Raw genomic sequence first — 72,089 nt, 5'->3', positions numbered from 1 at the left:
TCAAGGCATCAAGCTCATTGATGAACTCTCCGAGGGAACCTGGAGGGCGATAAATGATAAGGATGTTAAGCTTGAAAGGGCTGGTAACTGTGACAGCATGGAATTCAAAGGAGGCGATAGATAGATGGGTAAGGGAGAGAGAGAGAATGACCACTTGGGAGAGATGAGGATCCCGGTGCCACCACCCCGCTGACCAGAAGCTCTCGGGGTGTGCGAGAACACGTGGGCGGACGAAGAGAGAGCAGTAGGAGTAGCAGTGTTATCTGTGGTGATCCATGTTTCCGTCAGTGCCAGGAAGTCGAGGGACTGGAGGGAGGCATAGGCTGAGATGAACTCTGCCTTGTTGGCCGCAGATCGGCAGTTCCAGAGGCTACCGGAGACCAGGAACTCCACGTGGGTCGTGCGCGCTGGGACCACCAGATTAGGGTGGCCGCGGCCATGCGGTGTGGAGCGTTTGTATGGTCTGTGCAGAGAGGAGAGAACAGGGATAGATAGACACATAGTTGACAGGGTACAGAAGAGGCTACGCTAATGCAAAGGAGATTGGAATGACAAGTGGACTACACGTCTCGAATGTTCAGAAAGTTAAGCTTACGTAGCAAGTATCTTATTGACTAAAATGATTGAAATGATACAGTACTGCTGGAGTAGGCTAGCTGGTAGTGGCTGCGATGTAGCTAACCTAGAAAATCGCTCTAGGCTAAACAATTGTCTTAGATACAAAGACGGCTATGTAGCTAGCTAGCTACGATCAAACAAAACAAACCGTTGTACTGTAATAGTTACTACAGTGCTGCTATTCGGGGGCTAGCTGGCTAGCTACGTTAAAAGAACGACAATAGCTGGCCAGCTAACCTAGAAAATCGCTCTAGGCTACACAATTGTCTTAGATACAAAGACGGCTATGTAGCTAGCTAGCTACGATCAAACAAAACAAACCGTTGTACTGTAATAGTTACTACAGTGCTGCTATTCGGGGGCTAGCTGGCTAGCTACGTTAAAAGAACGACAATAGCTGGCCAGCTAACCTAGAAAATCGCTCTAGGCTACACAATTGTCTTAGATACAAAGACGGCTATGTAGCTAGCTAGCTACGATCAAACAAATCAAACCGTTGTACTGTAATGAAGTGAAATGAAAAATATGATACTACCTGTGGAGCGACGCGGAATGTTGACCGGGTAGTTGGAGTTCAATTCGGTAGAGGTTGGCTAGCTGTTGGCTAGCTAGCTAGCAGCATTTCCTACGTTAAGGACGACAAATAGCTGGCTAGCTAACCTCGGTAAATTAAGATAATCACTCTAAGTCTACACACTCTAAACTGCACAATTATCTTGGATACGAAGACAGCGAAGACAACTATGTAGCTAGCTGACACTACGCTAATCGAGTCGTTCAGTTGAGTGTAATAGTTTCTACAGTGCTAGTGGACAGTGGATGTTAGCTAGCTGCTTAGCTAGCTGCTGGGCAGATACGTTAGGACGACGAAATACGATAATATGCAATTGTCGTTGATACAAAGACGGCTATGTAGCTAGCTAAGAAGAAATTGCTAAGATAAGACAAATCAAACCGTTGTACTATAACGAAATGTAATGAAAAGTTATACTACCTGCGGACCGAAGTGTAGATGCGACCGCTCGCTCCAACCAGAAGGGCCAGGGACCAAAGGCCAGACACAGTGTGAGAGAGCCCAGGCAGGCAGGTAGAAGACGTAAGACATTGACATGGGGCTCTGGACAGGTAGGGGGCTAGGTGGTGGTCGCCCATCCACCAGGGGTCGTCCTCTGGTGGGAATGTAAGTCAGGTTGGGACTCGCTGTGGAAGTGCACTCTGAGTCCGAGCAGGGGCGGCCGGACTCGGGGGCCATGGAGGTTGGAGAGGGGACTTAGTCTCTGAGTGGAAAAAAGCAGGTGGGTCACCAGGCACACAGAGCCTGTTTTGGGTTACCAGGCACACAGCCTGTTTTGGGTTACCAGGCACAGAGCCTGTTTTGGGTTACCAGGCACACAGAGCCTGTTTCGGGGTACCAGGTGAGCGTGGTTCCTGACAGCGGAAATATAGACGTCTTAGTGTCCAGGGAGGGGTGCTTAAGTGTGGGTGCCCTAGTTTGCCTGGTGGGGAAGGTTATGGAGATGGCTGAGCCCCGGCCGAGACGCGATGATGGGTGATGCCCAGTGAGAGGGGTGTTGACAGGGTAGGGAGAGTGGGTGTGGAGGCCTGGAGGTCTGTAGTTCCAGGGAGTAAGCTATACACTCTCAGGCCCAGGGAGAGGGCAAGCAGGCAGGCAGGGAGTGTAGGCCTAGAAGCCTGGAGTCAGAGGTCACCAGGTCAATGGGGGCCTGCCTGGAGGCTAGGAAGGCCCCAGGGAGAAGGCCCAAGTGATTAGGTGTGTGAGTGACACTGTCCTTCAGGGGAGCAGAACAGGCAATTAATGTAAAATTGTGTGAGAGGAAAATAGACAAACAAAAGGGTGGGCCATGTATAAGGCTAGTCAGTGGATGTTCTGAAAGTAGTTTGAGGGATGTAGGTCACATGACCAGGGAACTGTTGGAATTAAATATGTTTTAAAAAATTATGTAAAACCGTGTGAGATGAAAATGGACAAACTAAAGGTTGTGTATCATAGGAGGGTAGTCAGTGGTCAATCTGAACCTTGTTTGAGGTCAGTAGGTCACATGATCAAGCAGCTATTGAAATTCTAAAGTTGACAAAATTCATCTAAAAACGTGTGAGATGAAAATGGACAAACTAAAGGGTGTGCAATGTATAGACCCACTGAGAGTACGTTTTGAAACTTGTTTGAGGTCAGTAGGTCACATAACCAAAGAGCTATTGAAATGTACAATTTTGAAACATGTATGTTTTAATTTTATTTTTTTATTTCACCTTTATTTAACCAGGTAGGCTAGTTGAGAACAAGTTCGCATTTGCAACTGCGACCTGGCCAAGATAAAGCATAGCAGTGTGAACAGACAACACAGAGTTACACATAGAGTAAACAATTAACAAGTCAATAACACAGTAGAAAAAAAGGGGAGTCTATATACATTGTGTGCAAAAGGCATGAGGAGGGAGGCGAATAATTACAATTTTGCAGATTAACACTGGAATGATAAATGATCAGATGGTCATGTACAGGTAGAGATATTGGTGTGCAAAAGAGCAGAAAAATAAATAAATAAAAACAGTATGGGGATGAGGTAGGTGAAAATGGGTGGGCTATTTACCAATAGACTATGTACAGCTGCAGCGATCGATTAGCTGCTCAGATAGCAGATGTTTGAAGTTGGTGAGGGAGATAAAAGTCTCCAACTTCAGCGATTTTTGCAATTCGTTCCAGTTACAGGCAGCAGAGTACTGGAACGAAAGGCGGCCAAATGAGTTGTTGGCTTTAGGGATGATCAGTGAGATACACCTGCTGGAGCGCGTGCTACGGATGGGTGTTGCCATCGTGACCAGTGAACTGAGATAAGGTGGAGCTTTACCTAGCATGGACTTGTAGATGACCTGGAGCCAGTGGGTTTGGCGACGAATATGTAGCGAGGGCCAGCCGACTAGAGCATACAAGTCGCAGTGGTGGGTGGTATAAGGTGCTTTAGTGACAAAACGGATGGCACTGTGATAAACTGCATCCAGTTTGCTGAGTAGAGTGTTGGAAGCAATTTTGTAGATGACATCGCCGAAGTCGAGGATCGGTAGGATAGTCAGTTTTACTAGGGTAAGTTTGGCGGCGTGAGTGAAGGAGGCTTTGTTGCGGAATAGAAAGCCGACTCTTGATTTGATTTTCGATTGGAGATGTTTGATATGAGTCTGGAAGGAGAGTTTGCAGTCTAGCCAGACACCTAGTTACTTATAGATGTCCACATATTCAAGGTCGGAACCTTCCAGGGTGGTGATGCTAGTCGGGCATGCGGGTGCAGGCAGCGATCGGTTGAAAAGCATGCATTTGGTTTTACTAGCATTTAAGAGCAGTTGGAGGCCACGGAAGGAGTGTTGTATGGCATTGAAGCTCGTTTGGAGGTTAGATAGCACAGTGTCCAAGGACGGGCCGGAAGTATATAGAATGGTGTCGTCTGCGTAGAGGTGGATCAGGGAATCGCCCGCAGCAAGAGCAACATCATTGATATATACAGAGAAAAGAGTCGGCCCGAGAATTGAACCCTGTGGCACCCCCACAGAGACTGCCAGAGGACCGGACAGCATGCCCTCCGATTTGACACACTGAACTCTGTCTGCAAAGTAATTGGTGAACCAATCACCTGAGATGAAAAGGGACAAACATAAAGGTGTGCAATATAGAAGGGAAGTTATTGGATTTTCTTAACCTTGGTTGAGGTCAGCAGGTTACATGACCAAGGAGCTATTGAGTGTAACATGTTGAAAATTAATGTATAATCGAGTGAGATTAAAGTGGATAAACGCAAAGATGTGCAATGTGTAGGCCCACTGAGTGTACATTCGGAAACTTGTTTGATTCAAGTAGGTCACATGACCAAGGAGCTATTGACATTTTAAAAAGTGAAAAATGTATGTATAATTGAGTGAGATTAAAATGGACAAACTAAAGGGTGTGCAATGAGTAGGCCGACTGAGTGTACATTCTGCACCTTGTTTGAGGCAAGTAGGTCACGTGACAAAGGAGCTTTTGAAATGTTTTATTTTGAATAATGTATGTAAAATCACCTGAGATGAAAGGGACATACAAAAGGGTGTGCAATATAGAAGGGTGGTTGGTGGACATTCTGAACCTTGTTTGAGGTCAGTAGGTCATATGACCAAGGAGCTATTGAATATAACATGTTGAATATTCATGTATAATCGAGTGAGATTAAAATTCACAATCTAAAGGGTGTGCAATGTGTAGGCCCACTGTGTACATTCTGATCCTTGTTTTAGGCAAGTAGGTCACATGACAACGGAGCTATTGAAATTGAAATTTATGAATTATTTTAAAATCGAATGAGATGAAAATGGACAATCTAAATGTTGTTTAATGTGTAGGCCCTCTGAGTGTACATTCTAAACCTTGTTTGAGTCAAGTAGGTCACATGACCAAGGAGGTATTGAAATTAGAAAGTTTACATAATTAATGTAAAAATGTGTCAGATGTAATGAGACAAACCAAATGGTGTGCAAAATAGAGGGGTAGTCAGTGGACATTCTGAAACTTGTTGTGTCATGTAGGTCACATGACCAAGGATCTATTGAGGAGCTATTGACATTTTAAATGTAAAAAATGTATGTATAATCGAGTGAGATGATAATGGACAAACTAAATGGTGTGCAATGTGTAGGCCCACTGGGTGTACCTTCTGAACCTTGTTTGAGGCAAGTAGGTCACATGACCAAGGAGCTATTGAAATTTAAATATAAAAAATGCGTGTAAAATCGAGTGAGATGAAAATGGACAAACTAAAGGGTGTGCAATGTGTAGACCCACTGAGTGTACATTCTGAACCTTGTTTGACTTCAGTAGGTCACATGACCAAGGAGCTATTGAAATGTACAATTTTGAAAAGTCTATGTAAAATCACCTGAGATGAAAAGGGACAAACAAAAGGATGTGCAATATAGAAGGGTGGGCTAGTGGCCATTCTGAACCTTGGTTGAGGTCAGTTGGTCACATAACCAAGGAGCTATTGAATGTAACATGTTGAAAATAAATGTAAAATCGAGTAAGATGAGAAGGGACAAAGTAAAGGGTGTGCAATATAGAAGGGTGGGTTAGTGGCCGTTCTGAACCTTGGTTGAGGTCAGTAGGTCATATGACCAAGGAGCTATTGAAATGTAATATTTTGAAAAATGCATGTAAAATCGAGTGAGATGAAAATGGACAAACTAAAGGGTGTGCAATGTGTAGACCCACTGAGTGTACATTCTGAACCTTGTTTGACTTCAGTAGGTCACATGACCAAGGAGCTATTGAAATGTAATATTTTGAAAAATGAATGGAAAATCGTGTGAGATGAGAATGGACAAACTCAATGTTGTGCAATATGGAAGGGTAGTCATTGGACATTCTGAAACTTGTTTGAGTCCAGCTATATATAAGGCTTGTCAGTGGATATTCTGACAGAAGTTTGAGGGTTGTAGGTCACATGACCATCGAGCTATTGACATTTAAATGTTTGAAAACTGTAAAATCGTTTGAGATAAAAAATGGACAAAGAGGGTGTGCAATATATAAGGCTTGTCAGTGGATATTCTGACAGCAGTTTGAGGGTCATAGGTCACATGACCAGAGAGGTATTGAAATTCGAAACAATAAAAACATAGAAAAATGTATGTAAAATCACCTGAGTTGAAAATTGACAATTCAAGGGTGTGCAATTTAGTGACTGGATGTTCTGAAAGTAGTTTGAGGGTTGTAGGTCACATGGCCAAGGAGATATTGAAATGAGCAACAATGAAAAACATTGAAAATTAAAGTAAAATTGTGTGAGATGAAAATGGACCAAAAAAATGATGTACTACATCATTTCAAGGGTGTGCAATTTAGTGACTGGATATTTTGAAAGTAGTTTGAGGGTTATAGGTCATAAGACTAAGGACCTGTTGATAAAAATTATCATAAAATCTCATGAGATGCAAATGGACAAACAAAAGGGTGTGCAATGTGTAGGCCCACTGAGTGTACATTCTGAATATTGTTTGAGGTGTGTGGGTCACAAGACCAAGGCACTATTGAATTTTAGAAATTAAAATCAATTATTTAACATAGTGTGAGATGTAAACCAACAAACAAAGTATGTGCAATGTGTGTCTATGCCATCGGGTTAGCTAGAACATGTTTTTAAAGTTTTAGGAGTAATTGTTAAAGAGCTATTGAAATTAGAAAAATTTGTTGACGGTCCCTAACTGCTGTTGGTGGATTTAAGGAAAACTGCATGCGAATAGTTGAATATCCAACCTGAATGTTCTCTTTACCTTGTTGAACCACAAGGATGTTCTAGTGGTAATTGCACGTAACGATGCTTTACTTGCTGAACATATGGAACTTTCTACTGTCTTTTATGTAATCATTCAGAATGATTTGATAGCTTCCATCGCATCATCCGTTAAAAGTTAGAGGTTGACACAGCACATGTTTTTAACGCGCGCTCAAGTAGGCTTTCCACTTTCCACCACTCTGGACAGACACAAGCAAAAACTCATTAAATAAATGTTGCAGCAGCCTAGCCTACACCTAAACATACAAGATTTGACTTGCTGTATGGGATGACAACGAGACCATTTTTCCGCCTGATCAACTGTAGGCTACAAATAAGTGCATATGCATGCAGCCTATGTGCGCTGTCCATTTGGTAAGGGTAACTAATTGGTAACGTTATATATTTATAGTCCATTTATGTGTCAGGAGAAAATGTGAATGTGATCAAATTTGGTTTATATTCAAAATTAGGTTGGCTAGGCTGCCTATACGTTTTCAATCCCAAATTATATATATACTCTACCATTCAAAAGCTTGGGGACACTAAGAAATGTCCTTGTTTTTTAATAGAAAAGCAATTTTTTTGTCTATTAAAATAACATCATACAGTGTAGACATTGTTAAAACCTGTTGGGGCTAGGGGGCACCATTTTCACTTTTAGATGAAAGGCGTGCCCAGTGTTAACTGCCTCCTACTCTTTCCCAGATGGGAATATATGCATATCATTATTACTGGTGAATAGAAAACACTCCGAAGTTTCTAAAACTGTTTGAATTATGTCTGTGAGTATAACATAACTCATATGGCAGACAAAAACCTGAGAAGAAATCCAAACAGGACGTGAGAACTCTATTTTGAAAACAGTGCCATTTGATGTCCATCTTAGAGGATGAGCATGCACTTCCTAGGGCTTCCACAAGATTTCACCATCTTTAGATTCTGGTTGTTTGATTCTACTATAAAGGAGGGACTCATAATAGCTCTTTGAGTGGGTGGTCTGGCAGAAAGCCTCGGTCTCATTGCGCGCGGTCACGAGAGAGTGTTCTTCAGTTCCAATGCGTTTCCTCAGACAACGAAATTCTCCGGTTGGAACCTTATTGCTGATTAATGTTAAAACATCCTAAATATTGATTGCATACATCATTTCACTTGTTTCTACGACCTGTAACGGAACGTTTTGAGTTTTTGTCTGGAGGAATTGCTCATGCTTTTTGAGGCTTGAATGCTGGGCTGAACAAGCTAACAACAAGTGACTAAATGATGGGGTTTATGAAACTTTATGGAACAAATCAGTCATTTATCGTCGAACTGGGATTCCTGGAACTGCCTTCTGATGAAGATATTCAAAGGTAAGTGAATATTTATAGTGTTTTTTGTAGCTTCGTTGATGCCAAAATGGCTGCTATTTCTTTGGCTAATTTGGGTTCTGAGCGCCATTCTCAGATTATTCTTTTTCCTTAAAGTTTTTTTTGAAATCTGACACAGCGGTTGCATAGAGGATACGTTTATCTTTAATTCTGTGAATAACACTTGCATCTTTTATCAATTTGTTGTGAGTATTTCTGCAAAATCCCCAGATGTTTTGGAATCAAAACATTACTGCACGTAACGTGCCAATGTAAACTGAGATTTGTTATATATATGCACATTATCGAACAAAACACACAATACATGTATAACATGATGTCCTATGAGTGTCATCTGATGGAGATAATTAAAGGTTAGTGATTCATTTTATCTATATTTCTGCTTTTGTGACTGTGAAAAATGGGTGTGTGTGTTTTGAATTTGGCGGTGATCTAACATAAATATATGTTGTGTTTTCGCTGTAAAACATTTAAAAAATCGGACACGATGGGTAGATTAACAAGATGTTGATCTTTCCTTTGCTGTATTGGACTTGTTAATGTGTGAAAGTTAAATATTTCTAAATAATATTTTTGAATTTCCCGTGCCACCTTTTCAGCTGAATGGGGGGGGGGGGCGCTAGCCATAACAGTTGTAAATGACTATTGTAGCTGGAAATGTCTGATTTTTAATGGAATATCTTCATAGGCGAACAGAGGCCCATTATCAGCAACCATCACTCCTGTGTTCCAATGGCACGTTGTGTTAGCTAATCCAAGTTTATCATTTTAAAAGGCTAATTGATCATTAGAAAACCCTTTTGCAATTATGTTAGCACAGCTGAAAACTGTTGTCCTGATAAAATAAGCAATAAAACTGGCCTTCTTTAGACTATTTGAGTATCTGGAGCATCAGCATTTGTTGGTTCGATTACAGGCTCAAAATGGCCAGAAACAATTAACTTTCATCGGAAACTCATCAGTCTATTCTTGTTCTGAGAAATGAAAGCTATCCCATGCGAGAAATTGCCAAGAAACGGAAGATCTCGTACAACGCTGTGTACTACTCCCTTCACAGAACAGCTCAAACTGTATCTAACCAGAATAGAAAGAGGAGTGGGATCCCCCGGTGCACAACTGAGCAACAGGACAAGTACATTAGATTGTCTAGTTAGTTGTGTTGTGTAGTGGCTTTGCTGGCATGCATCCCACATAGTTTATTTTTTTCCCCACCAAGATGTACATGCTAAAATCACCACTGGTCATACGGGGATGATAGCTGGTCTGTTGATCCCTAGCCTAGTTTCGTGGTCCCAAATAGCACCCTATTCCCTACATAGTGCACTACTTTTGACCACAGCCCTATAGGAAATAGGCTGTAATTTGGGACATAGACAAAGTTTCTCTGATCTGCTGGATAAAGTGGACAGATCAGCAGTTGCGTTTCAAATGGAACTCTTTTCCCTACACTATAAATGGAAAGTAGTGCCATTTGGGACAGACCAGTAGTTGAGGTTTTCTTTCAGTTTCCTCCTTCTTCCTGCTAATGTAATTGGACACCATTGTGGGAGGTTGTCCTCTCGTCGCCCCTGGTTACAAGCTACAAGTCAGAAGGGTGAAGGCCCCGGGGTGGGAAGCTAAGGGTGGAGTTCCTGAGGGAGGGAAGGAAGGGAGAGAGAGAAGAGGGAGGAGGGAGACACTCCCCAAATATCAGAGTAGTGCTACATTCCAGGCTCTGCTGGGGCCGCACCCTGTGAATCCTGCGGCTCTGGCCTGGAAAATCTGTGTGTGTGTGTTTACCATCGCATTTACTGTGTGTGTGTTCTCTTCAGCGGTGTGATGATATATGCTTCAGAATGACTGGAATAAAATGTTGTTGGGAAACAAATTGGATTTGCAGGCGCAGTGCCAGGATTCACACACCATCTCCTCGACCTCAACTGAAAACCCATCAATCTCTCAGTTATAATTTTCGAAAACAATCATCTGGTTAGATAATATGTTCCAGACAGTTATTTGGACCACGCTGCTGTGATGATTGTCATGCAGATTGCTGTTCTTGTGTTAATACTTTTTCATAATGAAAGGACAACTTTTTTTTCGGACAACAACGATAGAATATTCAAGAGTGTCTGCCCCAAAAAGCAACAAATCCCTTTGAAAACGGCTTATGTGGCATCTATATGAGTCAGAAACATTTTGACTACAAAGTGTAAATAGGATAATTTTGGTCATAAGTTCAGCCTCATCTGAAACAAAGTTTGGAACCTTAGTTCGTCACAAGAGTAAATGAAGGTTGTGTTTGGATTAAAATTTAGTCAAAAAATCATGCCCCCTTTTGCTAAGCTCCACGTTCAAATCGCCCCTCCGCCCACTTTGCTTCCCTTCATTTAATGGGGCTCCGTTGTTTCATGGCCCCCAACGCATTCAAAGGACGGCAGATTGAAAAGCCCTAAACAGATTGACCATGCCTCCACAGCCAAAGTTCAATTTTTTGCATGCCATGCCGAAGGACCCTAGTACGCAGAATAGGTGGTTGGAGTTGGTCAGCCCCCAAGTCTGCACCAGTAACGGTAGCTTTGTGTGCAATGATCGGTGGTGGTGAGTATAATCAGAGATACTGGAATATAATGACCTCTCTGGCATAACTTAGGTAACAACGTTATCTACCTACATAACCAGCAATAACATTATCTATCTTTTGATAAAGCAGGCAGGCTTGCTAACGTTAGCTAGCGAGGCAGGCTAGCTAATGTTTTAGTTAACGTTAGCTACCTAGCCACCTCATTACAACTTAGTTAGGTCGTAGATCATACAAGTTTATTGTTTATTGTCTAGATACTGCTGGTTATGTAACGTTATCATTTGATAATGCTAGCGAGGTAGTTCGTTGCTCATAAAGTGTATTCTGTATTGTCTAGGGCAAAACAAAATAATAGATGCAGCTATGGCGGCAGCCAACTCATGTCTGAGTCTGACTAATACTAGCCAAAAGCCCCAAACGAGGACAAATCAGCGGGTGCAGTTCCCCTTTAATAATTGAATGCAGGCTCACGACGGTAATATGAAAGTTTACATTTATACATTACCGCAATCATGACTAGGTCAGATGGTGGAAGTAGAAGTACAGGCTCTGTGGTGGGCAATACCTTTGAGATATAAAGAAAAGTTGGTGGAATGTTAAAGTTGGCAGTTTCTCGTCTCTGTTTGAAAGGAATATTAGTTTGCTCTCTCTCTCTGCTCCCGCCAGTGTCATGTACCCTGTTCAGCTCTTCATAAAGAGGTGGGAGTGAAGTCACCATTCTGCTTTCTCACTCCCTCTCAACTCCCCTGTCTGTGCCCCTCACTTAGCCTACCACACACATTGACACACAAACACACACACACATATGAATTTAGATGCGCACACATATTCCTCACACACACTCCTCAAGGGCCTGGAGTGGTGGATGTGCATTCCTGGAGTCTGGGCTATGAGGTCTAAGTGGGCTAGGTGGTTTATTTTCAAGGATAACAACTACTTCAAGGTCTCAGAGCGAGTGACGTCGCCGATTGAAACGCTATTAGCCCGCTAACTAGCTAGCCATTTCACATCGGTTACACTGTAATGACACATAATAATGAATTATAATAATTGATTGGAATAACTTTTCCACCTAGGTGCTCAAAGCACTTTACATAGTAAGGAGGAAACTCTCGTCATCCACCACCAATGTGTGGCACCCACTTGGGTGATTCATGGCAACCATTTGTGCCAGGACTCTCAGCACACATCACCACACATCACATTTGTACTCTCCCTCAGCAGGTTTCTGTTTGTCTGTATGTCAAGGTGTAGACTAGACTGTAACTCATGTATTATTGTTCTGTCTGATACACCTGTATGAATGAATTAAGTAAAGGTCAACCTGTTTATGTCTGTAGATAAAGGTTTTATTATGACTTCACTCTCTCTTTCTCACACATGCATACCGTACGAACGCATACACACAGACGTTATGATATTTTAACCTCGTGGGGACCTAAAATTCAATCAAATCCTAGTTTCCCAAACTCCTAACCTTTACCATAACCTAACCTTAACCCTCCCGAGTGGTGCAGCAGTCTAAAGCACTGCATCGCAGAACAAGAGGTGTCACTACAGTCCCTGGTTCAAATCCAGGCTGTATCACATTTGGCCGTGATTGGGAGTCCCATAGGGTGGTGCCCAGTTTTGTCCAGGTTTGGCCGGGGTCGGCTGTCATTGTAAATACGAATTTGTTCTTAACTGACTTGCCTAAAGGTTAAACAAATTAACCTAAAGCCCCTTAAGGTGTCTGCATGCTTGCCAGCTGGAACATTTTGGTAGAGTTCATATTATGACTTTTTGTTTGTGGTTTATTTCGGTTGTTCAGGCACACACATTTTTATCTGGAGTCAAGCCGAAGTTCAGAGCGGAAGTCTATGCCCTTCGTCTGTGATTGGTCAACAGTACGAATTCTTCAATAAAGTCTTTGTTGTCATTCAATGAGAGACAACTCATTTTCTTGCACAGTTTTTTCATAGAAAAAACACAACATTTTAGTTAGACGTAAAATTGCACACCTCTGGTCTACACTTAAGCCTCTGTTTCCTTTCTGGTTGGTTTGGTCAATGAATCCATTAAAAACATAGACCTAATATACAGGTTGACACTTTTATTACAATAGCACATTTTGAAATGTTGGATAATAACTTAGATAAACACTTATAGTCAACATAGACAATAAACGCACGTAGTTGGGAAGGTTTGGCGTGGGTGGAGTCCAGACCCGAGATAAGACAGGACAGGAGGCGGGACAGTCCCTCCCGGTAAACCTGTTGGTGGTGATCGTTACGGCCAGCCCCAGAGCGGACTCGGTACCCCCTCACAGCCTGTCTTTCTCTCTGTCTCAATTCTTCCCGACACACCCTTGGAATTAATGTGTGAGCTAAAACAATTACCAAGGCTCTAGAGCCAAAACCTCCACCCATCCCTCGCGCCGCGTTGCACCCGGGACTTCACCGAACGACTTCAGTCATTTTAGGTAGGGCGCGATTCTCCAGACTTCTGTTTATTCATCCCGCCGCGCAATGGCCCCGGGCGTCTTTTGCGTCAGCCTACTCACTGTGGTAAGTGACGGAAACCGCAAACAATAATTGTCTTGAAAGTTACAATAGCTGTCTTGGAGAATAGCGCTGATGTAGGCTAGACTATTTAACACACAAGGCACACACTGGTTGAATCAATTTAGTTTCCACGTCATTTCAATGGAATAGACGTTGAATGGACGTCTGTGCCCAGTGGAACGGAACTATTCACTGGGATCCGTTGTTTTCGGTATTTCCCTGAATAAAAGTGTTGAGGGACTAAAGTTCAGGTTTAAAAGTAGGTGGGCAGTCCAGTCCTCAATGTCTGACCACTACGCGTATCTCATGCAGACGTTTCGTGAGCAAATCGGTGTGGAATGTAAGCACAGAAATGACAGACGTATGTTGTTGAGCTGAAACTTTGTATAAAATGAGCATGATCAGTGTTATCTAGTCTCCTGTCCTCGTCTCTTTCTCTGACATGTGTTTAGGTTTTAGGCTACTTATTTGTCAAACTGAGTAGGCCTGTCTGGATCCTTTGCAAATGCATTCATTAGTTATACATTTCACTGATAGAGCACTCTCGCTGCGAATGGGGTTAATGATCATTGAAGGCACTACGGGTTATAAAAGAAAGAATGGTCTGGGAAATGCGAATCCAGTTAAGACTTTTTTGATAAACTCCCGTAAAGTTCAAATATTTTCAAATAGCCTAGTGTGCGGCGGCCCATGTTGACATATTGTTTTGAGCCATTATGACCAGGCTACTCCATATAGGAAAATAATAAGGTCATTTGGGGGCCTCATACAAACAGCATAAGGCCTACTTACTCATTGCTCAACGATGCCCCACCAAAACATCCTATACTGTTTCAAAGACAAATATTAGAAATATTGCTTAAAATAACCCATATCCCAATCTGGGATTAAAAAACAAAGCAGTCACCTCACCACTTGTTTTGATAAACAGTTGATGTGAGAAAAAAAGGGATGTACCAATCTCACATTGAAGATTAAACTTGAATAAGTAGTATTGCCTTTGACTCGGGCTACATTTATCATTATGTTTTTCACACGTCTACTGGTTTCCTCACACTTGCTAGAATTAGTTAGGCACTCTTCAGCAGTAGTATTACTATAGGCCTATTAGTTCAAACACTTCAATGATGTGAACAGAGTGTGATTGGAAAACTGATCTGTCCAACAAGAGTAGTGTCTTTTTCCTAGCCACCGTGCTTCTACATCTGCATTGCTTGCTGTTTGGGGTTTTAGGCTGGGTTTCTTTATAGCTGCTGATGTAAAAAGGGCTTTATAAATACATTCGATTGGTTAATAAAAAATTGTGACTAGGCAAGTCAGTTAAGAACAAATTCTTATTTACAATAATAGCCTAGGAACATTGGGTTAACTGCCTTGTTCAGAACGACAGATTTTTACCTTGTCAGCTCTGGGATTTGATCTTGCAACCTTTCGGTAACTGACCCAGAACTCTACCTGCCACCCTAAAGGTTAGGTATTTTCAGTGAAGCTAGAATCACTAGTATCTACATCCATTTTTGGACTTATACAATAAATGGTATATAACAGGGGTATTCAACTCTTACCCTACGAGGTCCGAAGCCTAATGGTTTTCTGTTCTACCTTATAATTAATTGCACCCACCTGTTGTCCCAGTTGTAAATCAGTCCCTGATTAGAGGGGAACAATAAATGCAGTGGAACAGGTTTCGAGGTCCAGAGTTGTCTGAGGGAAATATACCCTTTCATTCTTGAAGAATATAACTGATAAATGCCTCATGAGCGAAGTTCAACTGTCATACCCCATCAGAATCCAAAATATAAGCTTGTTTTATTTCAATGTCTGTAAACAACAGAAATGTGAACAAACACCGTACAGCCTCAACTAAGGATGGGGAAAGAAATTGATAAAGTTACATATCAAAATATTATTTGGGATGATATTATATCGATACTTTGACTCCAAGTATAGATTTGTAGATTATTATGTTTTGGCTTGGTAGCGTTAGCAAGCACTAGTCGGCTGTATCTATGCCAAAACGGAAGTATTTTTCATCTTATAGCTTTTTAAATAGTGAGCCAACAAGTTTTCAGCACTTATATTTCCATGACTGATCAATACTCATTTTTGTTATGGGTCTCATTTGTCTCTCTGCAGTAGACATACACTGAGTGTACAAAACATTACAAACACCTAATATTGAGTTGCACCCCCTTTTGCTCTTGGAACAGCCTCAATTCATCAGGGCATGGACTCTACAAGGTGTCAAAAGCATTCCACAGGGATGCTGGCCCATGTTGGTGCCAAAGCTTCCCACAGGTGTGTCAAGTTGGCTGGATGTCTTTTGGGTGGTGGACCATTGTTAATAAACACGGAAACTGTTGAGCGTGAAAAACTCGGCAGTATTGCAGTTCTTTACACACTTAAATATTTTTGTCTTGCCCATTCAACCTCTGAATGGCACACATACACAATCAATATCTCAAGGCTTAAAAATCCTTCTTTAACCTGTCTTTTCCCTTTCATCTGCCATGAGTGACATCAATAAGGGATCATAGGTTTCACCTGGATTCATCTGGTCAGTCTATGTCATGGAAAGAGCAGGTGTTCCTACTGTTTTGTACACTGTGTACAATGAGCAATGCATATCGTATCGGCACCTGCGTATTGTGATAATATTGTGAGTTCCCTGGAAATGTTATGGTCAGTCTATGCATCCATGGATCTGTCTGAATTTGAGCGGTTACATTTCTCCAGACCAATCCCTAATCTTTTTAGGAAAACAGAGGCAGTGTGCCTTCTTTGTTATTGTTTTAATTAAGGATTATATCTTTAAGGTTAGGGTTAGAAGATATGCATCTGTAGCCAGTCTGTCTGCTCTCTTGACAAGGAGTTGGCAGATAGCAGAAATGGATTTGGGAGTTAATGCATCACTGCCAATAATGAATTGAAAATATGGACTGTAGGAGAAGGAGAGTGACAAAGACAGGATGAAAGACACACGTGTAAACCCTGTTCTCTCTGTTCTCTCTCAGATCATAGCTCAGTCTGAGTGCTGTGTTCCTCATTCCATCCAAGCCCAGGTCCCAGTGGAGGTCAGGCCTGGCTATGTCATCTCTCAAGGTAGGCCTATAACACCTGCCTATCTGTGTGTAGCCTAGTCAATGTAAACTTCAAAAAATAAATGTCCTTTCACTGTCAACTGTGTTTATTTTCAGCAAAATTAACATGTGTACATATTTGTATGAACATAACAAGATTCAACAACTGAGACATAAACTGAACAAGTTCCACAGACATGTAACTAACAGAAGTGGAATAATGTCTCTGAACAAGGGAGGGGGGGGTCAAAAGTAACAGTCAGTATCTGGTGTGGCCACCAGCTGCATTAAGTACTGCAGAGAATATCCTCCTCATGGACTGCACCAGATTTGCACGTTCTTGCTCTGAGATGTTACCCCACTCTTCCACCAAGGCACCTGCAAGTTCCCAGACATTTCTGGAGGGAATGTCCCTCATCCTCACCCTCCAATCCAACATGTCCCAGACATACTCAATGGGATTGAGATCCGGGCTCTTCGCTGGCCACGGCAGAACACGGACATTCCTGTCTTGCAGGAAATCACGCACAGAACGTGCAGTATAGCTGGTGGCATTGTCATGCTGGAGGGTCATGTCAGGATGAGCCTGCAGGAAGGCTACCACATGAGGGAGGAGGATGTCTTCCCTGTAACGCACAGCGTTGAGATTGCCTTCAATGACAACAAGCTCAGTCCGATGATGCTGTGACACACCGCCCCAGACCATGACGGACACTCCACCTCCATCACCCCCGGTGAGACAAAAACACGACTCGTAAGTGAAGAGCACATTTTGCCAGTACTGTCTGGACCAGCGACGATGGGTTTGTGCCCATAGGGGGCATTGCTGCCAGGTCTTTTTATTATTTTACCTTTATTTAACTAGGCAAGTCAGTTAAGAACAAATTTGTATTTTCAATGACAGCCTAGAAACAGTGGGTTAACTGCCTTGTTCAGGGGCAGAATGACAGATTTTTATCTTGTCAGCTCGGGGATTCAAGCTTGCAACCTTTTAGTTACTAGTCCAACCCTCTAACCACTAGGCTACCTGCCACCCCTCACTCAGCCTATTGCGGACAGTCTGAGCACTGATGGGGGGATTGTGCCTTCCTTTGTGTATCTCAGGCAGTTGTTGTTGCCATCCTGTACCGCAAGTGTGATGTTCGGATGTACCGATCCAGTGCAGGTGTTGTTACACGTGGTCTGCCACTGCGAGGATGATCAGCTGTCCGTCCTGTCTCCCTGTAGCACTGTCTTAGGCGTCTCACAGTACGGACATTGCAATTTATTGCCCTGGCCACATGTGCAGTCCTCATGCCTCCTTGCATCATGCCTAAGGCACGTTCACGCAGATGAGCAGGGACCCTGGGCATCTTTCTTTTGGTGTTTTTCAGAGTTGGAAAAAAGGCCTCTTTAGTGTCCTAAGTTTTCATAACTGTGACCTTAATTGCCTACCGTCTGTAAGCTGTTAGTGTCTTAACAACCGTTCCACAGGTGCATGTTCATTAATTGGTTATGGTTCATTAAACAAACATGGGAAACATTGTTTAAACCCTTTACAATGAAGATCTGTGAAGTTATTTGGATTTTTACGAATTATCTTTGAAAGACAGGGTCCTGAAAAAGGGGTATATATATATTTTTGCTGAGTTTAGTTAGTGACAGTGTTTTATGTGTGTGTGAGTTATGTCTGACTCACTGCCTATAGTTACCGTTGCCTGTATTCACAAAGAGTTTCAGAGTAGGATATAGGATCAGATTTCCCCTTTTAGATCATACTGAATAAGTTTATATGGATAGAGAAGACCTGATCCTCGATCAGCACTTCTACTCTGAAACTATTTGTGAATACGAGCTTGAGTGTTCTGTCCAAAGTTCTATGTTTTGTTCTGAGTGTGTGTGTGTGTTGCCCAGTGGAGTAACTGTCATGATGTGCACTGTGTGCACTGTGGGAGCCCGCTCCCCCCTCTCTCAATTCATTTCAAGGGGCTTTATTTGCCAAAGCAAGTGAAGTAGATCATATCCAAAAGGGAAATGAATAAATAATAAAAATGAACAGTAATCATTACACTCACAGAAGTTCCAAAATAATAAAGACATTACAAATGTCATATTATGTTTATATACAGTGGGGCAAAAAAGTATTTAGTCAGACACCAATTGTGCAAGTTGTAATTTATCATAGGTACACTTCAACTATGACAGACAAAATGAGAAAAAATAATCCAGAAAATCACATTGTAGGATTTTTAATGAATTGATTTGCAAATTATGGTGGAAAATAAGTATTTGGTCAATAACAAAAGTTTATCTCAATACTTTGTTATATACCCTTTGTTGGCAATGACAGAGGTCAAACGTTTCCTGTAAGTCTTCACAAGGTTTTCACACACTGTTGCTGGTATTTTGGCCCATTCCTCCATGCAGATCTCTCTAGAGCAGTGATGTTTTGTGGCTGTTGCTGGGCAACACAGACGTTCAACTCCCTCCAAAGATTTTCTATGGGGTTGAGATCTGGAGACTGGCTAGGCCACTCCAGGACCTTGAAATGCTTCTTACAAAGCCACTCATTCGTTGCCCGGGCGGTGTGTTTAGGATCATTGTCATGCTGAAAGACTCATGTTTCACCCTCAATGCCCTTGCTGATGGAAGGAGGTTTTCACTCAAAATCTCACGCTACATGGCCCCATTCATTCTTTCCTTTACACGGATCAGTCGTCCTGGTCCCTTTGCAGAAAAACAGCCCCAAAGCATGATGTTTCCACCCCCATGCTTCACAGTAGGTATGGTGTTCTTTGGATGCAACTCAGCATTCTTTGTCCTCCAAACACGACGAGTTGAGTTTTTACCAAAAAAGTTATATTTTGGTTTCATCTGACCATATGACATTCTCCCAATCTTCTTCTGGATCATCCAAATGCTCTCTAGCAAACTTCAGATGGGCCTGGACATGTACTGGCTTAAGCAGGGGGACACGTCTGGCACTGCAGGATTTGAGTCCCTGGCGGCATAGTGTGTTACTGATGGTAGGCTTTGTTACTTTGGTCCCAGCTCTCTGCAGGTCATTCACTAGGTCCCCCCGTGTGGTTCTGGGATTTTTGCTCACCATTCTTGTGATCATTTTGACCCCACGGGGTGTGATCTTGCGTGGAGCCCCAGATCAAGGGAGATTATCAGTGGTCTTGTATGTCTTCCATTTCCTAATAATTGCTCCCACAGTTGATTTCTTCAAACCAAGCTGCTTACCTATTGCAGATTCAGTCTTCCCAGCCTGGTGCAGGTCTACAATTTTGTTTCTGGTGTCCTTTGACAGCTCTTTGGTCTTGGCCATAGTGGAGTTTGGAGTGTGACTGTTTGAGGTTGTGGACAGGTGTCTTTTATACTGATAACAAGTTCAAACAGGTGTTATTAATACAGGTAACAAGTGGAGGACAGAGGAGCCTCTTAAAGAAGTTACAGGTCTGTGAGAGCCAGAAATCTTGCTTGTTTGTAGGTGACCAAATACTTATTTTCCACCATAATTTGCAAATTAATTCATTAAAAATCCTACAATATGATTTTCTGGATTTTTATTTCTCATTTTGTCTGTCATAGTTGAAGTGTACCTATGATGAAAATTACAGGCCTTTCTCATCTTTTTAAGTGGGAGAACTTGCACAATTGGTGGCTGACTAAATACTTTTCCCCCACTGTACAGTGTTGTAACGAAGTACAAAAGGGGAAATATGTTTATTTATATGGCTTGTATTTACAATGGTGTTTGTTCTTCATTGGTTGCCCTTTTCTTGTGGCAACAGGTCACAAATCTAGCTGCTGTGATTGCACACTGTGGTATTTCACCCAGTAGATAAAGGAGTTTATCAAAATTGGGTTTGTTTTCAAATTCATTGTGGATCTGTGTAATCTGAGGGAAATATGTGTCTCTAATATTGTCATTCATTTGGCAGGAGGTTAGGAAGTGTAGCTCAGTTTCCACCTCATTTTATGGGCAGTGTGCACATAGCCTGTCTTCTTTTGAGAGCCAGGTCTGCCCACGGCTGCCTTTCTCAATGGCAAGGCTATGCCCACTGACTCTGTACATAGTCAAAGCTTTCCTTAAGTTTGGGTCAGTCACAGTGGTCAGGTATTCTGCCGCTGTGTACTCTCTGTTTAGGGCCAAATAGCATCATAGTTTGCTCTGTTTTTTTTGTTAATTATTTCCAATGTGTTAAGTAATTATCTTTTTGTTTTCTCATAATTTGGTTGGGTCTAATTTTGTTGCTGTCCTGGGGCTCTGTGGAGTGTGTTTGTGAACAGAGCCCCAGGAACAGCTTGCTTAGGGGACTCGTCTCCAGGTTCATCTCTCTGGAGGTGATGGCTTTGTTATGGAAGGTTTGGGAATTGCTTCCTTTTTAGGTGGTTGTAGAATTGAACGGCTCTTTTCTGGATTTTGATCATTAGCGGGTATCAGCCTAATCCTGCATTTGGTGTTTTACATTGTACACTGAGGATATTTTTGCAGAATTCTGCATTCAGTCTCAATTTGATGTGTGGCCCATTTAGTGAATTCTTGGTTGGTGAGCGGACCCCAGACCTCACAACCATAAAGGGCAATGGGTTCTATATCTGATTCAAGTATTTTTTTAGCCAGATCCTAATTGGTATGTTGAATTTTATGTTCCTTTTGATGGCATAGAATGCCCTTCTTGCATTGTCTCTGAGATCGTTAACAGCTTTATGGAAGTTACCTGTGGCGCTGATGTTTAGACCGAGGTATGTATTGTTTTTTGTGTGCTCTAGGGCAACGGTGTCGAGATGGAATTTGTATTTGTGGTCCTGGCGACTGGACCTTTTTTGGAACACCATTGTTTTGGTCTTACTGAGATTTACTGTCAGGGCCCAGGTCTGGCAGAATCTGTGCAAAAGATCTAGGTGCTGCTTTAGGCCCTCCTTGGTTGGTGACAGAAGCACCAGATCATCGGCAAACAGTAGACATTTGACTTCAGAATCTTTTAAGTTAAGGCTGCAGTTTGTTCAAGTGCCCTTGCCAATTCTTTGATATATATGTTGAAGAGGGTGGGGCTTAAGCTGCATCCCTGTCTCACCCCACGGCCCTGTGGGAAGAATTGTGTGTTTTTTTTGGTCAATTTTAACCGCACACTTGTTGTTTGTGTACATGGATTTTATAATGTTGTATGTTTTTCCCCCAACACCACTCCCCATCAATTTGTATTGTAGACCCTCATGCCAAATTGAGTCAAAGGCTTTTTTGAAATCAACAAAGCATGAGAAGATTTTGCCTTTGTTTTGGTTTGTTTGTTTGTCAATTAGGGTGTGCCGGGTGAATGTGTGTCTGTAGTATGATAATTTGGTAAAAAATACAATTTGACATTTTTTCACAAAATTTTTTTCATTGAAGAAATGTATGATTCTGCTGTTAATGATAATGCAGAGGATTTTCCCAAGTTTGCATATCAAACGGTAGATATTGGGGTAAAATTTGTCTCCACTTTTGTGGATTGGGGTGATCAGTCATTTTTGCGGTTTGTTCTTTGTTATCAAGCCAAAAAGATTAGATAAGTGTTTTACCCATACATCTCCATTTTGGATAGATAATTCTTCATGTTGTTTGTTTAGTGTTTTCCAATTTTCCCAGAAGTGGTTAGAGATGAAGGATTCTTCAATTAATTTGAGCTGATTTCTGACGTGGTGTTCCTTCTTTTTCTGTGGTGTATTTCTGTATTGTTTTTTGCGATTCACCATAGTGAAGGCGTAGACTCAGGTTTTCTGGGTCTCTATGTTTTTGGTTGGACAGATTTCTCAATTTCTTTCTTAGATTTTTGCATTTTTCATCAAACCATTTGTCATTGTTCATTTTCTTAGATTTTCTATTTGAGATTTTTAGATTTGATAGGGAAGCTGAGATGTTAAAAATTTCTACTGGGATTTTCATTTTTTGTTGCTTAATTGATTTTTGGTAGGTTTCCAAACTACATTCCTTCCATCTATAGCATTTCTTAATATTACTCAGTTCCTTTGGCTTTGATGCCTCATGATTGAGTATTGCTCTGTTCAAGTAGACTGTGGTCTGAATGGGGTGTCAGTGGCCTGTGTACGCTAACCAAGAATTTTACGACATTTGGAATGAGACTAACGGAAGTTAAAGATTAATAATCATTAATAGAACACTGTACTCAATAACATATAAAAACATCTGAAGAGTCGATTCGGGAAATAGACTCTATTAAAAAAATTCTGTGGTCCCCCGACTTCCTAGTTAATTAAAGTTTACATGATTAGTTAAATCGCGTAATAATAATTACACCTAGAAAATTGATTTGATAAAATGTCTTCACTTTTAATGATAGTTCAATCAACTTAACAGTGTGTGGTGTCTGTGTTCTCTGTTGTCCAGTACCAGTGACAGGGTGTCACATACAGGGACAGTGGCTGACCTCCAGTGACCCCCACTTCGCCATGCGGAGCGACGGCACCATTGTCACGGTGGACGTCACAACGGTTACAGCGGAGGGCAGGTCCTTCTGGGTGAGGGGGAGGGATGGGGGAGGACGGCGCTGGAGGATGGAGGTCCATCTGTCCCCAGATCGTGAACAGGTGAGGAATGCCTGGGAGGGAGGGAGAGATACTTTTGAATGACTTTACTGTAACATTACTGAATCATGCAATGAATCATACATGCAACATACAGTATTGAATCACAAACAGAAGACACACCCAGTACTCCCCACCAACCCTTCTACTCAAACTGCCCTCTACAACAGAAAAGCAATAACAGAGTTACAGTAGACATGTGAGTCTTCCTGTAAGGTTTAGAAAGTAGACTGCTTGTATCTTTACTTATCACTGTGACACTGTCCTTGTAGGAGCATATTCAAGTACCCATGAGGGTGCCCTTCAATGTGCCTGCACATAAAGGGGTTCAGAGGGGTCCGTCTGAGGTCCTGAGGCGCTCTAAAAGGAGATGGAGTCCTCTCCCTTTCAGCATCATAGAGCAGGACATCCCTCCTTTCCCCAAAGATGTAGAACTGGTGAGGACATGCATTCACCATTATCGCCGTCCTCACATCCTCCCTCCTGTTTCCTTATGTATCCCATCAGTCTTACTCTCCTGTCCCTCTTCTGTAATCCTCCCCCCTCATCTCAATCACCTTCTTCCAATCTTGAACTCCCCCCTTTTGGAATCATCATTCACTTCTCTCCTTGGCTCTTGATTTATGTGTCAGTGTGTTAGAACTGTACTGGTGTTATTTTAGGCTATTTCTGTAAGTTTGTCTGTCTCTCTCCCTCTCCTCCTCCCTCTCTGTAGGTGGGGTCAGATTCATCAGTGAATTTCACAGTGTACTATATAATCAGTGGTTCAGGGGTGACCATGCCCCCGGAGAAGCTTTTCTCTGTGGATCGTGACACAGGCATGGTGCGTGTGCACTACCCTGTTGACCGGGAACAGTACCCCAAGTTTGTGGTAAGTGTGACAGACCTTCAATACAGGCCATAAAGTTGGTCTAAATGAGCGCACAATGATTATAGGCAAGACAATAGCAGTGGCGTCATCTTGTCTGTCTGCTGTCTGTACCTCAGACCAAAAGTGTTCAGTATGTGTGTTCTTAATGAGTGGTGTGTAGTTCACAGCCCAGGTGTTTGACAGGCGGTCGGGGAAGGAGACAGATCGCCCTCTGGACATTACTGTTCTGGTGGAAGATATCAATGACAACGCACCGACCTTCTCTGGACCACTCAGCTTCTCTGTGTTAGAGCAGTGCAAACCTGGTGAGTGAGTGAGTGTGTGTGTCAGATCAATATTGCATTTTAACTTTCTTTCTCTCTCCCCCTCCCTCCCTCTCTCCAGGTACTGAGGTAGGAGAAGTGAAATCCACTGATAAGGATGAAGCAGACACCCCCCACACTAAGATCAGATACACCCTTCTGACTGGTGGTCAGTTCTTCACCATCGGGTCTCACAGTGGGCTGATCACAGCCAAGACCAGCACTCTTGATAGAGAGGTACCATAGGCAGGGCTTCCTTCCTTATTCAACACCCACCTGTTTCCTTCTAAATACACCAGCATCACTGTAATATAGAGTTTGCCTATTGTATTGTTGGGCTATGTTAATATTGTGTAACAAGTGATTGTTAGTCTCTGACATTCTAGCTAATTGAACGGTGTACTGAATTTGAGGTATAAACCAGAGCAGACTTGAGTACTCTTGAATGATGATACTTCACTGAGGTTTTTTGTGGTGGAAATGTTGTAGGTCCCGTGTGGCTCAATTGATAGAGCATTGAGCTTGCAATGCCAGGGTTGTGGGAGACCAGTACGAAACAATATATGCACTCTCGATAAGAGCGTCTGCTAAATGACTAAAATGTATATGTAGTAGAAATGTTTCTCTGTGTGTTTGGGTCTTTCCAGACACAGGTTGTCAATGCTGTTACCGTGGAGATCCGGGACATGGACGGAGCTAAGAACGGCCTGTTTAACACTGCTACGGCCACCATTACGCTACTGGACATCAACGACAACCCTCCCACCTTCAGGGAGACCACCGTACGTCCCACTTGTGTTTAAGATGACGACTGTGGTTGTATCCTAAATGTCACCCTATTCCCTATATAGTGCACTACTTTTGACCGGAGTCCATCTGGATATAGGGAATAGGGTGCCATTTGGAATGCAGTCAATAAATCACTCATCTTTGACGCAAACTCAACGATATTGCACACAAATAATAGCAATAGAGTGAATATGTGGAAAACGTTACATTTTGACAACACTTGAGCAATATTTTATTTATTTTTTGTCCTTTATCCCAACCTCCCACCACAATGCATTAGCCTACAGCATTTGAAAATGGTAAATAGATTTTCACTTTTCTCAAACATGCTGAGATATTCAGGTAACATCAAAGCTGTAGAGAGTGATTGCCTGGACAGGTTACCAGTTCTTTAACCTGAGGTCCTATTCCAAATAGCACCCTATTCCCTGCATTGTGCCCTATGGGCCCTGGTCAAAAGTCATGCACTATAAAGGAAATTATTTACATTTTATTGGCTGTCGGAAAATAACACTGCTGGCTAATCTCTGCGTGACAGGCCATTTAGAGTGTATTAGTTAACACATTATTTTGATTGGAAGCAGACCCGCAAAATGTGTTTTAATGTAAAGAGAATAACACATAGTAAGGTTGTAAAATTCTGGAAATTTTTACTGAATTACCAGATTTCCTAGAAATCCAGGATGAAAGATTCCCGGAATCAAAAGGGAGTAAGCAATAAACCTGGGAATTTGGGGAAAGTTAACAAGTTGTGCAATCCTTCACAGAAGTGGTATTGTCTGATATTTTGGTTTAAAAAGACTACTGCCCTCTTTTACCCTTTTGACCTTTCGTACCTGTCCATATGTGTCTAATCAAAACAGGTATGCGGTGTTAATAATGCAGTCAACAAATCACCTCAGGGTATTTTCGGTAGGTGCTAAGTGGTCATTATTGAAACGCTACCTACATAGTCAAATATATTCAGGCGATGCTATTTATTTAATGTATTTATTTGCACTTAAAAGGAAACATTATACATAAAAAATTAGGTCAAATATAACCTGGCAAAAACAACGACAACAAAAAACGAGGGCTCCACTTATTTTACAAAATGATTTAGTTTGTTTCTGCCTGACAGTACAAGGCCACTGTAAAGGAGAACCAAGCAGACATGCTGGTCCTGAGGATTCCTGTGGATGACAAGGATGAGGAGAAGACTCCAAACTGGAATGCCAGGTTTGTCATCACCCAGGGCAACGAGAATGGGAATTTCCGGATCAACACGGACCCTGAAACCAACGAGGGCCTGCTCTATGTCATCAAGGTGACAGAGATAACAACAACCACAGACGAAAGCACTGACACAAACAAAGATAGTCACATACTTGAAATATGTTCCAAATACTTTTATGGGTATACTACTATGATTTCATAACTTTACTATTCCATTAGTCAGCACATGTCCATCTCGTTAGGGTGTGTCAACGCTTGCTTTTTACTTGACTGACACAAATAAAAAGACTGCTACAGAGAGAGACTGACAGAATGACAAAGACAGAGCGACACTGACTAAAAGATGAATGATGATATTAATCTGCTCACATTGTCATAATTCAGAGGCAGCTCTCTGGAGAGTTGAGTGTGTAATTTTTCTTGGCATACTTGTCTGTCTCTGTGTGTCACACAGAGACACTCACAAGCAGTTTTTCTTAGTAAAGGGACAGTGCAGTCAAAAACACGATTTACCTGTGTGTTATATATATTTCCACAATATGAGGTTGGATGGACTTTTGGCCTGCCTGGTGAGTGTGGATTAGTCTTGTCAGAGGTGTGTGTGTGGTGTGGGGGGGGGGGGGGGGTGTTATGTGTGTCTAAGTTGTAGCAGTGATAAGAAGTGAGCGTGGTTGTTATTATTAGCAGGTCACAGTGCGTCTCTGCTCTCTGGTAGGTGGGTGTTAAATGTGTCAGAGGATGGAGACTTCAGCTTGACCTGAGCTGTAACAGGAACATTTTGCACAGGTTATGTCACAAATGGAACCCTATTCCCTATATAGTGTGCTACTTTTGACCAGGGGCCATAGGGCTCATTGGGTTCTGGTCAAAAGTTGTGCATTTGGTAGGGAATAGGGAGCCATTGGGGATGCAGACACAGAGCTCAGGCTAATGCTGACAGAATGACAGCCAGGCCAGTCTGAGTTAGTCATGAGCCTAACCTGTTTTTTTCCCCTCTTCCCTACTCTCCCACCCCTCCTCCAGCCTCTTGATTATGAGAAGGGGAAGACGGTGAAGCTGATGATCTCTGCCCAGAATGAGGCTCCCCTGGTGGGCATGGCAGGGACCTGGCTGTCCATCCCTGTGGATGTCAGTGTGGGTGATGAGGACGAGGGGCCAGAGTTTACCCCTCCTAACATGGTGATCAGGGTTAAAGAGAACACTCCCAATGGGACCCTCCTCTCCACCTACACCGCACTGGACCCAGAGACCAAGAGTAGCAAGGGGATCAAGTACGGACCACTGTCCCTAGTGCACTCTAGCGACCCACTGTCCCTACACATCCAGTAACAGTAGAGGGAAGAATATAGACCAATGACTACCCTAAAGCTGGTTATAGTAGAGTAGATTGGGAGTAAATTATATTTTCCTTTATTTTAAATTAGCTGTTTTCTCGTGTCTTTCATACATTCTTCAATTCATGTTTCTACATGCATATCATGTTGCACTTGTCACCTATAGCATAGAGCTATTGATGCATTCCAAACTATCTGTTAAACCTGTTCTCTCTGTGTGTGTGTGTGTGTGTGTGTGTGTAAGATCGTGCTGACAGACATGGCAGGTCTGCTTCTAGCTCCTAAGCAACTTTGTAGTATTTAATTTTTTTACACAACATCCGCAATAACATCTGCATGTTACCAATACAAATGTTGATTTGTGTGTTGTAGGTACTACACAAAATTTGACCCTGGCTCATGGATAGCTGTGGGAGAGACCACGGGAGAGCTGAGGGTAGCTAACACCATCGACCTTGAGTCTCCTCTAGTTACCAACGGAACCTACACGATCACTATCAAAGCTGTGGACGAGAGTGAGTGTGGTTTTCACCCAAACTGTTATTACACATGGGCAACCGCACTGGAGAGTGTATGAAGGATATTTCATACATGTATTAGTATGAAATGACACATCTGCCTTTTGGGGTTTAATAACATTTCCTTGTTAGGTTTACAGCGTTACTCTGTGTAGGTGAATATGCAGTGACACAGTAAAACATGACTTTATTGGTGTTCATAAAGGACCACGGCCTTACAGTATAACATACTTGCTATGCTGTTGTGAGTCGTTAGTGAGAACACCTGGAGTAGCTGAACTGGGGTGTGGCTGATCAGTGTTGTTGTCAATCAGGTTATGGTAGGAGGAAACTCTCCTTTGTACTCAGTGTACTTTAACTGTTTGTGTCACAGTCGTCATAGAGAGGAGACCAAGGCGCAGCGTGGTAAGCGAACATAACTCTTTAATAAAAGAGAGCACACTGAACAGAACTAAACAAAACAACAAAACGAACCGTGAAGCAATATGGCTAGTGCAGAACAGGCAAATAAACAGAATAATAACCCACAAAATATTCAAGGAATAATGCTACCTAAATATGGTTCCCAATCAGAGACAACGATAAACAGCTGCCTCTGATTGAGAACCAATCTAGGCAACCATAGACATATAAACACCTAGACTAGAAAACCCCATGACATACAAAAACTCCTAGATAATCAAAAAACAAAACAAACTACCCTTGTCACACCCTGACCTAACCAAATAATAAAGAAAACAAAGATAACTAAGGTCAGGGTGTGACAATTTGCACATTGTTACAACACTGTATATATAACATTTGAAATACCTCTGTTTGGAACTTTTGTGAGTAATGTATACTCTTAATTTTGCATTGCTTAGTTCACTTTGGGTTATTCTCTATTTCACTTGCTTTGACAATGTAAACATGCTTTATGTATATATTATATGTGTGGACACCCCTTTTAAAATTAGTCAATTCGGCTATTTCAGCCACACTCGTTGCTGAAAGGTGTATAAAATTGAGCACACAGCTATGCAATCTCAATTGACCTCCTTGGCAATAGAATGGACTTACTAAAGAGCTCAGTGACTTTCAACGTGGCATCGTCATAGGATGCCATCTTTCCAACAAGTCAGTTCTTCAAATTTCTGCCCCGATCAACTGTAAGTGCTGTTATTGTGAAGTGGAAACATTTAGGAGGTGCAACGGCTCAGCCGCGAAGTAGTAGGCCACACAAGCTCACAGAACGGGACCGCCTAGTGCTGAAGTGCGTAAAAATCGCATGTCCTCGGTTGCAACACTAACTACCGACTTCTAAGCTGCTTCTGGAAGCAATGTCAGCACAATAACTGTTTCTTGGGAGCTTCATGAAATGGGTTTCCATGGCCGAGCAACCGCACACAAGCCTAAGATCACTATGCACAATGCCAAGCGTGGGCTGGAGCGTTGTTTAAGCTCGCCGCCATTGGAAACTGCAGCAGTGGAAACGCGTTCTCTTTACCACCTGCCAGTCCGATGGACAGATGCCAGGAGTACGCTACCTGCCCCAATGCATAGTGCCAACTGTAAAGTTTGGTGGAGGAATATTGGTCTGGGGCTGTTTTACATGGTTTGGGCTAGGTCCCTTAGTTCCAGTGAAGGGAAATCATAACTCTACAGCATACAATGACATTCTAGACGATTCTGTGCTTCCAGCTTTGTGGCAACAATTTGGGGAAGGCCCTTTCCTGTTTCAGCATGACAATGCCCCCGTGCACAAAGTGAGGTCTATAGAGAAATGGTTTGTTGAGATCGGTGTGGAAGAACTTGACTGGCCTGCACAGAAACCTGACCTCAACCTCCTTTGGAATTAATTGGAATGCTGACTGCGAGCCAGGGCTAAGTGCCCGACATCAATAATGCCCATGTGACTGAATGGAAGCAAGTCCCCACAGAAATTTTCCAACATCTCTTGGAAAGCCTTCCCAGAAGAGTGGACGCTGTTATAGCAGCAAATGGCGGACCAACTCCATATTAATGCCCATGATTTTGGAATGAGATGTTTGACGAGTAAGTGTCCAAATACTTTTGGTCATGTAGTGTGTGTTTCCCATGCCAATAAAGCCCATTGCATTGAAAGGGTTAAGATAATCTGTATTATCTGAATGTCTACCATTCCTGAGAGTGATATGTGTGAAAGGGTCATGCAACACCATAGTGTAAATTAGATCAAAGCTGTTGGCTGCTATCTGTCTCTATCTAGTCTTGCTTTAAGTACAGCGTCACATAGAATGTGGCAGGAGGACATTCAGGAGTACATTCATGCAAGACACTTGAACTGTTTTATCTTCATTAGGGCTGAACTGTTCTAAACCCCCAAAGGAAATCTACACAACAGAACTCTCACAAACTGTTTTTCTTATTAAAGGAGCAGTGCAGTCAAAAACATGATTTATCTTTAAAACAAATATATATTGTGAAATATATATATTTCTCACAATATGAGGTTGGAATAATACTGTGAAATTTAGAAAATTATGATAATACCTTCTTATTATAAGAGCTGTTTGAAAAGACAGCCTGCAATTCCAACTAACAGAGTTTCAAACCTCTCCGCCCATAACTGCTCGTTTTCAGGTTACATATCCCTCCCACTCAGGCCACTCCCAGGCAGTCCTAGCTACATTCTTGCTTGAGAAATATAAATATTTCTGATTGGCCATTTTTAATTTAAATCAATCACAGTAAGGTACTTTATTGTTAACCATAAATTATTTCATATTTAGATAATACTGGGGCTACATTTGACCATAACATAACTGTGGATGTATGTGTACAGCACTTCAACTGTTATTACATATTCTACTCAAAGTATTGTACTTTTGTTATGTGGCACTAATGTATAATACAATGGATTTTAGATGTAACAAAATAGTTGAATGGATTACTGAATGAAAAGACAAATTAATTCAGGTTACAGATGACATCATGTTTGAATGAATGGATGAGAGTTTCCAGGTTTGAATGAACGAATGAATGAATAATTTCAGTTTTGAATGAGTGAAACCTGAAAAGTTACCCAGTCGGGACTGCCGCTCAGAGCTTGACCTTGTTCACCTGACCCCTCTACCTTCTTTCTGTCTCTTAGGTAAGAAGTCTGGCAATGGCAATATAACGCTGCTGATCGAGGACGTTAATGACAACGTCCCGATGATCGTCCCGGGGACATACCTGACGTTGTGTGAGGGGGAGGATGGGCAGATGGGCTCCGTAACCATAGAAGCAGAGGATGCTGACCTATCACCTTATGCCAGACCCTTCAACTTCATGCTGCCAGAGGGGCATGATGGGAAATGGAGGCTGAGAGACATTCAAAGTGAGTAGAGTGAGTTGGGGTTGAAATGTGGTTGAATTGTGGGTATAGTATGTCTACATCCAGAGCAGTGGCGGTCGGTGATGTTTATGATGAGGGAGGAAGATATATTTTTGAATGAGCTTGGACTTATTTCTATTACAGAATATTGGATGACTGTCATTCATATTCTATTCACCCAGCTCAATGTAACATCGATAGGTTTAGGCTATGTTCCCTATACCCATCATGAGGTTGCTACAATCTAACCTATGAATTAAGGTTTACAATGTAGGTGCACAGGTCAAGATAATTTTTAGTTGTCAGTGACAGAGAATAAATAGTGACAGTACACACTATTTACCAAGAGAGTTTACATCTACATTTTTTGTACCAGTCTATTTAAGATGAGAAAAAATAAAGCTGTCTATTTACCACCACGAACCGATGCTGGCACTAAGCCCGCACTCAATGAGCTGCATAAGTCCATAAGCAAACAGGAAAATGCTCATCCAGAGGTGGCGCTCCTAGTGGCCGGGAACTTTAATGCAGGAAAACTTAAATCCATTTGGCCAAATTTTTACCAGGATGTCACATTTGCAACCAGAGGGAAAAAAAACTCTAGGCTACCTTTACTCCACACACAGAGACGCATACAAAGCTCTCCCTCGCCCTCCATTTGGCACATCTTACACATCTTATCCTCATGATTCCTGCTTACAAGTAAAACCTAAAGCAGGAAGTGGAGGTGATTCCATCAATGCGGAAGTGGTCAGATGACGCAGATGCTAAGCTACAGGACTGTTTTGCTCGCACAGACTGGCATGTGTTCTGGGATTCATCCGATGGCATTGAGGAGTACACAACGTCAGTCACCGGCTTCATCAATAAGTGCATTGATGACGTCATCCCCACAGTGACCATACGTACATACCCCAACCAGAAGCAATGGATTACAAACAACATCCGTACTGAACTAAAGGGTAGAGCTGCCCCTTTCAAGGAGCGGGACTCTAACCCAGTAGCTTATAAGAAATGCCCTCCATCAAACCATCAAACAGGCAAAGCTTCAATACAGAACTAAGATTAAATCCTACTACACTGGCTCTGAGGCTCTTCGGATGTGTCAGGGCTTGCAAAATATTATGGAGCGAGCTGCCCAGTAACACGAGCCTACCAGACTAGCTAAATTACTTCTATGTGCGCTTTGAGTCAAGCAACACTGAGGCATGCATGAGAGCACCAGTTATTTTGGACGACTGTGATCACGCTCTCCATAGCCGATGTGAGTAAGACCTTTTTAAACTGGTCAACATTCACAAGGCTGCAGGGCCAGACGGATTACCAGGACTTGTACTCAAATCATGCACTGACCAACTGGAAAGTGTCTTCACTGACATCTTCAACCTGGCTGATTCTGTAATACCTATGTTTCAAGCAGACCACCATAGTCCCTGTGCCCATGAACACCTAGGTAACCTGCCTAAATGACTACCGACCCGTAGCACTCACATTTGTAGCCATGAAGTGCTTTGAAAGGCTGGTCATGGCTCACATCAACACCACTATCCCAGAAACCCTAGACCCACTCCTATTTGCATACTGCCCCAACAGATCCACAGATGATGCAATCTCTATTGCACTCCACACTGCCCTTTCTCACCTGGACAAAAGGAACACCTATGTGAGAATGCTGTTCATTGACTACAGCTCAGTGTTCAACACCATAGTGCCCTCAAACTCATCACTAAGCTATGGACAGTGGGACGAAACACCTCCCTCTGCCACTGGATCCTGAATTTCCTGATGGGCCTCCCCCAGGTGGTAAGGGTAGGCAACAACACATCTGCCAGGCTGATCCTCAACACGGGGGCCCCTCAGGGGTGAGCGTGTGTAGTCCCCTCCTGTACTCCCTGTTCACCCACGAATGCGTGGCCAAGCATGACTCCAACACCATCATTAACTTCTCTAGGGTAGGTGGCAGCATTTGGAATTTTGGATGAAAAGCGTGCCCAAATTAAACTACCTTCTACTCAGGCCCAAAAGATAGGATATGCATATAATTAGTAGATTCGAATGGAAAACACTTGAATGTTTCCAAAACTGTTAAAATAATGTCTGTGAGTGTAACAGAACTGATTTGGCAGGTGAAAACCTGATAAAAATCCATTCAGGAAGTAGGATTTTTTGTTGTGTAGTTTAATTCAATGCCATTACAGTATCCATTGACTTAGGACTCAAATTGCTATGCCTTCCACTAGATGTCAACAGTCTTTAGAAATTGTTTCAGGCTTGTATTCTGAAAAATGAGGGAGTAAGAGCAGTCTGAATGAGTGGACCCTGCCGTGTCAGAGCTTTTTCATGCGCGCGACCGAGAGAGTGCCTTTCTTGTTTACCTTTTATGTTGACAACGTTATTGTCCGGTTGAAATATTATCAATTATTTTGGCTAAAAACAACCTGAGGATTGAATATAAACATTGTTTGACATGTTTCTATGAACTTTACGGATACAATTTAGATTTTTTTGTCTGCCTGTTGTGACTGCGTTTGAGCCTGTGAATTACTGAAGAAAATGCGCAAACAAAACAGAGGTTTTCGCATATAAAGAGAGACTTTATCGAACAAAAGGAACATTTATTGAATAAATGAATGTCTTCTGAGTGCAACCATATGAAGATCATCAAAGGTAGTGATACATTTTATCTATATTTCTGACTCTATTTGTAACTCTTCTACTTGGCTGGTTACTGTTTGTAATGATTTGTCTGCTGGGCTATGGTCTCAAATAATTGTAAGGTATGCTTTCGCCGTAAAGCATTTTTAAAAATCTGACACCATGGTTCGATTCGCAAGAAGTTAATCTTTAAACCTATGTAAAATAGTTATCTTTTCTGAGTTTTTATGAGTATTTCTGTATTTGAATTTGGCGCTCTGCAATCTCACTGGATGTTGGCCAGGTGGGACGCTAGCGTTCCATATACCCTAGAGAGGTTAAGTTTGCCGACGATACAAGGTTGATAGGCCTGATCAATGACAATGATGAGACAGCCTATAGGGAAGAGGTCAGAAACCTGGCAGTGTGGTGCCAGGACAACAACCTCTACCTCAATGTAAGCAAGACAAAGGAGACTATCATGAACTATGACAGGGCTGTAGTGGAACAGGTTGAGAGCTTCAAGTTCTTTGGTGTCCACATCGCCAACAAACTATCATGATCCAAACACATCAAGACAGTCGTGAAGAGGGCATGACAACGCCTGTTCTACCTCAGGTGGCTGAAAAGATTTGGCATGAGTCTTTAGATCCTCAAGAAGTTCTACAGCTGCACCATCAAGAGCATCCTGACTGGTTGCATCACTGTCTGGTATGGCAACTGTTCGGCCTCTGACCGCAAGGCGCTACAGAGGGTAATGCGTACGGCCCAGTATGTACATCACTGGGGCCAAGCTTCCTGCCATCCAGGACCTCTATACAAGGCAGTGTCAGAGGAAGACCCAAAAAATTGTCAAAGACTCCAGCCACCCTAGTCATAGACTGTTCTCTCTGCTACCCCATGGAAACCATACCGGAGTGCCGAGTCTAGATCCAAAAGGCTACTTAACAGCTTCTACCCCCAATCCATAAAAATGCAGAGCAGCTAATCAAACGGCTATCTAGACTATTTGCATTGACCCTTTTTTATGCTGCCAACTCTTATTTTTCTTAACTGCATTGTTGGTTATGGCTTTGTAAGTAAGTATTTCATTAAGGTCACAGCGCGTGTGACAAGTAACATTTGATTTGAAGACTATCTACAATTTTAAATGACCTTAAAACAGATTACTAGATCCCAGATTGCCACATTAAGTCCAGTGGAACAAACAGAAGGCAGTGATTGTTCAGAGGCCTGTGTGTTCTGCGTCCTAAATGGCACCCTATTCCCTTGTATAGGGCACTACCGTGTGTGACCTGGTCAAAAGTAGTTCGCTATATAGAAAATAGGGTACAATTTGAGATGCAACCTTTGTGTATATTAGACAGAGCCAGACCTCTCTCTCTGTGTGTGTGTGTGTGTGTGGTTGGGGGTATTTGTGTGTATCAGCCCTAGCCAGACATCTGCAGCCTCACAGGGGAGAAATGTCCAACTAAATGCTAGGCAGTACAGAGGAAATATCACCCTCCATTTCGTGTGTGTGTGTGTGTGTGTCACCCTCTATTTAGTGGCATGGTAAATACATCTGAGGATAAGTTCCAAAAACACCATCACATGCTGCCATAGGCCCAGCACACAGTGGGCACATAGACACACGTGCATGGAGGCACGCACACACCACACACAAACGCACGCACAGTGACCATAGAGTGAGATGCTGGAGGGGATAGGGATTGAGATAAATACACACGTCACACTCTAGGGGACCGTCGTGCTGCAGGACCCTCACGCTGCAGGACACTCGCGTGACCCAAGGGTGCACAGCCACACGCTGCAAAGCACATACATTGCATTTGGAAGTATTCAGACCTCTTGAATTTTTCCCACATTTTGTTACAGCCTTATTCCAAAATGTATTAAATAAAAAGTATTTAATCAATCTACGCACAATAACCCATAATGACAAAGCAAAAACTGATTAAGAATTATTTTGCTATGAGACTCGAAATTGAGCTTAGGTGCATCCTGTTTCCATTGGTCATCCTTGATGTTTCTACAACTTGATTGGAATCCACCTGTGGTAAAATCAATTGATTGGATATTATTTGGAAAGGCACACACCTGTCTAAGGTCCCACAGTTAACCGTGCATATCAGAGCAAAAACCAAGCCATGAGGTCGAAGGAATTGTCCGTAGAGCTCTGAGACAGGATTGTGTTGAGGCACAGATCTGGGAAAAGGTACCAAAACATTTCTGCAGTATTGAAGGTCCCCAAGAACAAAGTGGCCTCCATCATTCTTAAATGGAAGAAGTTTGGAACCCCCATGACTGCTGGGCCAAACTGAGCAATCAGGAGAGAAGGGCCTTGGTCAGGGAGATGACCAAGAAACCGATGGTCACCCTGACAGAGCTCCAGGGTTCCTCTGTGGAGATGGGAGAACCTTCCAGAAGGACAACTATCTTTGCAGCACTCCACAAATAAGGTCTTTACGGTAGAATGGCCAGACGGAAGCCACTTCGCAGTAAAAGGCACATGACAGCCCGCTTGGAGTTTGCCAAAAGGCGCCTAAAGGACTCAGAACAGGAGAAACAAGATTCTCTGGTCTGATGAGACCAAGATTGAACTCTTTGGCCTGAATGTCAAGCGTCACGTCTGGAGGAAACCTGGCGCCATCCCTACGGTGAAGCATGGTGGTGGCAGCATCATGCTGTGGGGATGTTTTTCAGCAGCAGGGACTGGGAGACTAGTCAGGATTGAGGGAAAGATTAACAGTGCAAAGTACAGAGAGATCCTTGATGAAAACCTGCTCCAGAGCGCTCAGCACCTCAGACTGGGATGAAGGTTCACCTTCCAACAGGACAACGACCCTAAGCACACAGCCAAGACAACACAGGAGTGGCTTAGGGATAAGTCTCTGAATGTTCTTGAGCGGCCCAGCCAGATTCCGGACTTGATCCCAATCTAACATCTCTGGACAGTCCTGAAAATAGCTGCGCAGTGACGCTCTTGATCCAACCTGAAAGAGCTTGAGAGGATCTGCAGAGCAGAATGGGAGAAACTCCCCAAATACAGGTGTGCCAAGCTTGTAGCATCATACCCAAGAAGTCTTGAGGCTTTAATCCCTGCCAATGGTGCTTCAACAAAGTACAGAGTACAGACTGAATACTTATGTAAATTTTAATATTTCCATTTTTTTCTTTCTCGTAATGGGGTATTGTGTGTAGATTGATGAGGGTAAAAACTATTAAATCAATTTTAGAATAAGGCTGTAACAAAATGTGGAAAAAGTCAAGGGGTTTGAATACTTTCCGAATGCACAAACACACACACGCACTGTGAGGGGCACACAGCCACCACAGGAGACTACCAAATATGGAGGGAAACTCTCTGAACACTGAACATTCCAAAGGTTATCTCCTCACGAGGCATTTATACCCTGGTTACCAAAGTAATCTATCTCTAGCTTGCTCTGTCTCTCATTTTTTTCTCCTCCCTTTCTCTTTTTCTCTCTATACCTAACTCTCTAAATCCCCTTCCTCTATTCTTCCATCCCTCATATTGTCAATCACCTCCTAACTCCCGTCCTTCTTACACCCCGCCCCCCTAGATGGGTCAGCTGTGCTGGAGCAGGTGGTGGAGATGGCCCGGGGTGTGTATACGGTCCCTGTGCATGTGACTGACCTCCAGAATAAGGGCGGGGTCCAGGTGTTGTCTTTAAGGGTGTGTCAGTGCCTGGGGGGAGAGTGTGTGGCCAAGAGGAGTTCTGTCTCTGTGGGGATCTGGGGCGTCCTAGCCATGCTGCTGGCCTTCCTGCTGCTCCTACTGCTCTGTGAGTAGGAATGATGGATACACACTAGCACATGCCCACACTTGTACATTCATCAAATATCTTATCCTGCATAACTTAGTCACATCGAATACTTTGTCAGTTTATTCCTGTATTAAATCAAATACCACTGAGTACTCATACCATGTTCTCAGGCATGAATATGACATATCCTACATTATACTTCACATCTATCATTTTAGTCAATTCTCCATTTATATGGATTTATGTAACTAACATATTTTGTTCTCTCATATGCAGGTCTATTATTTGTGTTTTACTGCACCACTAAGGGAGAAAAGATCTACATGGAAGACTGTAGTGGTGGCATGCTGCTGAAGTCTAACACAGAGGCTCCTGGAGATGAAGTGGTGAGATCAACTTTCCTCTGGACTAGCTCCTCTATCATTGATGAGTGTGTGTGTGTGAATGGGACTTTCATTGTCATTGTCTCTTATCTCTGGTCAGAAATCTGCGGCCCTGCTGATTATACCTTCCACCGGTGTTGCCGTGGACACAGTGGATGGCTCCGTGAAGGGGGCAGGGCTGGTGGGGCTTCTGGATCAGAATGGGGCGGGGTGTCCGGCTCCAGGTCCTCCTCTGATTGGTCAGAAGACGATCAATCTGAATCGGGAGAGCAGTAGGCGGGAATTCCTGACAGCTCAGGGACAGAGTAGCTTTTACTCCACTGGACAGTACGGGGGCGGTAACTTCTACACAGACACTACCTTCCTCAAACAGTCCCAGGCTTCCTCCACTCTCTCCGCCTTGCACACCTGGAAGACCAACGGACTCTACCTGGGCAAGGTAAGCCATAGCCAAAGCAACATGTGTTTTTTGTTATTGTGATTTTTGTGATGGTATTCAGATTGCAATGCATTATTTGTAGATTTAGTCAATATGGGCTGTTTCAAAAGAATGCAATTTCAGCACTCAATTTGTCATTCCTGTCAAGTGTTTTTGCAATAAATATCTGGGTTGGTGTGACAACAGTCGGGACCTGGACACCTCTTTTCTCTATTCTGCAGAAGCTGGTCTATTTTGCAGATGAGTCAGAGGAGCGTTATGCGGACGACGTGGCCCGAGCGTACGGGTACGAGGGTGAAGGGTCACCGGCCGGGTCGGTGGGTTGCTGCAGTGACTTTGGTGACCAGGATAACCTGGACTTCCTGGACTCACTGGGGTCAAAGTTCAAAACACTGGCCAACATCTGCATGGACAAGGAGGAGGAGATCTGAGATGAGACCACGATTAAAGAACACAAGTAACGGGAACACAAAGCAACTAATAAGATCAGAACCTTTGAGAGAAAGACAATCACTAAAGTCAATGGAAGGTGAATGCCAAGAGCGTGTCGTCAGTATGTGAGACTGTCAGTGAGTGAGACTGATGATAGATCTGTTGTTTTGGATGGGAGACAAAGATATGGCAGGTATTCTTTCTCTCCTCAGCCTTCTACATTGCCTGTAGAAGATTGAAGAATCGAGACATCACCCAGACTATTCTCACTCGGAGGTACACATGCTACTGACTGTTAGTGCTCTGATCTGGTTTCTGGTATGCTCTGCTCTGACACCAGGGGGCGTATGTCCCTGTTTTTACTGTAATAAAACACTGCCCAGGATCAGTGTGTTTGTGTGTGATAGAGATCAGATAGAGATCATATTTCTGGAGTTGTCATTGCTGAATGTGTAACATAATCTCTGAGTCAATTGGTTTCTGTAGGAGACGAGATAATGCTTCATAATTGCTGCCGTTTGTCAAGGGCTCACACTATCTTGTCTTTTTCTAATGAGAAAATAAATAGCAAATTTAAGCAGAAAGAGAAGAGCTTTGTTTTGTACATTTGTGCTTGAAGATGTTAATACAGATTATTTTTCTATTGTACTGTATACAATAAAACGGTCTGCTTCTTGAATGTTTGTTTCTCTTAAATTAAACCCAAAGGTATTTTGAAAGAGGTAATAGAGGGGGAGAAGTGTGTCCTGCCAGCTGAAGAAATAGAGAAAATAAAACGGTAAAGAACGGTGATTGCTCTTTCTAACACAGCGGGTTGAGAGCTTCAAGTTCCTCCGTGTCCACATCATTTAAGAAATGATCATGGCCCACACACACCAACACAGTTGTGAAGAAGGCACGGCAACACCTCTTCCTCCTTAGGAGGCTGAAAAGATTTGGTATGGGCTGAGATCCTGAAAAGGTTTACAGCTGCACGATTGAGAGCATCTTGACTGTCTGCATCACAGCTTAGTATGGCTTCTGCTTGGCATCTGACCGCAAGACGCTACAGAGGGTAGTGCGTATGGTCCACTACATCACGGCCCGAGCTCCCTGCCATCCAGGTGTCGGAGGACGGCCCTAAAAATGGTAAGGCTCAAGACATAGACTGGAACCAACAGGTGGGGTTGTGGGCGTGTCAAATGGTGCGGTCTCCAACCAATATTTTTAAAGGCCCTCCTGTTGGGTGCAGAGAGAACATTTTGCTGTTTTAAAGCTAATTTCTTGCAATTCTACACATTTTGCCATGGTTTATGCCGTCCTTTTCTGCTATCTGTGTGACTCAAACATTTGAAAAATAATGGGGGGGCCATGACATCTTCGGGATTTTAGAGGTTTCCCGAATGTCTAGTTTTTATTTTGGTGATTTTTAGTTCTTAAAGATCTTATTTAAAAGTAAAGTACCAGTCAAACGTTTGGACACACCTATTCATTCAAGGGTTTTTCTTTATTTTGACTATGTTTTATATGGTCGAATAATAGTGAAGACATTACTATGAAATAACACATGGAGTCATGTGTTAACCAAAAAAGTGTTATACAAATTGTACTTTTTATGTTTGAAATTATTCAAAGTAGCCTCCCTTTGCCTTGATGACAGCTTTGCACTCTCTTGGCATTCTCTCAACCAGCTTCATGAGGTAGTCACCTGGAATGCATCTCAATTAACAGATGTGCCTTGTTAAAAGTTCATTTGTGGAATTTCTTTCCTTTTTTATTCCGTTTGAGCCAATCAGTTGTGTTGTGACAAGGTATGGGTGGTATACAGAAGATGGTATGGACTTGGTCTTTTACCAAATAGGGCAATGTCAAGAACAGTTCAAATAATCAAAAAAGAAATGACAGTCCGTCATTACTTTAAGACATGAAGGTCAGTCAATGCGGAACATTTCAAGAACTTCAGTTCAGTCGCAAAAGCCATGAAGCGCTATGATGAAACTGGCTCTCATGAGGACCGCCACAGGGAAGAAAGACCCAGATTTACCTTTGCAGAGGATAAGTTCATCAGAGTTACCAGCCTCAGAAATTGCAGCCCAAATAAATGTTTAACAGAGTTCAAGTAACAGACTGTTCAGAGGAAACCGCGTGAATCAGGCCTTCATGGTCGAATTGCTGCAAAGAAACCACAACTACAGGACACCAATAAGAAGTGACTTGCTTTGGCCAAGAAACACGAGCAATGGACATTAAACCGGTGGAAATCTGTCCTTTGGTCTGAGTTCAAGTTTATACTGAAAATATTTTACCAACTGGGTTTTTTTTGTTGTTGAAAAATCATTCATCTTTTTGGGAGTGGCGGAAACAAATTAATAGAAGCGAAACACTGGTGTGTCTGTGTCTTAGTTCCTCTGGGATGGAGAATTTGGGATATTGTGGAGATGGGAGTGATAACCTGTTAATACAGTAGTTGCTATCTGACATTCATGGATAATGTTGAACATTTTAAGATGAGATTTTTCCACAAAAAATATTGTGTTGATTAATTCAGCTACCAGTAATTGGAAGCAAGCCAATTTTGACAACATATAAAATATCTTGTTTAAAATAAATGTTTTTTATATATATACTTTTTTATATATACTCCTAAGTTGTGCTTTTTGTGGGTGATTATTTAGTTTTGCAGTAAACAATGTGGTAATGGTGTCATGAGTTGTTGAAATGTTAATTTGTGTTCTAAGTGTTTCACTTACCAGATAAACATTAATTACTATTAGATAGCAGAGTAGATGGAGGCAGACCGGCAATGAGCAAATCTCAGAGCAAATGTGACTGTTCCTATCAGGCTGAAACTCAGTACTGTCATTTTCGACTGTCACAGGAAGACGTGCTTAAATGTTAATGACCTAACCCACTGGGTACACACTGGTTGAATCAACGGTGTTGTCTGTCATTTCAATGAAATTATGTTGAACCAACATATCACTACCGTTATGCAAATGCTGCCTTTGAAAATATGTTAATGACAGTAGAGGGGGTAGATATTTCTTACTGCAAACAAACCAAATGCACACTTAAAATATACTCTGTCGTTATGCTTAATAAACCACCCAAAAGCATGATAGCTCTCAGGCATGTTGTTATTCTGCTCATGCTCTCTCTCATTTTGAACGTATGTGTGCGAGAGAGATAGCACGCTGCAAAATCATGAAAGAAGAAAGCCTTCAAGGATTATGTCAGGTCATTCCCAGTGGGTGCAATTAGGACGTTTTTAAGAGCTCAAACACCTCTCTAAATTCACCAGAGCTTCTTGGCTAACACTGGCCCTGAGCACTCATTTTGGGTCCGAGTAGGCAGTGGCCAGGGGCAGGATACAGGCAGTAGACATCTCCTCTATAGTGTAGAGGGGGGAATGTGTGTGTGTGAGAGAGAGAGATGCAGAGATAGAGAGGGCGAGAGAAATAGAAACAAAAAGTTGTTGACTCGAGGGAGATAGCAGCCTGAACAGATAGTCAGAGGGAGAGTTGTTCATCAGGTACCAGCTGATTTGAGTCAGCAGCATTAGGGATTAGGGAGTCATTCCTTCATAGCCACCCGTTATTCATTCAGCTGCTCAGCCACTGGGGAACCGATTGGAGGAAGAAAGCTATTACAAAACTTGTGATATGTATACAAACACAAGGCACAATAAGGAACACAGACATAGTATAGTCATACAGAAATGCATTTCTTTAATGTTAAAAATATGCATTTAAAGACACTTCCACATAACCACCATTATGTATTATATAGGAAAATTAACATAAACTGCTGACAAAACTGTTCTTCACTCGCTGCAAAGTCATGAAACCAAAACGCCTTCAAGGATTATTTCAGATCATTCCCAGTGGGTACAATTAGGACATTTTGAAGAGCTCAAACGCCTCTCTAAATTCACTGGAGCATCTTGCCTGAGACTGTAACACTGGCCCTGAGCACTCATTTTAGGTTTCAAGTAGGCAGTGGCCAGGGGCGAGATACAGGCCCCGATACAGGCAGTCTCCTCTATAGTGCAGAGGGGGAATATATGTGTGTGTGTGTGTGTGTGTGCGGATGTAACGCATGCACGCAAGCCAGCACGCACATGTATTTTTGTTGAGTAAAACTTTTTGTGGAAAGTATGAGAGCATTCAGACAGGTTTAAACGAGTTTCCTCACGGAGCTGCCAGCCAGCCGTCGTTCCAAAGCCTATCACACACATGCAAATTAGTTGTCGAAAAAGGAGTTTGCTTATGCGGCAGCCTTAGCTGTAAAATATAACACGTTGTGGAGATTCTTCTGTGGTTGGTTGGTTGGTTGGTTGGTTGGTTGGTAGGTTGGTTGGTAGGTAGGTAGGTAGGTAGGTAGGTAGGTAGGTAGGTAGGTAGGGAAGGAAGGAAGGACTGGGTCTACATCAGTACAGAGGAGAAAGGATGGTTGACAAGGCCAGGGCTGGGTCTACATCAGTACAGAGGAGAAGGGATGGTTGACAAGGGTATTTGTTTATTTTTATTTCACCTTTATTTAACCAGGTAGGCAAGTTGAGAACAAGTTCTCATTTACAATTGCGACCTGGCCAAGATAAAGCAAAGCAGTTCGACACATACAACAACACAGAGTTACACATGGAGTAAAACAAACATACAGTCAATAATAGAGTAGAAAAATAAGTCTATATACAATGTGAGCAAATGAGGTGAGATATGGGGGGTAAAGTAAATACAATATAGCAAGTAAAACACTGGAATGGTTGATTTGCAGTGGAAGAATGTGCAAAGTAAAGATAGAAATAATGCAAAGGAACAAAATAAATAAATAAATACAGTAGGGAAAGAGGTAGTTGTTTGTGCTAAATTATAGATGGGCTATGTGCAGTAATCTGTGAGTTGCTCTGACAACTGGTGCTTAAACCTAGTGAGATAAATGTTTCCAATTTCAGAGATTTTTGTAGTTCGTTCCAGTCATTGGCAGCAGAGAACTGGAAGGAGAGGCGGCCAAAGGAAGAATTGGTTTTGGGGATGACCCGTGAGATATATATACCTGCTGGAGCACGTGCTACAGGTGGGTGCTGCTATGGTGACCAGCGAGCTGAGATAAGGGGGGACTTTACCGAGCAGGTTCCTGTAGATGACCTGGAGCCAGTGGGTTTGGCGACGAGTATGAAGCGAGGGCCAGCCAACGAGAGCGTACAAGTCTCAGTGTTGGGTAGTATATGGGGCTTTGGTGACAAAACGGATGGCACTGTGATAGACTGCATCCAATTTATTGAGTAGGGTATTGGAGGCTATTTTGTAAATGACATCAACTAAGTCGAGGATTGGTAGGATGGTCAGTTTTACAAGGGTATGTTTGGCAGCATGAGTGAAGGATGCTTTGTTGCGAAATAGGAAGCCAATTCTAGATTTATCTTCGGATTGGAGATGTTTGATGTGAGTCTGGAAGGAGAGTTTACAGTATAACCAGACACCTAGGTCTTTGTAGTTGTCCACATATTCTAAGTCAGAGCCGTCCAGAGTAATGTGGTAGCTATAGCGATCGGTTGAAGAGCATGCATTTAGTTTTACTTGTATTCAAGAGCAATTGGAGGCCACGGAAGGAGAGTTGTATGGCATTGAAGCTCGCCTGGAGGGTTGTTAACACAGTGGCCAAAGAGGGCCAGAAGTATACAGAATGGTGTCGTCTGCGTAGAGGTGGATCAGAGACTCACCAGCAGCAAGAGCGACATCAGTGATGTATACAGAGAAGAGAGTCGGTCCAAGAATTGAACCCTGTGGCATCCCCATAGAGACTGCAGAGGCCCAGACAACAGACCCTCCGATTTGACACACTGAACTCTATCAGAGAAGTAGTTGGTGAACCAGGCGAGGCAATCATTTGAGAAACCGAAGCTGTCGAGTTTGCTGATGAGGATGTTGTGATTGACAGAGTCGAAAGCCTTGGCCAGGTCAATGAATACGGCTGCACAGTATTGTTTCTTATCGAGGGCGGATAAGATATCGTTTAGGACCTTGAGCGTGGCTGAGGTGCACCCATGACCAGCTCTGAAACCAGATTGCATAGCGGAGAAGGTATGGTGGGATTCGAAATGGTCTGTAATCTGTTTGTTGACTTGGCTTTCGAAGACCTTAGAAAGGCAGGGTAGGATAGATATAGGTCTGTGGAAGTTTGGGTCAAGAGTGTCCCCCCCTTTGAAAAGGGGGATGACTGCAGCTGCTTTCCAATCTTTGGGAATCTCAGATGACATGAAAGAGAGGTTGAACAGGCTAGTAATAGGGGTGGCAACAATTTCAGCAGATCATTTTAGTAAGAAAGGGTCCAGATTGTCGAGCCCGACTGATTTGTAGGGGTCCAGATTTTGCAGCTCTTTCAGAACATCAGCTGACTGGATTTGGGAGAAGGAGAAATGGGGAAAGCTTGGGCGAGTTGCTGTGGGGGGTGCAGTGCTGTTGACTGGAATAGGGGGAGTCAGGTGCAAAGCATGGCCAGCCGTAGAAAAATGCTTATTGAAATTCTCAATTATAGTGGATTTATCGGTGGTGACAGTGTTTCCTATCTTCCGTGCAGTGGGCAGCTAGGAGGAGGTGTTCTTATTCTCCATGGACTTTAGTGTCCCAGAACTTTTTTGAGTTTGTGTTGCAGGAAGCAAATTTCTGCTTGAAGAAGCTAGCCTTGGCTTTTCTAACTGCCTGTGTATATTGGTTTCTAGCTTCCCTGAAAAGTTGCATATCACGGGGGCTGTTCGATGCTAATGCAGAACGCCATAGGATGTTTTTGTGTTGGTTAAGGGCAGTCAGGTCTGGGGAGAACAAAGGGCTATATCTGTTCCTGGTTCTACATTTTTTGAATGGGGCATGCTTATTTAAGATGATGAGGAAGGCATTTAAAAAAAATAACCAGGCATCCTCTACTGACGGAATGAGATCAATATCCTTCCAGGATACCCCGGCCAGGTCGATTAGAAAGGCCTGCTCGCTGAAGTGTTTCAGGGAGCGTTTGACAGTGATGAGTGGATGTCGTTTGACCGCTGACCCATTACAGATGCAGGCAATGAGGCAATGATCCTTGAGATCTTGGTTGAAAACAGCAGAGGTGTATTTAGAGGGGCTGGGCAGGGGCTTCTGTCCAGTGGTTATTGTTGCATCACTAATCAGATAGTTTTGCTCTCTTCCGGCACCACTGATCTATAAAAAGCCTCGGAGTGTCAGCCTTCTGGGCTGGATTATGTTTGGCTTTGCTGGACTGGACTGGTTTGGGCTGGGTTAGGCTGGAATGGACTGAGCCTATCTGGGCTGCCAAACAACAGGATTCAGATCTAGTGGAATTCAGGTCTAGTGGGAAAGATCTAGTGGAATTCAGGTCTAGCGGAACAGGGCAATTGGGCTGAGTTGAGGGTGTTGGATTTGATATAGGAGTGACTTGGCCTGGTGTTGCTCCCCTTACTGTCAGTGTTACTGGGGTTGTTATTGATTGTTGGCTCGTTTATAACCCAGTCATAGAATAGGCATCACCTGCATCCTCCATGCTACTCCCTCCTGCTGTTGTAGAATGTCACACACAGGCTGTATGAATTATCTCAGGGGCTAGAGAATACGGGTATGTCCCAAATGGCACTATATTCCATATATGGCACACTACTTCTGACCAGAGCCCTGTGGTCAAAAGTAGTGCACTATAAATGGAATAGGCAGACATTTGAGACACCGCTGAAGACTTGGGGGGCAGGGAGATTCTGCTTCCATGTGCAATTATTCCATATGCTGATGAGGTGTCAGAGGAGGGCTATGTTGGGGGTTAGGGTGGGGTGGGTTGGGAGGGGAGGGTTCAGGGTGGTGTGTGTGTGTGTGTGATTTTGTGTGTGCGTGCATGCGGCTGTGTTTACGTGTGCATGTGTGTGTGTCTGTGGAATGGGTTGACTGACTCAGTATGACAGGATACAAGAGTGACATGATACGGTTTGTATATTATTACATCCATACAATCACTGTGGTGTTATAGTCCACCTGTATACTGTATGTTAGATCCATACCATCACTATAGAGTTATAGCACACTTGTATACTTTATATCAGATCTATACATCAGTGTTGAGTTGTAGTCCACCTGTATACTGTATGTTAAAGCCATACCATCACTATACAGTTATAGTCCACCTGTATACTGTATATTAGATATATACATAACTGTAGATTTAAAGTCCACCTGTGTACTGTATGATGGATCCATACCATCTGTCACGACTTCTGCCGAAGTTGGCTCTCCTGCCTGTTCGAGCGGTGCTCGGTGGTCGTCGTCACCGTCCTACTAGCCACTACCGATCCCTTTTTCGTTTGTCTGTTGGTTTTGTCTTATTAGTTTCACCTGTGTGTATTTTAGTTTAATTAACATCCTTATATGTAGTAGGTTGTCCCGCCCTTGTTTTGTGCGGGATTGTTAGTTTTTATATTCATGTCAGTTGGTGTAGTGCTTGTGTTTTATTCTCCGGTCTGTCTGATCCTGTGTTGGATTGTTCACCCTGTGTGTTGGGTTGACTGTGTTTTTTGTGCGCCGGAGAATAAACTGTGGTATTACTAATCTGCGCCTGATTCCACCCATCTTGATAATACGTGACACCATCACTGTAGAGTTATATTCCACCTGCGTACTGAATATTAGAGCCATACATTACTGTAGAGTTATAGTCTACCTATATACACTGTATACTAGATCCACATCACTATAGAGTTATAGTCCACCTGTAAACTGTATGTTAGATCCATACATCACTGTAGAGCTTATGGCAGACCAGGGGGTTGGGTCAAAACGTTTACACAGATCAGACAGGGACAGAGTAAGATTAGTTCAGTTTCAAAGGTGTTTATTAAAATTATAGTTCAAAAGAAAAGGTCTCCCCATGAGACCCTCTCCGGGATGTCGTCTTCTTGGCTCCAGGTCTTGCTGTATCCTGTGGGGATCAAAAACTGAACTCACTCCTGTTACCTCTGCAACCGTCCCCAACTCTGCAACCGTCCCCAACTCTGCAACCGTCCCCAACTCTGCAACCGTCCCCAACTCTGCAACCGTCCCCAACTCTGCAACCGTCCCCAACTCTGCAACCGTCCCCGTACGCAGTAATTGACAGGTCCCAGCTTCTCGATCACTTCGTACGGCCCGTGCCAGGTTGTCAGGAACTTACCACATTACGTGGGATAGTAGCTGATCCCAGTTCATCCCGTCCTGCTTGATGACCGTCCGCAGCATTTGTTTGAGCATTTTATTGAAGCGCTCAACGAGCCCATCCGTCTGAAAGAGGTCCGGATCCGTTTGATCTGCAGGAGAACACAACTCTTTCATTAGGCGGGACATAAACTCAGTACCTTGGTCTGTCAGGATCTCATTCGGGATGCCTAACCGGCTAAAGAGGTGGAACAGCTACAGGGGATTCCCTTGGATAACGCTGGCCATAGGGGAATGTCCTCGGGATACCGGGTGGCATAATCTACTATCGCAAGGATGTACTGGTGTCCTCGTGCTGTTTTTTATCAGGGGTCCAACTATATCCATGGCGATGCGTTCAAAGGGCACCCCGATAATCGTTAGGGGGACCAGTGGGTTTCGGCAGTGTGCTTTTGGGGCAGGGAGTTGACACTCCGGGCAGCTGCGACAGTAGTCATCCACGGCCCTCCTCATCCCGGGCCAGTGGAACCGGGCGGCGATCCATTCTCGGGTCTTCTCCATTCCCAGGTGCACCCCCAACAGGTTCCGGCACCCCCTCTGACTTCGACACCGGACCCGTAGATACAGGTTGGTCAACCGGTTGCTTCCGGGTTGCACAGGCAATGGCTCGTCCCCGCTCTCTTCTTCGGCCGGCTCGTATCTTTTTCTTCAGCTCGTGACCCCATGGGGCCGTGAACAGCGGACAATCCCGTCCCACTAGGAGAGGTACTGGCAACTCTGGTACTGCACCCAGGTACTGCAGCTCCCTTGTGGTGTCACGATGTTGGTCCATACGGTTGGATACCGCTTTGTGTCACCATCAACACAGGAAATGGACATCTCCCTACAATGTTCGGTCTCCTGGTTCAGCAGGCTCGTGGTTACGAGCGTAACCATACTTCCGGAGTCTTAGAGCTTCCGTGTCGTGTCTCCAACCTTCACCAGGACCATGGGTGCAGTTGATTCGCGGTGCGCCCAACAGGATGTGACATAGTTCACGGTGTGACCCACCTCGCCTCTGGGGCTTGCTGATGACATCGACTCTTCTCGAGCCGGGCAATTCCAGGCAATGTGCCCCCGGGCGCCACACTCAAAACACCTCCTTTGGTCTCCATCTAACTGAGGTCGTCGGTGGTGGTTCGGCCCTATCCTAGCGGTCCTTTCACCCTGCCGACTGTCGGTTTGGGGTACACAGTGGTGGGGCTGTCCTTCTGTCTCCTCGAACGGCTCGCCGACACGGCCCGGCTCCCACTCAGCAGGGCCTGAGTGTTCTGATGCGTCTCCACTGCTTCCAGGAGGCGCTCCAAGGTCTGGGGCGCACATAGACTCACTGCCCTCTTCATGTCAGGGGTAGCGATCCAGGACCACTTTATCGAGGATGGAGAGGGTGGATACGTTGGTTAGGAGCCATGCCCTGGTGACGCGCAGTAGGTTGCTCATCTGGGCTCGGGGGGATGTGTTGGGTACGAACTTCCAGTCGTTGAACAGTTGAGCCCAATGGGCCAGGCTGTACCCATAGCGGCTGAGTATCTTCCGTTTGAGTCCGTCATAGTTAGATGCCTGTTCGTCATTCAGGTCTCAATACGCCTTTTGGGCATTCCCAGAGAGGAACGGGGCCAGCAGACTTGCCCACTTCGGCCTTGGCCATCCTTCCCGTAGCGCTGTCCGTTTAAACGTACAGAGGTATGTTTCGATGTCATCGTCTTCCGTTAGCTTGATTAAAATCTGATTGGGATGTAATTCAGGAGACGCTCCTCCTTGCAGATTCCTGATGTCCTCAACGAGGCGGATGTTTTGTAGTCGCTGTTCCTCCAGCGTTCGTTCCTGAACCGCCTGTTGTCCTTGTTGGGCCCGGACGAACTGAGTGATCATCTCGTCCATGCTGATGCTGTGTAAACGTCAACCCTGATCTGACCACGTTATCAGAATGCCCGCATTCTCCACCACTTGTGCCATACCAGGGGTTGGGTCAAAACGTTTACACAGATCAGACACGGACAGAGTAGGATGAACTCAGTTTCAAAGGTGTTTACTAAAATAATAGTTCAAAAGAAAAGAATAGGTCTCCCCCATGAGACCCTCTCTGCGATATTGTCGTCTTGCTGTATCCTGTGGGGATCAAAAGCTGAACTCACTCCTGTTACCTCTGCAACTGTCCCCAACTATATGGGAGTCCTTTCTTCCCCCACTCTCTCCCCTGTGTGCTGTTCCTCTGGCAGCTTTATGGGACTTGTACAGCTGTTGAGCAATCAGCCCTTGATTACTCACCAACTCCCAATCAGCCCCAATTAGTCTTGGCCGGAGAGCCCGTCGAGACCTCCACGTCCAGCAGACAGAGCCATTGCCTCATGATGTATACTCCGTCTGCAACCAGGCCTCGACGAGTCTCCCCCTGGTGGCTGACCTGCTGTACGCCACAAGCTACAGTCCACCTGTATACTGTATGTTAGATCCATACCATTACTGTAGAGTTATAACCCACCTGTATACTGTATGATGGATCCATACATCACTATAGAGTTATAGTCCACCTATATACTGTATGTTAGAGCCATACATTACTGTAGAGTTATCGTCCACCTGTATACTGTATATTAGATCCATGATGGCACTGTAGAGTTATAGTCCACCTGTCACAAGTTGTATGTTGTTAAACGGTTACACATAGGATTTGAATTGACAAGATGAATAGACTGGGGTAGATGCAGTGTGTGTGTGTGTGTGTTGCTGAGGGTGGAGAGGTGGTTCGTTCAGTATGCAGGCAGTTAGCTAACTGCCATCCTCAGCAGGATGCTATCGTAACCCTAAGTGAACCATGGTGATCATGAATTTAATTTTCGTCCCCCCTCCTCCCCCTTTACTCCCTATATTCCGCCATGGCTCCAGTTCTTATCAGAGTGAGTCAGAGCTCTCTCTACAGTCGCTGCCTCTCTTTCTCTCGCTTTCTCTCCCTCTCCCCATCTCTCCCTCTCTGTCCTCTCTCTCTCGAAGAGAAGAGGAGCCTCACAGACGCCACAACACAGCGCCTCCCCTGACTATGTACTGGGAGGAGATAATCACGCCATGCTGCTGTGTGTGTGTGTGACTGTGTGTGCGTGTGTGTGTGTTGTCTGTGTACAGGGAGGAGATAACTATGTAGCTGTCTGTGTTCTGCATAGCAGATAAGATTGACTGAAATGCTGGAATTGTATTTTGTGCTTTCCGCTTAATACAATACAGCACAATCTTAATTCAATCACCATTATCCCTCGATGGAGCATCTAGGTAATGAGTTGGATTAAGGGACTCGGTGCACTAGCAAAGCAGACTGTGTGTGTTTGTGTTGTGTGGGCTCAAAGAAATGTGTCTTTAAATGCCTAGAAAGGGAGGGAGGGGGGAAATAATCATTAATCATAAAGTTATCAAAACTTGTGATGCTCTCTGTTGTCGTGTGGAGCCTGACTTGTTGGGGGACTAGGCTCTACTTCTCATCTTATTTCTCCATAGGCCTCCATTATTTATTAATTTCACATGTACATGTGGAAAATATGCCTATGGGCTGTTCTAATGTGTGCCGCTTTGTTGAATCAACACTACTGAACATGTGTTTGCACAAAATGTCAGATCACTGATAGTATTACTTCTAACAGAATTACTAGAGATGGTCACAGACACATTTATTAGGTACTCAGGATTCAATTGGGATTTTTAGGTGGTGTGAGCAAAAATCTGTTCCAATTCCCCCAACTAAACTACTTTGAAACAAAGGTATGCACCTCACACACAGCGTTATAGGCTTAAAGAAAGAAGACATCTACCTGTACCATGTTGAAATGTATTGCATTTAAAGTTTGCATCCCAATATAACACTTTATCTACATCACAGAAGACTGAAATAAAACTAGTGGATTTTCTGCATACATTTTAGTTGTGTTGATTAATTATGAAATTATGAAAAATATTAATAGCATTCCACCCATGAGGCCACTATGTCATTTGACGACAAGAAAGGGTTACATCTCATTGTGACTGCGTGTTTGCAACTGGTGGAAAATGCAGGTATCTTCCCCGCTCAGCATCTACCCCCAAGCTATAAGACTGCTAAATAGTTAACAAATATCTACAGAGAATGTCTGCATGGACCCTTTTCACACTAATCAGTGGTGTAAAGTACATAAGTAAAAATACTTTAAAGTACTTAAGTCGTTTTTTGGGGGGTATTTATATTTTTGACAACTTATACTTTTACTTCACTACATTCAAGAGAACATCCCTGGTCATACCTACTGCCTCTGATCTGGCAGACTCACGAAGTGAGTTGAGATCAGTGAGTTGGAGTGTGTGTGTGGGGCTTTCACTTTTACTTAAGACATTTCCTATTATGTTATCTTAACTTTTACTCAAGTATGACAATTGGGTACTTTTTCCTCCACTGGCACTAATTTCTTTTGACTCATCACATACGCTGCTGCTACTGTTTACCATCTATCCCGTTGCCTAGTCACTTTATCCCTACTTATATGTACATACAGTATTTACCTCAATTACCTTGCACATCGACTTGGTGCTGGTAAACAGCCTATATAGTCAAGTTATGACTCATTGTGTTATTATTTTTCTTTTTATTCCTTGTGTTATTATCTTCAACAGTTTATACCATTTCTTTTTTTTCCTTCTCTGCATTGTTGGGAAGTGCCCAAAGTAAGCATTTCACTGTTAGCCTACACCTTTTTTTTACTAAGCATGTGACAAATAAAATGTTTTTTCTTTTTTTCCCTCTCGTGAGTGTAGGACCCAGTATCACCACTAGATGACACTGTGTCCTCTTCTGAGTACTTTCAGGTCAGACAGAATGAAATACCTCCTTATATGGAACTCGTCCAAGAGGACGCAGCTTTAGAAAGATCTGACCGAGGGAATAGATGTGTATGTGAGCGTGGGTTGACATGAGGTACGTAGTGCATACACTGCATCATTACACATATGTACTGTAGTTCCATACAGCATGTGGCACATCATGGTCCTTATTAGGAGTATTGTCTTCTTGAGACATATTGTGCCACCATTTAATTCCTAACTTCCTTACTGTATAACCCCCCACGTGTTTGACTCATTTGAGGCCATAGATGCAGCCATATGGCATAAAGGAACTATACCTTTGCAGTACCAGACACTTTTCATATCTCTGACTGTGTCACTGATAGCTTTGTAGACTGGTACCTTGCAGTGCGCTCTGCACAGCATCTCTGACTCTGTGTCACTGTTGATCAAGAGTGAGAGAGTGCATGAGTGCGAGGGAGAAAAAAGGGAGAGCAAGAGTGAGAGAAAGAGAGAGACCTCCACAACAGACTCAACAGTGAAACCTTTCACTCTTTTACTTTTCTGTACCTCTCAGTCTGTCCTGCTGTTCTTTCTGACAGTGTTCAATTGGAACAAGCAACACACATGAGCAATCTCTCTATGCCTTTGATGAGCTCTATCGGACCAACTTATCTGAAGCCTCTCACTGTGTTGATCCTTCATCAGTCAATAGGAAAGTTTACTGTATGTGTTCCAGGCCTGGTTGTCAGAGGAGAGTTGTGAGGCAAAGTGGGTTTCTCACTAAAGTCAACAACTGGTGGGACTTTACTCCAGGGTACATCAGCTACCATTTGGACCAGTTGTCAAGGGTCCCCTTTCAAAATGGAGTCAGGCTTTCCTATCATAGTAAAGTGCATTTGTCTTTTCAAAACCTGGAATGGGCTGTTTGGTTTCACATGAGTTGCAGGGACGGGAGAATAAAGAGATATACAGGTTTTAGAATCATTATGAAAGTATTAGAACGTGTTTGGCAGTGTGTGACATTTTCATTCTCAGGAGAGAATGCAAGGTGTATTTTCTGTGTGTGTGTTTGTTTACATTAAAACGCATTAGAAAACCCTGTCATCAAAGACACTATATAACGCAAATACAGCCTACTTTGTATGGTTTCTGATCTATTTCCTTACTAACACAAAAAAGGATAATCAAAGGTATCTTACTGTAAGCGTTGTATAAACATGCTGTATATATATATATATATATACATACACATACACATACACATACATATACATACAATTAATGAACATGCACCTGTGGAACTGTCGTTAAGACAAGAACAGCTTACAGACGGTAGGCAATTAAAGGTCACAGTTATGAAAACTAAGGACACTAAAGAGGCCTTTCTACTGACTCTAAAAAATAAAAAGATGCCCAGGGTCCCTGCTCATCTGTGTGGACGTGCCTTAGACATGCTGCAAGGAGGCATGGGGACTGCAGATGTGGCCAGGGCAATAAATTGCAATGTCCAAACTGTGAGATGCCTAAGACAGCGCTACAGGGAGACAGGACAGACAACTGATCATCCTCGCAGTGGCAGACCACATGTAACAACATCTGCACAGGATCGGTACATCTGAACATCACACCTGTGGGACAGGTACAGGATTGCAACAACAACTGCGCAATCTCTCCATTAGTGCTCAGGCTGTCTGCAATAGGCTGAGAGAGGCAGGACTGAGTGCTTGTAGGCCTGTTGTAAGGCAGGTCCTCACCAGACTTCACCGGTAACAACGTCGCTGGACCAGACAGGACTGGCAAAAAGTGCTCTTCACTGACAAGTCGCGGTTTTGTCTCACCAGAGGTTATGGTCGGATTTGCGTTTATCGTCGAGGGAATGAGCATTACACCGAGGCCTGTACTCTGGAGCGGGATCAATTTGGAGGTGGAGGGTCCATCATGGTCTGGGGCGGTGTGTCACAGCAACGTCGTACTGAGATTGTCATTGCAGGCAATCTCAACGCTGTGCTTTACAGAGAAGACATCCTCCTCCCTCAGTTGGTACACTTCCTGCAGGCTCATCCTGACATGACCCTCCAGCATGACAATGCCACTAGCCATACTGCTCGTTCTGTTCGTGATTTCCTGCAAGACAGGAATGCCAGTCTTCTGCCATGGCCAGTGAAGAGCCCAGATCTCAATCCCATTGAGCACGTCTGGGACCTGTTGGATCAGAGGGTGAGGGCTAGGGCCATTCCCCCCAGAAATGTCAGAGAACTTGCAGGTGCCTTGGTGGAAGAATGAGGTAACATCTCACAACAGGAACTGTAAAATCTAGTGCAGTCCATGAGGAGGAGATGCACTGCAGAACTTAATGCAGCTGGTGGCTACACCAGATACTGACTGTTGACCCCCCCCCCCCCTTTGTTCAGGGACACATTATTCCATTTCTGTTAGTCACATGCCTGAGGAACTTCAGTTTGTCTCAGTTGTTGAATCTTGTTATGTTCATACAAATATTTACACATGTTAAGTTTGATGAAAACAAACAGTTGACAGAGAGAACTTTTTTGTTGTTGCTGAGTTTATGTATATACACAGTTGAAGTCGGAAGTTTACATACACCTTAGCCAAAATAATTCCCTGTCTTAGGTCAATTAGGATCTCCACTTTATTTTAAGATTGTGAAATGTCAGAATAATAGTAGAGAGAATGATTTATTTCAGCTTTTATTTCTGTCATCACATTCCCAGTGGGTCAGAAGTTTACATGCATTCAATTAGTATTTGGTAGCATTGCCTTTAAGTTGTTTATCTTGGGTCAAACGATTCGGGTAGCCTTCCACAAGCTTCCCACAATAAGTTGGGTGAATTTTGGCCCATTCCTCTTGACAGAGCTGGTGTAACGGAGTCAGGTTTGAATGCCTCCTTGCTCGCACACGCCTTTTCAGGTCTGGCCACACATTTTCCATAGGATTGAGGTCAGGGCTTTGTGATGACCACTCCAATACCTTGACTTTGTTGTCCTTAAGACATTTTTCCATAACTTTGTAAGTATGCTTGGGGTCATTGTCCATTTGGAAGACCCATTTGGATCAAGCTATCACTGATGTCTTGAGATGTTGCTTCAATATATCCACAATTTTCCTCCTCATGATGCCATCTATTTTGTGATGTGCACCAGTCCCTCCTGCAGCAAAGCACCCCCACAACATGATGCTGCCACCCCTGTGCTTCATGGTTGGGATGGTGTTCTTCGGCTTGCAAGCCTCCCCTTTTTCCTCCAAAGATAATGGTCATTATGGCCAAACATTTCTATTTCTATTCTATTTGTTTCATCAGACCAGAGGACATTTCTCCAAAAAGTACGATCTTTGTCCCCATGTGCAGTTGCAAACCGTAGTCTGGCATTTTTATGGCGGTTTTGGAGCAGTCGCTTCTCCTTGCTGGGCGGCCTTTCAGGTTATGTTAATATAGGACTCGTTTTACTGTGGATATAGATCATTTTGTATGCGTTTCCTCCAGCATCTTCACAAGGTCCTTTGCTGTTGTTTTGGGATTTATTTGCACTGTTCGGAACAAAGTACATTCATCTCTAGGAGACAGAACGCGTCTCCTTCCTGAGCGGTATGACGGCTGCGTGGTCCCAAGGTGTTTATTCTTGCGTACTATTGTTTGTATAGATGAATGTGGTACCTTCAGGCATTTGGAAATTTCTCCCAAGGATGAACCAGACTTGGCTGATTTCTTTTGATTTTCCTATGATGTCAAGCGTAGAGGCACTGAGATTGACAGTGAAATACATCCACAAGTACACCTCCAATTGACTCTAATGATGTCAATTAGCCTATAAGAAGCTTCTAAAGCCATGACATCACATTATGGAATTTTACAAGCTGTTTAAAGGCACAGTCAATTTAGTGTATGTAAACTTCTGACCCACTGTAATTGTGATACAGTGAATTGTAAGTGAAAAAATCTGTCTGTAAACAATTGTTGGAAAAATTACTTGTCTTGCACAAATAGGTGTCCTAACAGACTTGCCAAAACTATAGTTTGTTAACAAGAAATTTGTGGAGTGGTTGAATAACGATTTTTTAATGACTAATAGAGGTCGACTGATTATGATTTTTCAGCTGATACCGATTAAAAATTGGCCGATTTAAAAAATAAAAAAAACGTTTGAACTGAATGAACACTTATTTTAACTTAATATAATACATCAATAAAATCAATTTAGCCTCATTAGTAATGAAACATGTTCAATTTGGTTTAAATAATGCAAAAACAGTGTTGTAAAAGTACAATATGTGCCATGTAAAAAAGCTAACGTTTCAGTTCCTTGCTCAGAACATATGAAAGCTGGTGGTTCCTTTTAACATGAGGCTTCAATATTCCCAGTTAAGAGGTTTTAGTTAATATAGTATTTATAGGACTATTTCTCTAAACTGTTTGTATTTCATATACCTTTGACTATTGGATGTTCTTATAGGCACTTTACTATTGCCAGTGTAACAGTATAGCTTCCGTCCCTCTCCACGCCACTACCTGGGCTCGAACCAGGAACACATCGACAACAGCCACCCTCGAAGCATCGTTACCCATCGCTTCACAAAAGTCATGGCTCTTGCAAAGCAAGGGGAACAACTACTCCAAGTCTCAGAGCGAGTGACATCACCGATTGAAACGCTATTAGTGCTCACCCCGCTAACTAGCTAGCCATTTCACATTGGTTACACCAGCCTAATCTCGGGAGTTGATTGGCTTGAAGTAATAAACAGCTCAATGCTTGAAGCATTGCGAAGAGCTGCTGGCAAAACGCACAAACATGCTGTTTGAATGAATGCGTACGAGCCTGCTGCTGCCTACCATCGCTCAGTCAGACTGCTCTATCAAATCATAAACTTACAGTGCCTTGCGAAAGTATTCGGCCCCCATGAACTTTGCGACCTTTTGCCACATTTCAGGCTTCAATCATAAAGATATAAAACTGTATTTTTTTGTGAAGAATCAACAACAAGTGGGACACAATCATGAAGTGGAACGACATTTATTGGATATTTCAAACTTTTTTAACAAATCAAAAACTGAAAAATTGGGCGTGCAAAATTATTCTTTCAGTGAAATATGGAACTGTTCCGTATTTTGTCTAACGGGTGGCATCCCTAAGTCTAAATATTGAGGTTACATTGTACAACCTTCAATGTTATGTCATAAGTATGAACAATTCTGGCAAATTAATTATGGTCTTTGTTAGGAATAAATGGACTTCACACAGTTCGCAACGAGCCAGGCGGCCCAAACTGCTGCATATACACGGAACGCAAGAGAAGTGACAATTTCCCTAATTATAAGAAATTCATGTTAGCAGGCAATATTAACTAAAGGAGGTGCAGGTTTAAAAATATATACTTGTGTATTGATTTTAAGCTCTTGGGGCTAGGGGGCAGAATTTTCACTTTTGGATAAATAGCGTTCCCACTTTCAACTTCCTGCTACTCATGCTAAGAATAAGATATGCATATTATTCATAGATTTGGATAGAAAACACTGACGTTTCTAAAACTGTTTGAATCATGTCTGTGAGTAGAACAGAAATTATGTAGCAGGCAAAACCCCGAGGACTAACTGATCAGAACTTTTTTTGTTCCTCTCTGTTCCCTGAGTTGTCATTGCCCAGGGATACTTCTTATTTCCTCTGTTTTCAGTTCCTACCGCTTCCACTGGACGTCACCAGTCTTTGGAATTGGGTTGAGGTTATTCCTTTGTGCAATGAAGAAGTAGGCCGACTAGGAACTGGGTACACTGTTGAGAGTTGCACAAGACGTAAAAAGTATTGCTGGTTTGTTTTCATTCCTGTATTGAACACAGAAAGACCCGTCTACAATTTTATTGATTATTAACGTTTAATAATACCTAAAGTTGTATTGCAAAAGTAGTTTGAAATATTTTGGCAAAGTTTATAGGCAACTTTTGAAATATTTTGTAGTGACGTTGCATTTTTTGCTAGCTGTTTTTTCTGGATCAAACGCGCTTTATAAATGTACATTTTAATAGAACAAAAAGACCAATTGTGATGTTTATGGGACATATTGGAGTGCTAACAAAAGAAGCTTGTCGAAGGTAATGCATGTTTTATATTTTATTTCAGCATTGTGTGGCGCCTGCAGGGTTGAAATATGCTAACCCCTTTGTTTACTGCTGGTGCTATCAGATAATAGCTTTTTATGCTTTCGCCGAAAAGCATTTAAAAAATCTGACATGTTGGCTGGATTCAGAACGAGTATAGCTATAAGTGAGTATCTTACATGTGTGTTTTAATTAAAGTTTGAATTTTATAGTATTTTATTTGAATCTGGCGCTCTGCATTTTCCCTGGCAATTGGCCAGTTGAGACATTTGCGTACATCAAATGGGGGAGCAGGAAAAGGGGCTGAGCTGGACCGAAGGAAATAAACAATAAGTATTCAAAAACACCCCTAAGCTACACTAGCCTACTTTAACAGCTAACTAACCAAAAATACAGTGGGTGGTCCGCCCAGTTCTAACTAGTGTATTTAACAAAGTCTACCTACAGGTAGTGTATGCCCATGGGCGACTTGTCTTGGTTTCCCCTTTTCCCACCAGCAATCAAACACAAACAACCCAAACAATACTCACAGGTGAAGACAAAGTTCTATGGAGGTGCTCAAACAAAAGAGAGGTTAATACACAACGAGAGCGTGAACCACAGAGCCCTACAGACATGGCATTTACAGAGAGATTGAGCTTCAGAGCAAACAACTGACAGGGTTTTTAAACCAAGGGAAAGGAACTGTGATAGGGTAGGAAAACAGGAGGAGGTGTGTCTTCTGATTCATGATTGATTGGTGACTGATTGGGGAGTGATGATTTTCACCTGTGAGGGGAGAAGGAGAGCAAACAGGATACATACACACACACAGGATACTTGTATCCGTAACAGGTAGTCAGCCTGCCACGCAGCCTTCTCGTGGAGTGCAATGTAAGGCAGGTGGTTAGAGCGTTGGACTAGTAACCGGAAGGTTGCAAAAATGAATCCCCGAAATGACAAGGTAGAAATCAGTCATTCTGCCCATGAACAAGGCAGATAACGTTCCTAGGCCATCATTGAAAATAAGAATGTGTTCTTAACTGACTTGCCTAGTTAAATAAAGGTGTAAAAATAAAAAGGTGTCCAAAAATACAGATTTCCGATTGTTATGAAAACTTGAAATCGGCCCTAATTAATCGGCCATTCCAATTAATCGGTCGACCTCTAGACTCTAACGTAAGTGTATGTAAACTTCCGACTTCAACACATATACACACAGTGCCATTTTCCACATGTTGTTACATTACAGCCTAAAATGTTATATATAGTTTTTTCCCTCATCAATCTACACAAAATATCCCATAATGACAAAGTAAAAACTGTTTTTCCCCCACATTTTTGCAAATGTATTACAAATAAAAAAAACTGAAACATCAGATTTGCATAAGTATTCAGACCCTTTACTCGGTACTTTGGTGAAGCACATTTGGCAGTGCTTACAGCATCGAGTCTTCTTGGGTATGATGCTACAAGCTTGGCACACCTGCATTTGGGGAGTTTCTCCCATTTTTCTTTGCAGATCCTCTCAAGTTCTGTCAGGTAGATGTTCGGTCTTGTTCAAGTCTGGGCTCTTGCTAGCCCACTCAAGAACATTCAGAGACTTGTCCCAAAGCCACGCCTGTGTTGTCTTGGCTGTGTGCTTAGGGTCGTTGTCTTGTTAGGTGAACCTTCGCCCCAGTCGGAGGTCCTGAGCACTCTGGAGTAGGTTTTCATCAAGAATCTCTGTGTACTTTGTTCTGTTCCTCTGCCTCGATCCTGACTAGTCTCCCAGTCCCTTCCACTGAAAAACATTCCCACAGCATGATGCTGCCACCACCATGCTTCACCGAAGGGATGGTGACAGGTTTCCTCCAGATGTGATGCTTGGCATCCAGGGCAAAGAATTCCATCTTGGTTTCATCAGACCAGAGAATATTGTTTCTCATGGTCTGAGAGTCTTGAGGTGCCTTTTGGCAAACTCATAGTGGGCTGTCATGTGCCTTTTACTGAAGAGTGGCTTCCGTCTAGCCAATCTACCATAAAGACTTAAATTTGTAGAGTGCTGCAGAGATGGTTGTCCTTCTGGAAGTTTTTCACATCTCCATTATTAAGGAACTCTAGAGCTCTGTCATAGTGACCTCCCCGAGTCACCCCCCTGACCAAGGCCCTCCTCCCCCGCTTTTTTGCTCAGTTTGGCAGGGCGGCCAGCTCTAGCTCTACAGACAATTCCTTCAACCTCATGGCTTGGGTTTTGCTCTGACATGCACTGTCAACTGTGGAACCTTATATAGACAGGTGTGTACCTTTCCAAATAATGTCCAATCAACTGAATTTACCACAGGTGGACTCAAGTTGTAGAAACATCTCAAGGATGATCAATGGAAATAGGATGCGCCTGAGCTCATTTTCGAGTCTCATAGCAAAGGGTCTGAATACTTATGTAAATAGGGTATTTCTGTTTTTTACTTTTAATACATTTGCCAACATTTCTAAAAAACTTTTCACTTTCTCATTATAGGTTAGTGTGTGTAGATTGCTGAGTTTTTTAAATATATTGTTTTATATAATCAATTTTAGAATCTGGCTGTATTGTAACAAATCGGTGACTCTAAGGATAATCAACTTTATTTTAGTGACTAAGGCCATATTCTATACATATTCGCCCATGTTTGTAGAGTTCCTGAGCCGAGCCCTGTACTGTGAAAGACTCTGCATGCCTGTCTTTGTGGCTGCCTCCTTCTCTTGCATAACAATGGTGTCTCAGATGGAATGGGTTGTAAACAAGTGAACTTAATGAAATCGGTTATCTCAAGAGCTGCACTCGCCGCTGGGGACGCGTAGCGCCTAATATTGCAATTCATTCTGCAAATGAGTTATGAGTGAGTTGTGCAAGGCAATATTCCCCATTACAGCAGAGATGATTGCATTATGACTGGGGGATAATAGAAATATGGTGCTCCCGTAACAGACCCCATGGTACAGGCCTCTGTGAGGCATTGAAGGCTCCACCAGAGCTTACACTATTATACAGGGACTCATCAAAAAAAAAAAAAATCTGGGAATCAACTCACAGATTCCCAATTTTACAGGGAATCATATGGAAATCAACTCACTGATTCCCCTTTAATACAGGGAAGCATTTCATAATCAACTCGTTGATTCTCCAATTTACACGGAGTTCTCTGGAAATCAACTCACAGAATCAACTCATACTCATGAACTGACTTACGATTTATGAGTCATGATCCTGGGCAAACTGAAATCCATCCGATTGATACTTGTCTTTTTATTTTTTTTATTTTATTTAACTAGGAAAGTCAGTTAAGAACAAATTCTTATTTACAATGACGGCCTACACCGGCCAAACCCGGACGACGCTGGGACAATTGTGCGCTTCCCTATGGGACTCCAAAACACGTCTGGTTGTGATACAGCCTTGATTCAAACCAGGGTGTCTGTAGTGATGCCTCAGGCACTGAGATGCAGTTCCTTAGACCGCTGCACCACTCGGGAGCCCATTTGTCTGATCAAACTTACTCACAATCTGTTTCCAGGAAAATAGCTTCAACTCAACTAAAGGCAAAATGGGGCCATTATTAGTCACATCAGCTCAAAATGTTTGCCGTAAGTCTGTCTGCTAAACAGATGCAACATATGGGTTTTCTTCGAATAAGTGACAAACAGAGATGCAACATAAGGTCAGAATCAGAGAGGATCACTAACTCCATCAGTGTTGTTTGTCATCAGAGAAAGTTACTGTGACCATCTATTGGAGACATTCCCAGATATACTGTAGGTTTAGGAATGTTGACCAATTCTTTAGGCAAGTCTTATAGTGTAGCCTATGTTTAGGCCCGTGGATGTTCGTTGGTGAAATGTTTGTTAACAGCTGTTTATGTCTGTTGAGAGTTGAGTTTCTCAGTTGATGAGAGAGACAATGCTGGTTGGGAGCCGAGGTGTTTTCGTCAGCTGAGATTTGAGAAGACTGTGATGTATGTTAACAGTTGGTTGTGTCAGTTGAGAGTTGAGTTTCTTTCCAGTCGATATACATTTGAGAAGACAATGCTGGATGGGAGCTGAGTTGATTTTGTCAGATGTGAGTTGAGGAGATGAAAGAGGTTTAACGAGTTCAGCCTCAGAGCTCTGAGGGCATCCATTCCACCCACACACCACCAGTGTTATAGAACACTCCACGCCAGTGGATTTTCATGCCAGGTCACATGGTCAAGCTGCCCACAGCTAAGTTATCACAGAGATTCAGTGCCCTGTCTTCTCCCAGGAAAAATACCTGTGGAAACCATGTTAACAATGGCCGAGGGGATGAGTCACTGCTTAGCGACAGAGGTGACAGGGACATGTGGTGCAAAAACCTATTTCTCCAATGGAAGACAGAATAAACATTTGTAATATTACAGAGAGAGAGAAAGTGAGCAAGGGAGAAAGTGAGCAACAGAGAGAGCAATAACGTGAGAAACAGAGAGAACGTGAACAAGAGAAAGAGAGAACGTATGGAAGAGAGAGAGAAAGACAGAGAGATGATAAAACCTTGTCAGCGTTAGAAAAACATTACAGATAAAGGAGTGAAATGGAAATTAAATTAAACTGTAGAAAGTACTGCACTGCGGAACTGAAAGCAACCTACTGTAAGGTACTCAAAGCTCTAAGCCAAGAAGCCAAAATACAAACCAACTGTATCTAGAGAGGGTGAGAGGTGGTCTGGATTGGTCCAGTCTGACCTAGTTCTTCGGAGTTATAACCCATCCGATCAGAGCTGAGAGCTGACAGAGAGAGGCTCTGTAGCACTATGGTCTTTGTCCAGACCTCTGTCTGCTTTAACAAGTCTGGATCTCTGAGTGTCAGTCAACTGAATCAGCCGTAGAGCCGGACTGTCCTGCTTTAATTCAACATGTTTCATCTGTCAAACACATACAAACACAGAAAGAACGGATGGCTGGTCCTAGTATTCATTCTGTTCTGTTTCGTCTGAGAATCAAACAGTGGGACACATTGTGGCACTGACACCCAGACTCATTTCTTTCTTTAGGGCTCAGTCTTTTGTTGTTCTTCTCTACCCCTTTATTCTTTCATCACAATCTCTTTCTATATTTTGGCACCCAAAGAAGGACTACGATGTGAGCCTGAAGCACTGACCAGACACAAAGAAAGAGTCTTTGAATGGACGGTCTGTGTGTATTTAGTATTTTATTAGCTAGTGCTAAAGCAGAAGCTAGTCTTCTTGCGGGTCCACACAAAACATAAAACAAAACATTAATAGACAAGTACATCACGAGGACAGAACTACATACATTTAAAATAAGAATACACACTTTCAAACATTTATGTTTTCATAATCATGTGATTCATATATGCTACTGAGTGCAACACACACAAACAAAAATGGAAATGCAGTTAACAAGGTGTTTTGCAAATAGGCTGACATTATTAGCTAAATTCCCCGGACGTGAACATGGCAACCTTGTTTCACTAAATTCCCTGCGGAGCTGAATAAAGCTACCTTGTTTCTATAGTTACCGCCTGTAATGGGTATCCTGGGGTAAAGTATAGACTTTTTACAAATGGATTTCCTGCTTTTACCGGTGATCACATTTTGTTACAGTTATGTACCAGTTTTATGAGTTTCCTTTGGTAAAATGCAACATGAACGTACATAAATAACCAGGACGGTGTTCAGTTCATATAAGACGTGTGTGTGTGAGCTTACTAGATATTTCCTTTTGCAATATGGGTCTCTCGCTGCATAGCTGTGTTTCTGTCCCCTTTCTCTTCCCCCCACCTGCTTTTCTACTTATTCTTAACATGTTCTCTCTCTCTCTAGTCTGCCAACATCCTTCTCTTCTCAGTTCAGGATAAAGCAATACTTGATTCAAGTTTCTATGTTTCCAAAGAGGAAGTTCAATGGCTCCAGTGTCCTTAAAACGTTGTCTGACAAAACACATCAAACTGAAACGCAGTGCTGCATAAAGCCCTGTGTCTACAGAAAAGCACACACACATAGAAAACTTTAAATAAAAGCAATACTTTTAGTATAAACAAAAATAACAGCAAAGGAGGAAATAGTGTTATAGATCACAAAGAAGCTCTGGTGTCAACATCAGGATGAGGAACACACAAAGCATTCAAATCTCTTCCACTGCATGACAGTAAAGAACCTGCTGTTTTACGTTGGCAGTGTCCCAAAAGGCACCCTATTACCCATATAGCACACTACCTTTGACCAGAACCCACTGGTCAAAAGTAATGCACAATGTAGGGAATATGGTGCCATTTGGGATGCAGTCACTTAGTTATCTGAGTTCCTACTGTCTCCCTGTCCTCCTGGTCCAACACCCCATAGGTATATGCTATGGGGCTATTGGTCCTGGTCAAAAGTAGTGCAATATATAGGGAATTGGGTGCCATTTGGGGTGTAATCCATGAGTCTCTGTTCTTGGGACCCTAAAACTTGATTACTTCAGTCAATATGACAGCGTCCAACTCTGTAACCATAAAAACAGCATTAGAATTAAAGTGAAATATTCTGTAACATAAGTCACCTTGATGAAGGGCCCACCAAATACGTCATGAATAAATAATGCGGATTAATATTCTGGTAAGCATTCCACAGGGGAAAAGCGACGCACATTAAAACAAATGTGACAGCCATCGATTGTTGCAGGATTTACAGTATGTGAATATGAGTCATGGCCCAGTTATGTATAGAGCAGGCCATAGACGGTAGGGAAGCCTACGGTACAGTACAACTCTATTGGACCTTGGAGGAACAGGTAGGTTTTTAATAATGGCAAAACAGTTGCATCAACTCCCCAATACCAAAACAGTCAAAATTTACACAACAATACCAAAAGAGCTACACCAAGACATATATACACCAAACATTCCTGTAAAGACATTCCTACCCATAAGATACCATAAGGGCTTGTAAGTAAGCATTTCACAGTAAAGTCTACACCTGTTGTATTCATTGCATGTGACAAATAAAAATGTATTTGATACCTGCAAAATACTTAACCTCGGCCTATATCAAGACCTTCCTGCTTACCAAACACCCCAACATGGTCTCAGGGCAATTCGTAGGATTTGATACATACATTTGTTCTCTCAATTTCGTATGATATATAGGTTACACTATCAATGAAATAGGACTTGTACAATATCATACGAATCAGAGGACATACAGTTCATTCGAAAAGTATTCAGACCCCTTCCCTTTTCCCACATTTTGTTACGTTACAGCCTTATTCTAAAATGTATTACATTTCCTCATCAATCTACATACAATACCCCATAATGACAAAGTGAAAACAGGTTGGTAGATTTTTTTGCAAATGTATAAAATAATAAAACAGAAATACCTTATTTACATAAGTATTCAGACCCTTTGCTATAAGACTCAAAATTTAGCTCAGGTACATCCTGTTTTTTTTATTGATCATCCATGAGATTTTTCTACAACTTCATTGGAGTCTATCTATGGTAAATTCAATTGATTGGACATGATTTGGAAAGGCACACACCTGTCTATATAAGGTCCTACAGTTGACCGTGCATGTCAGAGCAAAAACCAAGCCATGAGGTTGAAGGAATTGTCCGTAGAGCTCCGAGACATGATTGTGCAGAGGTATAGATCTGGGGAAGGTTACCCCAATTGTTTTGCAGCATTGAAGTTCCCCAAGAACAAAGTGGCCTCCATCATTCTTAAATGGAAGAAGTTTGGAACCACCAAGACTCTTCCGAGAGCTGGCCGCCCGGCCAAACTGAGCAATCGGGGGAAAAGGGTCAGGGAGGTGACCAAGAACCCGATGGTCACTCTGTCAGAGCTCCAGAGTTCCTCTGTGGTGATGGTTGAACCTTCCAGAAGGACAACCATCTCTGCAACACTCCACCAATCAGGCCTTTATGGTAGAGTGGCCCGCTTGGAGTTTGCCAAAAGGCACCTAAAGGACTTTCAGACCATGAAAAAACAATATTCTCTGGTCTGATGAAACAAAGATTGAACTCTTTGGCCTGAATGTCAAGTTTCACGTCTGGAGGAAACCTGGCAACATCCCTATGGTGAAGACATGGTGGTGGCTTGGAAGCATCATGCTGTGGGGATGATATATATATTTTTTTTTTTTCTAAAATGTCAGTCAGGGACTGGGAATTTAATACATTTTAGAATAAGGCTGTAAAGTAACAACATTTGGAAAAAGGCAACAGGTCTGAATGCACTGTACATATGGATTTACAGTATTCATTTATATTTGGTTAATGTATAGGGTCCACTTTGACCTAAGATAACAATCCAGACTTAGAATTTTCGAAATGTAAGATCATCATGAATACTAAACCTCTTGAAACTCTGGGGGCGCAATTTCATTTTTGGATGAAAAATGTTCCCGTTTTAAACAAGATATTTTGTCACAAAAAGATGCTCGACTATGCATATAATCGATAGCTTTGGAAAGAAAACACTCTGAATTTTCCAGAACTGCAAAGATATTGTCTGTGGGTGCCCTAGAACGGGAGCTACAGGCAAAACCAAGATGAAACGGCAACCAGGAAATGAGCAGGATTTTTGAGGCTCTGTTTTCCATTGTCTCCTTATATGGCTGTGAATGCGAGAGGAATGAGCCTGCCCTATCTATCGTTTCCCCAAGGTGTCTGCAGCATTGTGACGTATTTGTAGGCATATCATTGGAAGATTGACCATAAGAGACTACATTTTCCAGGTGTCCGCCCGGTGTCCTCCGTCGAAATTGGTGCGCATATTTTCAGCTGCTGGTATTTTTCCATGCGATTCTGAAGGGAAAGCAGGCTTCCACGAACTGCATATCAATGAAGAGATATGTGAAAAAACACCTTGAGGATTGATTCTAAACAACGTTTGTCATGTTTCGGTCGATATTATGGAGTTAATTCGGAAAAAGTTTGACGTTTTGGTGACTGAATTTTCGGTTCGGTAGCCAAATTCGGTAGCCAAACGGAGCGATTTCTCCTACACAAAGATTCTTCCGGGAAAAACTGAACATTTGCTATGTAACTGAGAGTCTCCTCATTGAAAACATCTGAAGCTCTTCAAAGGTAAATGATTTTATTTATTTGGTTATCTGGTTTTTGTGAAAATGTTGCGTGCTAAATGCTACGCAAAATGCTAAGCTAGCTTGCAATACTCTTACACAAATGATTGATTTGCTATGGTTCAAAAGCATATTTTGAAAATCTGAGATGACAGTGTTGTTAAGAAAAGGCTAAGCTTGAGAGCAGGCGCATTATTTTCATTTCATTTGCGATTTTCAGAAATCGTTAACGTTGCGTTATGCTAATGAGCCTGAGGCTTTATTCACGATCCCGGATACGGGATGGGGAGTATCAAGACAGAGTGGACCTGATCCTAAATCTCATGGTGAATTATCTCTCTCCCTCATCCTTTCTATAACTTCAGATTGACCCCCTGTTCTATGATTAGTAGATGAGGGTGAGTGGACATACAGATCTGGGATTAGCCTAGCAACAGAAGCTCTTCTCAACTATTGGCTAGGATGTATCTCACATTCAATCACCATTAAAGATGCTTTATTCTGCCTTCAACACTTCTATTGTAGGAGAGGTGAGTACCTATCAGTTCCCCTTACTGTCCTTCACCCCTCAGTGCAGTCTGCTGACCATAGCCGAGGCCAGGAAAAGTCTGCCAGTCAAAGTAGGATCCAAGTTCATTGCTATGCAACGCTCTACTGACCGAGGTAGACTATGCTTTGAGTAGCAACTGACTGACAGTCAGGCTGGCCGGCAGAGACACACACCCACAATTCACATTTGACTTGACCTTATATTGACAGCACTCACATATAATCACATATACACCCCCCTCGTTTTCCCACCCCTCATTTCCACCCTAGGTGCCAGGTAATCTTCCATCTCCTTCATAGTAGCCTTAACTGGACCCCATTGCATAACCTCTTGGTCAGCTGGACCCTACCACATCACATCTAGCCAGGTGAATCAAGAGCTTCACCAGAGACGGCAGAGGAAGTGAAACATTCCTCTCCATCATTTTTTTATCTTTAATTTAAAGTCAATGGACTAAGTAGACCAGACCCAGCTGCTATCACATTGGTGTCTATGGGAGAGCCACCACCTTAAGTATACAATGGTAAATGGCGTGAATTAACTATCTTCATTTATCCACCATCTTTGGGTTCACCCTGGCCCAGCCGGGGACTCCGAAACTCCACCCTCAGTGCGTCTTGGGTTCCTGAGTGGCGCATAGGTCTAAGGCACTGCATCGCAGTGCTAGAGGTGTCACTACAGACCCTGGTTCAATTCCAGGCTGTATCACAACCGGCCATGATTGGGAGTCCCATAGGGTGGTACACAATTAACCCAGTGTCATCTGGGTTAGTGTTTGGCTGCGGTAGGCCGTCATTGTAAATAAGAATTTGTTCTTAACTGACTTGCCTAGTTAATTAAAGGTAAAATAAAAAAGATTCCCAAATATGGAGGAAGCCCACCTGCTTGCTCTGCCCCTCCAGTACTGGTTACATCATATTTGCTTGAACAATACAGTTGTTGCTTGAGTCAATACTTTTAAAGATATAGTTGAAGTTGTAAGTTTACATACGCCATCATTTTATTACATTTGCAATCGCAACAAATAATCTGCTCAGACCACAACCAAGGAGCATCAAAAGTCGTGCTATAAATTCTCAGACAACCCAAAGATTCCTTGATGCCCTTCCAGACTCCCTCTGCCTACCCAAGGACGTCAGAGGACAACAATCAGTTAACCACCTAACTGAGGAACTCAATTTAACCTTGCGCAATACCCTAGATGCCGTTGCACCCCTAAAAACTAAAGACATTTCTCATAAGAAACTAGCTCCCTAGTAAACTGAAAATACCCGAGCTCTGAAGCAAGCTTCCAGAAAATTGGAACGGAAATGGCGCCACACCAAACTGGAAGTCTTCCGACAAGCTTGGAAAGACAGTACCTTGCAGTATCGAAGAGTCCTCACAGCTGCTCGATCATCCTATTTTTCCAACTTAATTAAGTTAAAGATAGGGCTGTCTGCTGCCCCCTTTGGAGTAATTGCGTGCCCATATTAAAACAGAAAACAAATCTTTCAAAAATTGCTAATATATGCATATAAAATTATTATTGAATAGAAAACTCTAAAGTTTCTAAAACCGTTGAAATTATGTCTGTATGTAAAGCAGAACTCTCAGGGCAGTCATTCTCCCAAACTCTCTCTTGTCATCATAAAAGTTGGCCCAACTTTGACGTCATTGCCCCCACCCTTCCCAAGCGCCTACAGACCTGGGAACAGTTTCTTTGTCTTCAGCGGGATGTCTGCTTTCAATGGGGCTTCTCATTGTGAGAATAGCTGGCTCCCGAGAGTTTTGGCGGCCCGAAACCTTTCGGTCACGCGAAAAAAAAGGTCACATTCATGCGCGCTCTTCTTCGGTGTTCTCTCTTTTCCAAGAATGATTGAACAACACGTGTGTTTCTGTTCGTCCTGAGAATTGTTGTGCACCTTTATAACATGCTAAAGCTTGGTTATGAACATAGTTTGACAAGTTTAGTCGACATATATGTAAATTCAACGTTTTGGTGCGCATCCACTTGACTTTTGGCTGCATTTCAACCGAAATATGCCGTGTTTGATAACCGAAAGACACAGACTTCACAGACTTCACAACTAAACAATGTTTTTGGTGAGTATAATTCCTTCCAGGTCTTCTGATGGAAGAACAGCAAAGGTAAGGGAATATTTATGTTAAATTTGGGTTTCTGTGGACTCCAAGATAGAGGAGCCATCATGCTAATTTCTGAGCGCCGACTCATATTATAGCCTAGTGAACGAATTCTGTAACGTTAAAAATAAATGTAACACAGCGATTGCATTTAGAAGAAGTGTATCTTTCTATATATGTAGAACATGCATATTTAGTTAAAGTTTATGATGTGTATTGCTTGTTATCTGACGTTATCTGCCGGAGCTATCGTCATTTCTCCGGACATTTGAGTAGCATTTTTTGAACAATGCGTAATTGTAAACAGAGATTTATGGATATATATAGCATATTATTGAAAAAACATAAATGTACTGTGTAACATGTTATATTACTGTCATCTGATGAAGATTTCAAAAGGTTACTGATTTATTTTTCTTTTAATCCTGCGTTTGTTGATTGCATATTTTGTTCAACTTGGCTATGCAAATTAGCTGTGTCTTTGGTGGTGGTTTGACATAAATATGTGCTATGTTTTCGCCGTAAAACATTTTAGAAATCTGACTCGCTGGGTAGATAAACAAGGTGTTTAAGCTATTGGACTTGTTAATGTGTGGAGGTTAAATATTTTTAAGAATATTTTTTGCGTTCCATGCGCCACATTCCAGCTGAGGGTGTTAGGGAAAGTTCCCAAGTGGGGATCAACATCCACAAAAGGTTTTAATTGAGGAAAATAAGAACAATCCGAAATTTATTTTTTGATACTGTCGCAAAGCTAACTAAAAAGCAGCATTCCCCCAAGAGAGGATGGCTTTCACTTCAGCAGTAATAAATTCATGAACTTCTTTGAGGAAAAGATCATGATCATTAGAAAGCATTAGAAATCTGCGTATTCATACAAAGCTCAGATGTCCTGAGTCTGCACAACTCTGCCAGGACCTAGGATCAAGAGAGTAACTCAAGTGTTTTAGTACAAAATCCTCTTAGAGCTACTACCCCCCTACTTTTTTTCAATTTCCGCCTGAAGACATACCCATATCTAACTGCCTGGAGCTCAGGCACAGAACCAGGATATGCATATTCTTGGTACCATTTGAAAGAAAACACTTTGAAGTTTGTGTAAATGTGAATTGAACACAATAGATCTGGTTTAGATAATACAATGAAAAAAAAACAGTTTTTTTTATTTTTATTGTTGTA

General features: G+C 42.7%; 1 protein-coding gene across 1 annotated transcript; it reads left to right on the top strand.

Moving 5' to 3' along the window:
• The first annotated feature begins 13,107 nt into the window (after positions 1-13,107).
• LOC135513087 (desmocollin 2-like protein) lies at positions 13,108-39,782 on the top strand. The gene is made up of 16 exons (XM_064935781.1): positions 13,108-13,411; positions 16,423-16,510; positions 22,862-23,061; positions 23,331-23,495; positions 23,774-23,929; positions 24,090-24,234; positions 24,314-24,468; positions 24,879-25,013; positions 26,141-26,326; positions 27,259-27,506; positions 27,942-28,084; positions 31,200-31,427; positions 37,646-37,867; positions 38,126-38,235; positions 38,333-38,671; positions 38,893-39,782. Exons 1-16 carry the CDS (start codon positions 13,373-13,375, stop codon positions 39,100-39,102), a joined length of 2,769 nt encoding a protein of 922 aa, XP_064791853.1. The 5' UTR covers positions 13,108-13,372; the 3' UTR covers positions 39,103-39,782.
• Positions 39,783-72,089: the final 32,307 nt, after the last annotated feature.

This window comes from Oncorhynchus masou, chromosome 24, assembly GCF_036934945.1.
Source record: "Oncorhynchus masou masou isolate Uvic2021 chromosome 24, UVic_Omas_1.1, whole genome shotgun sequence".
Lineage (NCBI taxonomy): Eukaryota > Metazoa > Chordata > Actinopteri > Salmoniformes > Salmonidae > Oncorhynchus > Oncorhynchus masou.
This window is presented reverse-complemented; position numbering and strand designations above follow the sequence as displayed.

Excerpts from the sequence above, each read along its gene's own strand:
- LOC135513087 (XM_064935781.1), top strand. The coding sequence starts at position 13,373 with ATGGCCCCGGGCGTCTTTTGCGTCAGCCTACTCACTGTG. Across the intron at positions 26,327-27,258 it reads GCCTGCTCTATGTCATCAAG|CCTCTTGATTATGAGAAGGG; the intron begins GTGACAGAGATA and ends CCCCTCCTCCAG. Across the intron at positions 37,868-38,125 it reads CCTGCTGCTCCTACTGCTCT|GTCTATTATTTGTGTTTTAC; the intron begins GTGAGTAGGAAT and ends TCTCATATGCAG.